General features: G+C 34.8%; 3 protein-coding genes across 3 annotated transcripts in view; 2 read left to right on the plus strand and 1 right to left on the minus strand.

The window, feature by feature from the left end:
- Nucleotides 1-36,376: 36,376 nt before the first annotated feature.
- Nucleotides 36,377-39,307, minus strand: LOC130674879 (uncharacterized). Its single transcript, XM_057480318.1, has one exon. It carries the CDS (start codon nucleotides 39,217-39,219, stop codon nucleotides 37,687-37,689), a length of 1,533 nt encoding a protein of 510 aa, XP_057336301.1. The 5' UTR covers nucleotides 39,220-39,307; the 3' UTR covers nucleotides 36,377-37,686.
- Nucleotides 39,308-40,349: 1,042 nt separating this feature from the next.
- Nucleotides 40,350-51,824, plus strand: LOC130674957 (uncharacterized). The gene is made up of 3 exons (XM_057480404.1): nucleotides 40,350-41,935; nucleotides 44,682-44,949; nucleotides 48,658-51,824. The coding sequence occupies exon 3, from the start codon at nucleotides 48,859-48,861 to the stop codon at nucleotides 50,128-50,130; it is 1,272 nt and encodes a 423-aa protein (XP_057336387.1). The 5' UTR covers nucleotides 40,350-41,935; nucleotides 44,682-44,949; nucleotides 48,658-48,858; the 3' UTR covers nucleotides 50,131-51,824.
- Nucleotides 51,825-71,138: 19,314 nt separating this feature from the next.
- Nucleotides 71,139-72,089, plus strand: part of LOC130674524 (uncharacterized) — a 2,952-nt gene continuing 2,001 nt past the window's right edge. The window contains exons 1-2 of the mRNA XM_057479876.1: nucleotides 71,139-71,782; nucleotides 71,876-72,089. The exon at nucleotides 71,876-72,089 is cut by the window's right edge and continues 356 nt beyond it. Of these exons, the coding sequence (XP_057335859.1) occupies nucleotides 71,254-71,782; nucleotides 71,876-72,089 (743 nt within the window). The 5' untranslated portion in view covers nucleotides 71,139-71,253. The remainder of the gene's footprint in view (nucleotides 71,783-71,875) is intronic.

Consider the following 72,089-nt stretch of genomic DNA (forward strand, 5'->3'; position numbering starts at 1 on the left):
ATTGAAAGTGTGTGTCACAAACGTAAGGCAACTGGCTAGTAGGTTGTGTAAAATAGGAGTCCAACACGGGCCGAGAATCTATAGTAAATTGTTGTCGTAACTTAGTTATCGTAACAAAATGGCGGGCTGTATTTTACGAGCGTCGTGACCGTTGGATAGTTTATGTCTTGCAAGTATCCCAACTATACGAAAGGAGGTCTTGCATAAGTCCCTTACGAATGTCGCACAGATGTCTCCAAAGTGTCGCACAGATGTCGCTAAAATGTCGCACAAGTGTCGTACAGATGTCTCCGACCTGTCGCATAAATGTCGCACAGATGTCAATGAAGTGTCACACAAGTGTCGCTCATATGTCGCATAGATATCGCTGAGGTGTCTCACAAGTGTCGCTCGAATGTCGCTGGAGTGTCGCACAATTGTCGCACGAGTGTCGCACAGATGTCGCACAAAAGTCGCCTGAGTGTCGCACAAGTGTCGCACAAGTGTCGCTTAAATGTCTCACAGATGTCGCTGGAGTATCGCACAAACGTCGCACAGATGTTACTGGAGTGTCACACAAATGTCGCCGGTTCTGCACGCGTCGCACAAGTGTCGCCGAAGTGTTATACAAGTGTCGAACAGAAGTCGCTAAAGTGTCGCACAGATGTCGCACAAATGGCGCATAGATGTCACTGAAATGTCGCACAAGTGTCACATAGATATCGCTCAAATGTCGCACAAGTGTCGCTCAAATGTCGCACAAGTGCCGCTCAAATGTCAACAGTGTCGCACAAGTGTCGCTCAAATGTCGCGCGAGTGTTGCACAAGTGTCGCTTAAATGTCGCACAGATGTCGCCAAAGTGTCACACACATACTTCACAAGTGTCACAGAGATTTGTCCGAAGTGTCGCACAAATATGGTACTAGTGTCGCTGGAGTGTCGCACAAATGTCGTACAAGTGTCGCACAAGTGTCGCCGAAGTGTCGCACAGATGTCGCTCAAGTGTTGCACAATCGTCACTGAAGTGTCGAACAAGTATCGCACAAATGTTGCACAGATGTCGCCAAAGTGTTGCACAATTGTCGCACAAATGTCGCTGGAGTGTTGCACAAATGTCGCTAGAGTGTCGCACAATTGTCTAACAGACGTCGCTGGAGTGTCGCACAAATGTCGCTAGAGTGTCGCACAATTGTCTCTCAGATGTCGCCAAAGTGTCGCACAAATGCCGCACAAGTGTCGCTCAAATGTCGCTAGAGTGTCGCACAAATGCCGCACAAATGTCGCTGAAGTGTCGCACAAATGTCGCTAGAGTGTCGCACAATTGTCGCACAGATGTTTCACCAAGGTCGCATAAATGTCGCCTAAGTGTCGCACAAGTGTCGCTCAAATATCACACAGATATCGCTGGAGTGTCACACAAATGTCGCACAAGTGTCGCACAGATGTCACCAAGTGTCGCACACATACTTCACAAGTGTCACAGAGATTTGTCCGAAGTGTCGCACAAATATGGTACTAGTGTCGCTGGAGTGTCGCACAAATGTCGTACAAGTGTCGCACAAGTGTCGCCGAAGTGTCGCACAGATGTCGCTCAAGTGTTGCACAATCGTCACTGAAGTGTCGAACAAGTATCGCACAAATGTCGCACAGATGTCGCCAAAGTGTTGCACAATTGTCGCACAAATGTCGCTAGAGTGTCGCACAATTGTCTCTCAGATGTCGCCAAAGTGTCGCACAAATGCCGCACAAGTGTCGCTCAAATGTCGCTAGAGTGTCGCACAAATGCCGCACAAATGTCGCTGAAGTGTCGCACAAATGTCGCTAGAGTGTCGCACAATTGTCACACAGATGTTTCACAAATGCCGCACAAATGTCGCTGAAGTGTCGCACAAATGTCGCTAGAGTGTCGCACAATTGTCGCACAGATGTTTCACCAAGGTCGCATAAATGTCGCCTAAGTGTCGCACAAGTGTCGCTCAAATATCACACAGATATCGCTGGAGTGTCACACAAATGTCGCACAAGTGTCGCACAGATGTCACCAAGTGTCGCACACATACTTCACAAGTGTCACAGAGATTTGTCCGAAGTGTCGCACAAATATGGTACTAGTGTCGCTGGAGTGTCGCACAAATGTCGTACAAGTGTCGCACAAGTGTCGCCGAAGTGTCGCACAGATGTCGCTCAAGTGTTGCACAATCGTCACTGAAGTGTCGAACAAGTATCGCACAAATGTCGCACAGATGTCGCCAAAGTGTTGCACAATTGTCGCACAAATGTCGCTAGAGTGTCGCACAATTGTCTCTCAGATGTCGCCAAAGTGTCGCACAAATGCCGCACAAGTGTCGCTCAAATGTCGCTAGAGTGTCGCACAAATGCCGCACAAATGTCGCTGAAGTGTCGCACAAATGTCGCTAGAGTGTCGCACAATTGTCACACAGATGTTTCACCAAGGTCGCATAAATGTCGCCTAAGTGTCGCACAAGTGTCGCTCAAATATCACACAGATATCGCTGGAGTGTCACACAAATGTCGCACAAGTGTCGCACAGATGTCACCAAGTGTCGCACACATACTTTACAAGTGTCGCAGAGATGTCGACAAAGTGTCGCACACATGCCGCACAAGTGACGCATGAGATGTCACTGAAGTGTCGCACAAATACCGCACAGATGTCGCAGAGATGTCGCTAAGTTGTCGCACAGATGTCGCACAAGTGTCGCACAGATGTCGCCGAAGTGTCGCACAAGTGTCGCATGAGATGTCACTGAAGTGTCGCACAAATGACGCTTAGATGTCGCCGAAATGTTGCACAAGTGTCGCATAGATGTCACTGAAGTGTCGCACAAATGGCGCATAGATGTCACCGAAGTGTCACACAAGCGTCGCTCAAACGTCGCTAAAGTGTCGCACAGACGTCGCTGAAGTGTCGCACAGATGTCGCTAAAGTGTCCTACATATACTGCACAAGTGTTGCAGAGATTTGTCCGAAGTGTCGCACAAATACGGTACTAGTGTCGCACAAGTGTCGCATGAGATGTCACTGAAGTGTCGCACGAATGACGCTCAGATGTCACCGAAATGTTGCACAAGTGTCGCATAGATGTCACCCAGTGTCGCAGAGATGTCGACAGTGTGTCGCACAAATGCCGCCGGTTTTGCACGTGCCGCTCAAATGTCGCACAAGTGTTGTACAAATGTCACCAAAGTGTCGCACAAATGGCGCATAGATGTCGCCGAAATGTTGCACAAGTGTCGCATAGATGTCACCGAAGTGTCGCACAAGTGTCGCTCAAATGTCGCTAAAGTGTCACACAAGTGTCGCTCAAATTTCGCTAAAGTGTCGCACAGACGTCGCTGAAGTGTCGCACAGATGTCGCACAGATATCGCCGAAGTGTCGCACAAGTGTCGCCGAAGTGTCGCATAAGTGTTCCATACCTGTCGCACAAGTGTCGCACAAATGTTACCGGAGTGTCGCACAAGTGTCGCACACATACTTTACGTGTCGCAGAGATGTCGACAAAGTGTCGCACAAATGCCGCACAAGTGTCGCATGAGATGTCACTGAAGTGTCGCACAAATGGCGCACAAGTGTCGCTTGAGATGTCACTGAAGCGTCGCACAAATGACGCTTAGTCTGTAATTCTATTGTAAGCAAGTTGGTATAATTTATGTTATATATCCTGTTTAGAAAATCTCATAGAATTTATTAGATTCTCATGAATTCCTATAGAAATTTTATAAGGACTAATGAGTTCCATGAGAAGTGCTACAGTTAAGTATAGGGTCTTATACATACAGTATAAAAATCTATCGGATTTTTCAACACGGAAAAAAAAAAATAGTAGTGGCTACTCTCTGGGATAGTACTGAGTACTTTCTGTAAAAAAAAAATTTTAGACAGTACTGTATGCTATCTAGACTGTATCCACTACTGTCTAGACTATATCCACTACTGTCCGGGATAGTACTCAGTACTTTCCAGAGAGTAGTGGATACAGTCTAGATAGCATACAGTACTGTCTAAAATTTTTTTTTTACAGAAAGTACTCAGTACTATCCCAGAGAGTAGCCACTACTATTTTTTTTTTCCGTGAAGGAGGTACCGAATTATGAATTATATAAATCTACTCAATTTTTCTACATAACTTAACCGAGCATTAAAATATTCACCAGATTTCGGTGTTTGCGACAGATAGTGTTCGAAGCCGCGATAGTCATTATTAAATTCTACAAGTTCAGTAGACGATAGGTTGCAGAACTAATTCTCCATACCGATGGCGGGTTTGACTTAATTTCCAAGCTTTCATTTACACTAGCAAATGGAGCATCAACATTCATTAGTCTGATTGTAGAGTTTTCGAAAAGTATAATTTATGTGTTGAAGGCCGTGAACCTTCAATTATTATATTTTTTTTATCTATTTTGATTGAATTACATGTATTTTCTTAATTGTTGTAGCATCGCCAATGAAATTCCTAGTTGGATTAATGTAATAAATTTCTCGTTGCAGGTAGGTTTTTTGGTTATTTTTTATTGTAATTATTAAAATAAAGTCATAGCTTTTTTGAAACATAAAAAAATTTTCAATGCTGTGTGTGAATTATATTTAGTTTGTAGAGCGTAATTTCCCTATTAGCCATTATAGCTTGAAATTGACAGTAATTTGACATTGAAATGGTCTGAAATTCGCTGCCTGAATTCGCTGACAATTTAACAGCAAAAGTTGAAAAGAAAAATTTGCGGTTAATTTTTGCTCAATTTAGAGGTAACTTTTTACTAGAAAAAAAAAAGACGGTAATGTTAATTCTTACCACTTCAAAAGGTAAGTAAACTTATACATAAAAATCTCTACATTTTAGCGGTAAGCAAATAATTAACAATTTTCAAGTCAAATTAACAATAAATTGATATAAAAATTTGCCTGCAAATTGAGGATAAATTTTTTCTAGTCAACTTTGGAAGTGAATTTGCATTCTAATTCGGGTGGTAAATTTACGTCAAATTTTACAACAAGTTGTATATAAATTTTCGTTAAAAACGGAAAAGTCCGAAGTTGATTGACATTTGACGAAAAATTCAAGGAAACTTTTGGAAAGTAAACTTTTGCTGAAGCAACCTGTGCTATGAAGATTAATTCAATTTCATTAAAAATTACTTAAACAGATAGGATAATTTTAAAGAATATGGAAATGTCTGACCGGTAACTAAAATGTTTGAATAAATTGAATAATAAAATTCTCTGTGTGTAGTTAATAGAAAATAATACATTTCTGAAATTAAATAAACCCTAAGTTCAATAAAACGTTGAATATAAAATTATAGTTCAACTAACAAACATTTCAACTCTCGAGGCCAGTTCTGTAATTTGAAATTTCTCAAATTCGGCATTAAATAATTATCGACTATGTATCTATAGAGGTATACATATTCACTAAATATAGTGTATATATACACTAACAATAACAATTTTATCCCGAATGAAAAAAGTCTTGGATTGAAAAACTGGACCTTAGTACTGAAAGTATATTTTAATTATAATTGTCAAGATTATCAATCCGGATTGAAAATGAACACATTTGAAAAATAAAATTAACTAAAAAATTCAGGTTTCAAACATTCATAGTAATTTACTTTTATGCTAGTTCTTGGAAACAGATAATATACGAAAATTATGCTTAAGACCTATACTTTTTCATTAAATTCTAAAATTGGAGCGAGCTAAATTAAAAAAAAAATGAATAATACATAGATATACCAGCAATAATAATTTAAGCCTAGATAAAAATAAACCCGGTTTGAAAAACTGGCCCTCAGAGTTACTTAAGCAAAAAAAAATTTCCCATAAAAGATTTACTGGCAGTTCAATTATTCGTTCAAAATCAGTATTGATAAAGGAAAAAAAACCTACTAAAACTGATTTTAAGTTATTCCTTCTACATGTATATACGACTTACATACAATATTAATAATCGTGAAACTAGCCATGTTTTGATAAATAACCCATTTAACATATCTAACGTTGACAGCTAAATTAATATAATAAATGTGATAGCTCTTATTCATTACAAAAAAAAAAAAAAATACTTTCAGAGAACAAAGAAATACCAAATCTAGGGAAAAGTTTGAGCCAATCAGAAAACTTGGCTCCGCCCATCTTCTATCTCTCTTTTTTAGCGAAACCAAATTCCCGGCCCTAATCATGATGCTTATCTTCGAGGCTAAATATTCATAATTCGGGGTTTCATTAAGAAACTTTTGTACTTATTCACTTAATAATACCCGAGATTTTTTAGCTTTGTACCCTACATTTTGTTTCCTAATAAACGCTATCAACTTTGAATAACGTTCAATTGATATATTGTTATGGATCTTCAATGTGAGCTTCAACATTGAATAAATGGACCATAGCGTTGATGCTTTCATACTTCGATAAATGATTAAAATAAGCCATCAAAACATTCTCTGAAAAAGAGGTTGAGTTTTCTGATAATCTCCAGTCGAGAAATTTATTATAAACTTGTAAATATTTTTGTTTAGATAATTCCGGTAAAAGATTTAAAGTCAGAGATTGTGCGATTTCAGTGAGATTAGGTGGTGTAAGCGTCTTAACTAGCTTGTCACGATATTTGAATATCGCGGCATCTTCGCATTAGGTCGGAGAAGGGCAACAGATGGCAGCACACGCTGCTCAGCACGTCTCACCCATTATTATTATTATTATTATTATTATTATACTATTATTATTATTTTATGTATTATTTTATTTCATTTACTGTGTGTTTATTATTTGTTTAACTATCTAGGCAAAAATTGCGGCCAAATCAGTAAAAAATACTGAATTTTATTTACTGATGGATGGATTATACAGCCGCCGGGATAATTAATTGCGTATTTATTTATTTTAATTATTTGGTTATTATTATTATTATTTTGGTTGGTTGGCGCATGCGCGGCAACGCAAAAGTTGGCCTCAGTGAATTTATTTATTTTAAATAAATTTACGAGCATTATAAATAAATTAATGGAATATTTTGGTAAAGAATTATATTATTAATTATGCTCTGGAAAAAGAATGGCCATTTAATGTCGGGAGTGGACAAATTACATGCCAAACAAGTCATTGTATCATGTTGATGTCGATGAGTGAATTCACATGCGACAGAGATAGTGCTCCATTGGTTGAAAGGAGAAACCATTATAAGATGGCGCCGGCCGAGGTGCCGGCATGGGACTCACGTGCTGCCATGGCCAGATGTGGATAATCATTTGTGAGAGTAAGGTGTGCTGTCGTTGCTGGTTAAGAGTTTATTGAGACGCCATTTGGACATACATTTATCTATATACAGTGTAAACTCTATATAACGTCACTTAAGGGACCGTGCATTTTTCGACGTTATAGAGAGTGGTCGTTAAATGGAAAGAAAGAAAAAATTGCATTATTTTAACGTTCTAACATGTACGAGTGTATTATACAAATAATATTACACAAATAACAACAATACAATACAAATAACAACGCTTATTGCGTATAGTCTAAAATAAATTTTCAGGGACATTAAACTGTTCAGCTTACTTACTTAGAGGAAGGTCTTCACATTCAAACTCTGATTCGCAATCTATATCTTCACTTGTCGTACAAAGTCCAGCATGGCGAAAAGAGTGCTGAATCGTTGTTGCTGTGATCTTTTCGCAGGCTTTTGATAAAAAATCCACTGCATGCAGCATATTAATAGAAGTTTTGCCCTCAGATAAAGGTATTTGAGGGACCTTAGAGTTTAAAAAATAAAAAATTCATAGAAAAAAGTGGTAGTTATCAAAAAAATTGTGATTTAATATGAAACAGTAAGAAAAATCTGTCTGTCGGTTGACTCTGCGGGCCAGCCCTAAAACTTCCCGCTGTTTTGAGCTCTATGAGCTCAAAAACATTGTTGTGAATACATTTTCGAAATCTTCGAGCTTTCGTATGCCATTGTTTTCGAAAAAACCGTTTTTTAGCATTTCTTTCTCCCACGATATCTCGCGAATGTATTGGGTTGGAATATTTTTTTATTTTATAAATTGTTAGTTTTTCAGGTAGGACAGAAAAAGAAAAAATATCGCCTGAATATGAAACACCCTATTGGGCATGTGACACCGGTTCATACATATACATTAGGGCGTTTCCAAAAAAACTAAAATTTGTTTTTTTCTCGCAATCAGGTTCAAAAGTTTTGTTTAGATGCCAAAATAGGCCTCTGAAAATATAAGCCTTGAATATTAAGGTTGTTCGCATCGCACTTTTCGATTTCCCATGTCACGGCTGCTACATTCCAAAATTTTATTATTTTTTTTCCCAAATAAGTACACACTAAGATCTCTTGCACTTAGACCTTTTTTATGACATCCGACTTACTGACGCCAGTGGTCGTACCGGACAAATATACCTACCTGAGCGTTGTCAACGCATTACAATTAGGTCGTGTTGTACTAATGGACCACGTGTATTATCGATTCCTTTTTCTTTAAATTTCATCATTTTTACTTAACGTACTTTTAAAATTTATGTATCCGTTCCCATTAAAGAATCTAAGCATAGGAGCGGTAATCTTTCTTTGATTTTCTTCTTAAAACTATAGACCACCCAACTCATGTGCACCTGCATGTGATTCTTAGAAATTAGCGAAAGCTAATGGAAACTACCAAAATTTATGGTTCCCTCGGCGGCAGAGTAGCGCCAGGACATCGGCCTACTCAATAATCAAAATCTATTTCCCAGGGATCACACGTGTGCATGAGCCTAGAACTTTCGAGTGGGTCCGAGTCTTTTCGTATGGGAAACAAATTACCACCACTTTTCATAGGTGAAGACCATATAAAAAGACCATGGACTTTAGCTCATCAGTTCTTTTGGGAATTAAACTCTGAACCATACTGAACTCCGGACACTTGACGGTGTTCGTGGCTAGAGGATTGATATCCCGATTGAGCATTCGGTCACGTGAGCCCATTTCATTGGATCGGTCCTTGATCGTCGTAAGCACTCGTATAATCGGCATATTATTTTCTACTAGCTTCAGAAGCATAATCAACGCGATATTAGTGTATAGCATCCGATCACGTGAGCCCAGATCGTACGATTGGTCCTTGATCGTTATAAGTCGTGAACTAATATCAACCGTTTAGCATCGGTACAGCATTGATTATCTTCATCTTATTTTTAATTCATTCAATTTCATTTTTATTTGTACAACAAAACGTGTAGAATCGAAGAATATTTTACCGCAAGAAAAGCGAAGATTTCAAAGAATTATTTTACCGCGAAAACGCGAAGATTTTAAAAGAATTATTTTACCGCCAAAACGAGAAGAATTTGAAAATACTGAATTATATTTTATCGTAAAAATACGCAAAGGTTTTACAAACTAATTTACATTTTTATTTACTACGAAGATTTTGAAACGCATAAATAATTAAAACAAACCGAATAAATCAATAAATTAGAATCACATTATTTAACCGCGAGAACGCGCTGTGTAAAAGTGTCCTGTATTACTGCTGATAGTCTTGACACCTCACCTAAACCTGTTAAGGGTAAGTTTTTAACCATTGTAATCATTATTTGATATTTCTATTATTTTATATATTTTGAAACTGATTATAAAACATATGCATGACACACTTTATTTACATTGACTATTTTAAATATTTGTAACCCTTTTGTATTTTGAGTATATTTGATCCTAAATAAATGATCACTCGTGAACATAAGCATTTAATACATTATTTCTCAGACAATTTTACTTTAGCAATAAGATACTAGCTTCACGAGGCTTTTCGGCAGCCCACCTTCCTTTATCCCTCATTTTCTACCTGTTTAGCCGCTCAGACAGGTAGCCAACAGTAGGGGGTACACAATCTTACGTTTACCGCTCGACGTTTGATTGTGAAATTTAAATAAGTCACACTCATAGATTGGAAATCGTTTTGAGTTTTATCAATATTGTCTTCAACAATATTGTGTAGGCGCGAGTTGAATATAAAGTAGAATAAATCGAGCATTTGGTCACGTAAGCCCAGGTCATAAGATCGGTCCTTGACCATTGTAAGTACCCTTTTATTTCATACTCTTATACGAAATTTGTACCTACGCCCATCACGATCTCCAATCGTGACACCCATAAGAATACCACAGAAAATAAATTTTTTTTCCTTCTGATTTTTGAAACTAATGAACCATAAATTTGCGTTGAAATGTGAATTAAATAGTTTTGAAGAAAATTTAACATAAACTTTTAGATAATGTAAAAACTAAAAAAACAAAAACTGATAAACGGTTGATCCTGTGGACCAATTCAAAACTCCTGTTGTTTTCGAGCTCAGAGAATTCGGAAATGTTACCATCGGTCAATTGTTGACCTCTTCAAGTTGAAAAAACGGTTGGATTGAAAAATGATATATTTTGCAGAAAAAAAGTGATTTTCGTTCGACTACACGGAAAAAAATATTGTGATTGGAAACATCTAAAGCGTTGTTATGCGGGTTTCGTGAAGGGAGATCTGTATAGTTATAGTAGCAATCTAGGTAGTTACCGTTACGATACGTTCTACTCCCATTATCGTGCAGGTCACAAGAATTTTTTTTCCGTCTATATCTTTGGAACAAATCAACTAATTTTCAAGTGCTTTACGGCAATCAAAAGAGCTTGATGAGAATTAGATTTGGTCTAACTTAGAAATAATTCGGTCGAGCGATTTTTGAGTTCCCTTAATTTTTCTATAAAGGAAAAGAACGTATTTCTTCCCGCAAATCAGAACCGAAATTCAAACTTTTGGTGCAAATATAGTAAAACATTATTCTCATTATTTTTTTCATGTAGAGATTTCTTGCCCTCTTGTTTGTAACACTCACATTCGGTTTGGTTTGGCAAGTGCACATGGAAGTTACGGAATTCTACTCTAACGGCTCCGATTTATGGTAAATTACAGTAAATACGTTAAACTATACTAAGCTATTGTAAATTACGTTTTTATGCCGATTTCTGGAAAAATTGATAGATATTATGAACTCTTACGGAAAATATTTCCTACACGGTAAGAAATATTATGCGAATATCACTATGTCAGTATGGGCGTCAACGCCATACTGTGTGGTATCGGAGATGTTTATGGGTTATAAAATTGTATGCATAGATGATTGAACCATTGCGGGAATAGTACACGGAAAAAAAATATTAGTAAATATTACTGATATTCTCGTCAACAGCGCGCCTAGACCGAATCTCAGTAAATATTATGGAGTAGAACGTAAGAAATTAATAACAGATGGATTTTTTTGACAAGTGTCTTGTAGTTTTTTAAGGTTTAAGTAATAATTTTAAATAGTCAAGCAGTATATTTCAACGATTAACTGTTAATTATAGCAGTTTAAACATTACAATCATAATTTTACTGATTGAAACGACATGAGTTTTTGAACATAACATAAATTATTAGAAGTTGAACTACAATTATTGTCAATCATTTTTTTCCGTGTAACATTGGCAATAGTAACCGCAATGCCCTCAGCGTTGTAGTATGGGTTTCAGAGCCATGCTGTTTCGCCGTGCCTGCTATGCAGACGTTTGAGCAATACGATAGCTCCAGTACTATGCAGTATAGTAAATAACGCCATACTTCTAGGACTCGTTACAATACTGTCTTGGAATATTTCACATACTATTTTAGTATCTGTCTTGAGACCATACTAGCATGGTGTTGAACGCCATGTATTTTTTACTGTATAGAAAAGAGTTTATTACAGTATTTCTAATATGGGTTATGGTAAATTGGATCCGCTAGAGTATTGTTTTTCCTTGATTCGTAATAATCTATTTTTTGTTGTATTAAATTATCTCTGTATTTGTTATTCATACAGAGATCTAGAATGCAATCGTAAAAAAATCCGCGAATTCACTGACATTCCTTGTCCTGGAAGAACTATGATAAAGAATGGAGTTTTTAAATTATCGCAAGAACACAACCACCGCAAAGATCTTACTTTGAAAATACGTCGGGAAATTCACAAGGAGTTGAAGGAAGGCATGATTAATACAACTGAAAGAGCTCGAAAAATATTTGATTGTGTTATTATAAAGTGAGTATCTCTAATGTTTTTTGTCTCTTTCTCATTATAATCGTATACCAAAATCGGCTTCAGCTTGGCGCAATCGAAAATAGCTGATTGCTCTCGATAGGATTGAGTTGAGAATTATCAATTTAATTTCAGTCATTACTGCAACTCTAGTTAAATCCTAGAACTGAACAGCTGCGTTTCCGTATTTTTTTTTTTTTTAACAATTCGACTCCGACTAAACGAACAATTTCGATTCCGACTGTTGAACAAATCAATTTACGCGTTTACCGAACAATCCGAGTATGAACAACGAACAATAAATCGCGAGAAATAAGTTCAACCGACAATAACTGCCTTCGTGAACAAGTGAACAAACCGAAGCCGAAGCCGAAGCGCGAAAACTAAACAAAGTGTGTGACTAATGTGTTAATAAATAAGTGAAGTGCGTTTTTTTTGCAATATTAATTAAATAATTAATTACGCGTATTAATTGTATGATAGTACAATATAACGCGTCACCGAAATAAAATTGTATTTCTATTTTATTTTATTTTATTTCAATCGAGCAATTCTGAGAGTTACGGATTATCCGTGTCTCATTCGCAACGGCAGTCTTGTCGCCACGTCGTGTGAGAATACTCTGACGTCACTCGTCAAATATTTTGTAAATACTTACGCTGTATGTGTGTCTCCAGACAATAAAATGGATGATTTTCATTTCGTCAACCGATTGTTTTTTTCACGCAATGGACTGACTTTGTGTTTCGATCGAGTATGACTTTTGCGAGCAATTTTTTGTTTATATCGAGTCAAGCCGACAACGGCAATTTATATTTTGTTGTAACCGATAATTCTTGTCATACCAATCAATTATTTTGTTTGTTTAATGTACGACTAATTATTTTGTGTTAATTCTGATCAATAATTTAATCGTAATTTTAAGTGTCTGACCTTTCCCTGATCCGCCATCCTGGGCCGATTTTTGATAATTGTTTATTGGTGATTATTGATTCACCTGGCACCCAACTCTAATAATTTGAACAAGGTTGCTAAATTATCAGTGTATTTGGACTTCAATCCGGTATACCGCCGGTGGTGGAAAACCCATTACTTATTACCCCTTATATATATGTATGACTTTCAAATTTAATTTAAAATATTAGTATGGCAAACATTGCGACCATAATCATAATATATTACAATAGTATAAAAGTTAATGATTGCTTATGATCTCATTTGTTATAATTAAATATTCAATTCTCTTATCACATTGTTTATATACACTTCTTCAACTTTCTCTTAATTTAGCCACATATTTGTTCAGATTTGGTCAAAATTAGACACAAACCCATTTAAAAATAGCTCACTTTTAATTATGCAACCTATAGGCATTGAAATTGAGATTTGTGTTACCATAAGTTAACACGTAGCATTACATTTTTTGCTAAGAAAAGTCATATTTGTGTGTGTGTGTGTGTGTGTGTGTGTGTGTGTGTGTGTGTGTGTGTGTGTGTGTATGTGTGTGTGTGTGTTTTCAGGGTTTAGAAGGCACACGCACATCCAAGTGAACCCTTTGACACCAGAACACCATGGTGGGACCGCGTTAGCATTACTTCAACATGGGTCTGTTAATCTGCTTAAAGCATTCTCTTCGTTTTTGACTCTACCCTACCTCCCCCATTCTCAGTGAGTTTAGGAGTTCGGGGAGTTTCCTTCATTTGCTGGGCCATCCTCTTCTACCTTCATCTCTTTCAGGAGTCGTTGCATGTGCGCTCGATATGATCACAGAAAGATATCTTTTCACTGACTGTCACTCCTAAGTAGTGCACCGATCTTGTGGAAATCAGAGTCGTATCTCCAACAAGCACGCTAAAGGGATTTGGGAACTTGTGTTTGGTCAGTTTTAGCTGATGATCTTCAAGCCAGGTTTCAATGGCTTCAATCGTGGACCAGGCCAGTATTTCTGTCTTATCGACAAGGTCTGCTACTATTGTTGTCGTGATGCCATCAGCTAATCCGGTTAAATATACCCGGTTCAGTAGGGGAATCTCAAGCAGGTCATCATAATCCGCATTCCAGAGATCAGGCCCGATGACTGCTCTCTGTAGTACTCCAGCAGATTTCGAGTACTTGGTTGCCCTCTCTGGTCTTGACTATTAGTATCCGGCCATCGAGATAGTCGTCAACTATAGCCAAGTTCTCCTTTTTTATGTTGAATTTATGCTTCAGAGCGTCTAGTATATCATACCATTTAGTATTGTTAAAGGCATTCTTCACAACAAGCGTTAACAAGATACAAGCCTTGCGTGTCTTAAGGTTGTCTGATCACGCCCCATTCGCAATGTCGATGACTTCCTCGAATGCGCCAATGCTTGATCAACCTTTTCTAAAACCATTTTGGTTATCAGCGAAGCCTCCACTCCGTTCAATGTCGTTTCGAAGCCTTGCCTGAATCAACTTTTCGAGGAGTTTCCCGGCTATATCCAGCATACAGAGAAGCCTGTATAAAGATGGTGTGACGCGGTGCCCTTTTCTTTTGCCTAGTAGGACCAGTCTTTGGCGTTTCCAGACCGAGGCCAACGTGCCAGTAGCTGAACATGCGTTGTATGCATTTAACAATATGTGTGAGAATTCTCGCGCTATCCGTTTTATCACCGACGTTGACATGCCATCAGGCCCAGGGGCTTTCACAGACTTTAGACTGTTAGCTGCGTCCTGCAGTTCCTTTACTTTGAAAGGTAGTATTTTATTGTCATCAGAGTAGTCTGTTTCAGATTCGGTGTTAATAGTCCCTCAGAGCTTTGGTGGTATGTAGTGTCGAGGTTTTCCTCTACCGTATGCATGATATACTGGTGGTCTCTACTACTGTATTCCTCGGAATCTATCCAACCTTGAATGAGCTTGAATATTATTGAGGCCCCGATCAAGATGTCAAGTATTGACTCGTGGTAATCTCGTCTCCTGAATGTCGAAGTGTTTCCCATGTTCAGCACTATAAGGTCGATCCTTACGGCAAGATCGGTTACCTCATTTCCTCAGATATCCGAGAATTGCACTCCCCATTTGACCGATTTGGCATTAAAATCTCCGGCTACAATGATCTCACCTTTGAAGCTACTGACAGTGCTCTTTTTGCTGGCGAGATTTTGACGGAAGACACTAATACCCTCGTTCAGCGAAAAGTAAACGCTCATGATGGTGACCGTAGAGGTTTCTATCCTGACGCATCCAGCTCCGCGCCCGCTGTTGTCGACTAACATCCTGCTTGGGTTCGATACCCACATTGCTGACGTACCAGTTTTACCGATGTACCAGGTATTGCTTTGTGGGTTTAAATATTGTTCACTGACAATACAGACATTAGTTTTGTTCTCAAAGATACGTTGATGCAATAGGTTCTGCGCCAGTGTGTACCTATTTAAGTAACATCGAAGCATATGGATCATTTCTGTGCCTTTTTCACTTCAGCGAGCGCCACTCAGTATGCCTTACATGAACCAGATCCTGAAATTTGCCACATTTGTAACAGCAAAGATGGTCATATCCAAGGTATTTGAAATACCAAGGTAGTCTCTCGACCGGCTTGATACGGCAGTTTACCCAGCCAATCTATAGACTATAGGCTATTATTGCGCTCTTTTGATCAATTTTGCAGAAGGCTGCACATTGCTTCTAACGTGATGGTCTTGTAAGGTTGATGCGACTTATCTCCACGGTGTTTGTGAAATTCCGCGTTAGCACCTCTTGGATATCGTTTTGATAGACACTTCGTCGATGTTACGATTAACGATCGTTACCCTTGGCGTGATTCTCTTGACCGTTCTGTTGCAGCCAATGACCCTTCTGATCGTATCGGTGAAAGTCCTCTGACTTGTGGTCCATCTCCAGTAGTATTCCACTCGCTTTTGTTTATTTAATGGATTGTATGTCAACGCCGTTTTCCGCAGGCTTAACTTTGTTTTTGATTTCTTTCAAGAGATCCACGTAATTTCGCCCTTCTGTTGGTTTTATAAGAGCAGCCTTTGTTCGTGTTTTCTTTCTCCTTGTCTTCCGATGAGCGTTTTCATGGTTGGCAACACTACCCATGCCTCCTGCAGGATTACTTGCTGCCATTTCCCTGACTCTGCAGTTGACGAGCGTCCAGTTGTCACCTAGAGCGGGGTATGTGTGTGTGAGAGTGTGTGTAAGCAACCACACATGCTTGAGTCAAATTGGAACCCTGGAATATATTTTTGTTTCGATTACCCCATGATATTTCGATCTGAAGATTTGATAAAATAATTTATCTATCTACAATATTTTAAATAGGCAATACCACTGTGCTATGCGTTGATGGAAAGAAAAACTGAGATAGCATACACAGTGCTGTTAAAGATCAAATTTAAAAAGTTCCTCAGACGAATTTCCGAGAAGAGTTTGATCTTCCATACAGATTTCAAGCTTGTTGAGAGAAATGCCATTCAAGCGGTGATTCCTCGAGCTTCAGTGCAATATTGCATGTTCCATTTCTTTCAAGTAAATTGATTACAATAATGCAAAAAATCAAAAGAACAAAATAATTTTGTCAATTTTTCAGTGATTTTTGGAAGGATGTGACTTCGTAAAAGATGGTCGTATCGAGATCTAAGAAAAAACATCTTAAAGTTTGACATTTCTAGTTTTGTGATATTTCTACGATTTTATTCGAGCTACAGTTTTCACACAATCATCTAAAGTATTGTGAGAGTAAAATTTTAAAAATTTTTTTTCATTTGAAAAGTCTACAAACTCCGAACAAGTTTTTTCAGTTAAACAAATGCATACATCACTTGATAATTTATTCAGCTTTGATTTGCTTTTTTCCTGTCACTACAAAAAACAACAACTCACAAATTCCTCAAAATCACTTATACTACTATTTTCAGCCCGAATTTCTTCAAACACATTCTTCTTTTGGCTATTTTATTTTCAGGCGATTACAAAAAATTCCCGGAAACTTGGTGAGTATTGTAAGAACTCAAAAAAAAATATACGATATGCAACTATTAATAAAAGAGTTGATCGAATCATTCGAAGACTAATGGCATTAGCTTACCTTCCTGCCCATGTCATTGCAGAGACTTACACAAAAATTCGTGATTCTATTAAAGATCCTGTTGTAAAAACAGGTATAAATAACTTTTTGCGTTATTTTGAAAGACAATGGCTGACAAAAAGACCTCCCGAAGAATGGTCTCAATTTAAGCACATACGGACAACTAACAACCCTTCTGAATCTTCGAACCATATCTTGAATATTGAGTTCGGTGAACATCCGCATTCTTGGAACATCGTTCGTAAGTACTCGGATAGAGTTTGCATTTCAAATACGAAGCTTCGTAAAAAAATGATCAAACCTGACCATGTCTGTTCATGTATGATCAGGTCTGAAATTAGACCTGTTCATGTATGATCAGGTCTGAAATTAGACCTGTTCATGTATGATCAGGTCTGAAATTAGACCTGATCATTCCTGTCCATGCCTATTCATGTCTGAAGCGTTACATACGCTCAGACCTGATCATACCTGTCCATGCCTGTTCATATCTGAAGCGTTAAATACGTTATAATTATATAGGGCCATTGTTTATCTATAATTTTTTTACCCGGCTGGGCGTAAACAGACCTGATCAGACCTGAACATGCCTGGTCAGGCATGGTCATTTTTCATGTCTAATCAGGCCTGAAGACTCATGTCTGATCAGGTCTGATCATTTTTTCCCGGGTAGTTACTACGGACGTTAATTATTTACACAGTTCAAAAAACTTTTATGATAAATTCCCTGCAGGATCTGATTTACTGAAATTTACGGTATTTATATGGCAAAATTTATTGTATTTTACGGTAAAGCTACTAATAAATTTTCCGATTTGTACCGTAAATTATGTAAAATTCATTACGATTTATAGTCAGTTATCATTGCTTATAGTAGATTTATCGTTTTTTATTACAGTAATTTATAGTAAAACTACGGTGAATTTATACAACAATGTCACGTTTTCTAGTGGTTATTCTATAGTTTTACGGTAAATCAATATATTACCGTCGGTAACGGCAATTAGCGTAGTTGACCTGTCATGGGTCTGTGAACTTACAATATCGACCAGAATTTTTAATGTATATATAAATATTTTGTAACATGAGGAAAATTCGACATCGACCCGTGGTTTGAAAATTATTTGAAATAATAAATAATTATCCGGTGAGCAAATTTTAGTGACCTCTAGCATCAAAAATTCCGACTTTGACCGAGCAAACGATCCAACGCATTGATTGTCACGAGAGATCCTGGAGAGACGCCGAACTGAACGAACGGCCACGTTTATTTTATTTGAACAATTCGACTCCGACCAATTTCGATCTCGACGATTGAACAACGCGATTTACGACTAAAACGACCAATCCGAGTTTGGATCAACGACTAGTTAAATTAATTGATCACGACAATTAATTTCGACCGACAATAACCGACTCAGTGAACAAGTGAACAAGCCGAAGCCTCGGCCCGAAACTGAACAACGTGTTCTAGTGAATTTAGTAGTGAACAAGTGAACCGCGTTCGTGTAATGATTATTAATTAATAATTAATTACGCGTAAAAATTATATGATCGTGCAATTTAACGTGTTACCGAAATGAAATATTATTTTATTTTTATTTTATTTCAATCGAGCAATTCTGAGGATCACGGATTATCTGTGTCTCATTCGCAACAGCAGTCTTGTCACCTCGACGTGTAAGAATACTCTGACGTCATTCGTCAAGTATTTCGTTAATACTTCCGCTGTATGTGTGTCTCCGGACAATAAACGTATTTTATTTTATTTCGATAACCGACTGTGTTTTCTCTGAGCAATGAACTGAATTGTGTTTCGATCAACTACGATTTTTTTATATAGTTTCGTTTATATCGAGTCAAGCCGACAACGGCATTTATATTTTTTTGTAACCGATAATAATTTTGTGATACCGATCAATTATTTTGTGTTCAATATACGACTAATTATTTTGTGTTAATTCTGATTAATTACTTATCGTAATCTTAAGTGCCTGACCTTTCCCCGATCCACCACCCTGAGTCGACATTTTTGATAATAGTTTATTTGGTGATTATAAAATCACCTGGCGCCCTACTTAATTATTTTTGAACAAGGTAGCCAAAAACAGTAAGTGTATTCGGACTTCACTCCGGTAGATCCCCGGTGGTGAAAAACCCGTTACAATATATATATATATATATATATATATATATATATATATATATATATATATATATATATATATATATATATATATATATATATATATATATATATATATATATCAAATTGATTGACATCTCGATAGTATCATATTTTGTTCAAATACTCTATTCGTACATTACATGAATTTTGGTCAGAATTCAAAACAGGTTTTATAATAATTTTTCCTCTATCAAAAAAAAAATCAAATGCACAAAAAAACGAATGCACAAACTATGCAAAAAATGAAGGAAATTGAAAATCTTACCCAACAATTGGATACAAAATTGATTAGTCCAATGGAGTTTATAGAACTCATACAAAATTATATAAATTACAGAGTAAGTAAGTTAGCTTTTCGAAAATAATAAAAATAAGAAAAATTTAGCTTATCTTAAAATAATCGTTCTTAAAATTCGGTCAATTCATCGTATTTTACGATTATCTCGTCGTTATCTTCGCTGAATTTACCGCCATTTATAGCGGAATACCGTCATGTTCGCGGTTTATGGAATTTTCTTCCACTAACAACATCCCCCTTTCGTCTCACTCTCTTCCGCAGGGAAAGAAAGAATAAGTTGAAGCTATTTTTTCACTACTTCAACCGAGTTTCTGTCGTTACTGAAGGCTTCTAATGTGGGATGTGCACTATAACTGCTATCCTAGCATTTTTTTCCGAAGATAATGGTTAATGAAGATCGACATTGCGGTCCACGTAATTTTGTCCTTGATCATGAAGCACACAATGTCTTCAGGCGTTGGTATTCTGTCTATTAGGATCCAGGCCAACTCTCTTTCAGCAAAACTCAACGATTGCAATCGAATACTGTGTACTCTGCGGTGTCTATGTGTGCGTGACAAAAGTTGCACATCGGATTGCCATGTATTTTTATCTTGCAATAGTATGCTTTGAATGATCCATGTCCACTAAGAAATTACATTACGTAGTAATTAGTTTTATCATGCATACTCTCGAACCATATTCATAAGTCAAGGACTAGACTTGAAGTGGATCTTTCAGCTGTTTCCTTTTCAAATCGAGCTTGCTAAGTTCAAGCTTTTCGACTTGAATAGTGACTTAGTGTCAACAACCAGTTGTCCAACATCTCTTATTTTTTAACGTCTTTTAACGTACACGCTAATTTGCCTAAAAACTCAATCGAAGTAGTGTTTGCAACTGCTTAGACTGCTGCTTTAGAAATTATGCAATACACTGCTTAGAAAATCTCATAGAATCGAATAGATTCTCACAAAGTCCTGTAGAGATTTTATTAATGAATGAGTTCTATGAGAAGTGCTATAGAAGTATAGGGCCTCATAAATACAGCTATAAGAATCTATCAGATTTTTTACGCAGAGTATGCGCTTGATACGCGCAAAGCTTCTTTCTTTTTAACCGCGCCTAGTTTGTGGTAAAATTGTTACACTCAAAAACCTGTTTACCCATATTCATGCCTAATGACGGGTTTCTCTATATTCCAAAATATCTACTTCTAAGAAAGTTCGTGAGAACATAACAGGTTACCTTTGGCCATGAAAGCGTTGCAAGTTTTAATAATCACCTCTATTTTATTTTGTAACAGTTTTATTTTACTTTCACTGGTAACGGGAGGTTCATGGTGCACTAAGATATGCGCCTCATAGACCAAAGTTTTCGTAAGTACTTTTAAGTTCAACTTGTTAGGGTTCCATCTTCTAGCAATCTAGAAGACACTGCGCGAATCGATATCTAGAGTGTCAATGATCCTGAATAAGACAAAAGGGTGATCACTACCAGTATACTTTTCACAGAGTGATTCATCATTGATGTTTCCTAATATTTTCGGCACCCCCAATGTAATATCAAGGATTGCTTCACGATATCAAATCCTCTGATGCTATCTTCTAATTAAAAATAAATAATAATAAATAAACTAAAAGAGATTAGTGCTCCCGATTTGTACATATATATGTAAAAAAAATCTGGGAATCGGTTGGCCCTGCAGGCCAGCCCCCAAACTTCCCGCTGTTTTCGAGCTCTAAGAGCTCGAAAAAATTAGTATAAATACATTTTCGAGTTCTTCGAGCTCGAAAATACCTTTGTTTCTCTTTTCTTATGAGCTTTTCAAGCTCAAAAGGGTTACGGTTTATGTTTAAGTTCAAAAATTTAGAATCCAAAATAATTAATGAATGAGCGTTTTTTTATATATTTATACACAATTGTGTTCAATAATTAGCTCGAAAATAAGTATTTACGTGATACGTTGTATCTACATCGTGTAAGTATATCGTGATACTAGCGAACATGACGTTTTTTGAGCAATCACTTTCAATGACTTATATAAAGAAGAACATATTAGTATTGAGTAATTATGTTCAGTAATTATGATGTTTTTCAATGGAAAAAGCAGATATAGATTTTAAATTTATTATTCCGTCAACAATATCTCTGGAACGAATTATCTGATTGGGACGTTCTTGGCAGCAATCGAATGCTTTTATCGAGTTCTAGAGCTGATTAAATTTTTGGAATTGATCGATTTGATAGTTTCCGAAATAATCACGAAAAATGAAAAAAAACGATTTTTTTCTATGCGTTCGTTGACGATATTTCAAGAACGGATTATCCGATTGGGACGGTTGAGGTGGCAATAGAATACTTACATCGAGTTCTAGAGCTGATTAGATTTTGGAATTGATCGATATGATAGATTCCGAAATATCCACGAAAAACGGAAAAAAACAAATTTTTTCCATTCTTTCGTCGACGATATCTCTCCAACGTATTATCCAATTTAGACGGTCGAGGTGGCAATCGGCGCGTTTTATTGAGGTCTAAAGCTGATTAAATTTTGGAATTGATCGATCCAACAGTTTTCACAATATTAAAAAAAAAACGAAAAAAAAATGTTTTTTTTTTTTCGTATTTATTAAATATCTAAGCGTTTATTTGACTAAATGGTCTAAAATTTTTCGGAAAATCTAAGTTCAGAAGATATCTTTCGAATGCCGCAAGAACCATCTAATTCGGTTCATTCATCAAAAAGATATGAGAGGTTTACATCCACACACACACACACACACACACACACACACACACACACACACACACACACACACACACACACACACACACATACAGAAATCGCTCTGAAGAAGTCAGAATAGCATCCTAGCACCTTCAAATATCGACATATGATGAAAACCCGGTTATTGAAAATCGCGGTGAAACCAATAACTTCACGAATTTTCAGAAAATCGTCGATTTTCTCCGCGGGAAGTTAAGAAAATTTTAAAATTTTTTATCATTGCCTTTTCTTTTAAATGTAAGTAAAAATCTTTTATGCAACATCTACTCTGAAACTTCACCCTTCAATGCTTGCTTAGCCGACTCGAACAAATTAATTTCAGGCTGATACTATCATAATCTGTGACGTATGTTTGACTCATGAATTCACTAAATTAGTGTCAAAAATGCAATTTCGACTTCAGCAAGTTAAAGCTAAGCTCATATTCATCTTACTGTTATTAGTACCTCAATTGTTTGTTACGAATTTCAGGATTCTTAATTATTTTTAAATGTGAAAATAACTGATAGCTATTATTCATAAGTAAATAACATTCACGTTGATTGTTTTCATGAATTGAACACACGCCAACATTTTTCCACTACATTAACTTAAAATTGACCTGTTCTCACGAGACTCTAACATTGAAACTAAAACTTTCGAGAAGATGTCACGAAAGGTTTAGTGAGTGACACAGGACGATACGTGAACAATGGCACAGGTGATGTCACCTTTCACATTCGGCACAGGCAGATTCATCCCTGCGTGTATTCATATTGTTTCATCTCGTGTCACTCAATATTTCATATAATAATCATTCTATTATTTCAAAATAAGCTTCTGAAAACGAGTCTGAATCTGATGTCAGTGACAAAGACGGTTTCAATACTCCCGAAAATGAAGTCACGGACGATGAAGATGATATTGATGATAGTGATAATGATGATGGTGATGATGACAATGTTGATAATAATGATGATGATGATGTTAGTAATGATGATGACGATGATAATAATATTGTTGTTAATGATAATGCCAATGATGATGATAACTATCAACACGAACAAGATAATGGTAATGATTTTAAAATTGATTATGATGCTGATTGTAATGATGTGAATAATGATATGGATCGTGAAGAAAGTTTTAGCTTGCAATGGGACGAAAAATCTGATACTAAAATGGAATACTATTGAATATGAAAAAATATGATTTGTAAATACTAAAACGTTTTTCAAAATATTGTTAAATTTTAATTTTAATGAGTAGATTAATAATAATTTTTGGTTTCTAATTAAAAAAAAATTTAAGCTAGAATAAAATAAAAAATGTATATCTCTTTTTATTTGATTGTAAGATTTAAAAATCTATACATCGGTTAACCCTGCAGGTGAGTCCCAAGACTTCCCGCTGTTTTCGAGCTCTTGGAGCTCGAAAATACTCTTGGATGCTGATGGTTTCTTACGAGCTTTTCGAACTCAAACACATTATAGTAAATTATATCATGATTTATCCGGGGAAAATGACATAAAATGTTACTTTTTCAACGCTTTGTCGTCGGTATCTTTTAAACTGATTGGCGGAGTTTGGTGTTCAATGTAGCAGTCAGCTAATTTTACTGAGATTCCGAGCCGATTAGATTTTGAAAATGTTTGATTCAGTCGTTTCAAAGATATTCGCAAAAAACCCTTTTTTATCATTTCTTTCTCCGACGATATTTCTCGAACCAATTAAGCGATGAAGATGGTTAAGGTGGCAATCGGCGCGTCTTATCAAGTTTTTAATCTGACTAAATTTTTAAATCGACCGTTTGAATTGTTTTCGAGAATTCAAAAAAAAACCGAAAAAAATTTCTTTTTCGAAATTCTCAATTATCTTCGGGTCGACTTAATTAAATGATTGGAAATTTTAAAAAAAATTATGGACCAACAACCTCTTTCGGTTGCCGCAAGACCGATTTGAATCGGTTGATTAGTTTAACAGTCATGAAAGGCTTACACGCACACACACACACACACACACACACACACACACACACACACACACACACACACACACACACACACACACACACACACACACACACACAAATATGACTTTTCTTAGCAAAAAATTTTGGAATGCGTTACTCGCTGAATGTTAGCAGAGAGATAATAATCCATTTTTGATAGTAATACAGGGGTATCTTGTATTACACTATGACATTAATGTTTTCTTGAACTATTTTTGTCAAAGTACAAAAAATAAATTTTGAGGTGAGACCAAAATATACATACGCGCTTTCGCGCTAAGGCATGTGAAAATCGGTCTTCGGTCACTTACTATCAACCCAGCAAAGATGAATCTAGTTTATAGTAAATTTAATTTTTTAAGACTTATAGCTTCACATCGTAATTCAATTGTAGTTTCACTCTCGACTTTTTCATTTTTTTTATTTGATAGTTAGTAAAATCTATTTTTAGTTAGCGCTTATGTATTAAACGGTATAACTATACTATAAAAGTACGTTGAAAACGTACTGCAAACACGACAAAAAAACCATAAAACCACTATGAATCCACCGTGGATCCACCGTGGATTTATAGTGGATTTATAGTGGTTTCACCTTGGATCCACGGTGGATAAATGTCACGAAACCACGGTGGATCCACGGCGGATCCACGGTGGATTTATTGTGGTTTCAAGACCGCGAGGGACGCCCAAAGTTTATAAAAATCGAATTTTTCGTTATATCTGAAAATTCATAATTCAAAAATTATGTTCATATAAAAGATCATACGATCTTACAAAATTCTTATAAGAATTTATATCATTTTATAAGGATTTTATGATAGTTGATATGATTTTTTATAAAATTATATATGAGTTTATAACATCACCAGATAAAATGTTATAAATTATATGCAGTCATATATGATTATATAAAAACTCATAAAATCTTTTACAATTCTTATAATAATTTGTATAACCTTATCAAATTTTTATCAAATTCCATGTAACTTCATATAAAGTTATATATAACATTATGAAATTACAAGAGCACGTTTTATATGGTTATACATAATTATGTATGATCATATGAAATCTTATATGACTTCATAAAATTCTTCTAAGAATTCAGAAAATTAATAAAAATTTATGTGATTTTATATGAAGTTATAAATAAATTTATGAGATTACAAAAGAGTTTAATACGGTTAAATAAAATCATATATGATTATATCAAAGTTTATATAGATATATGATTCTTATATATAAATTTCTATGGTCTTATAAGCAGGTTATCTTAAAGAAAAACTTATAAGCTTATATAAAACACTAATGTGATAAAATTTGATCATATTTGGTGCATTATTGATGTAGAATGTATCAATTTGATCATTTGATTTTAGTAATGCTATTGATTGTTAAATACTTGTAAGAGTAAAGCAGACTAGAGAAGCAGACAGCAATCAAGCGGTCATCAAAGTTGAGCAGCATTGAGGCAGAACATTAGTTGGATGGGTGACCCCTTGGCAACTAGCAGTTAACCAATAGATGTTTTTGTTTTGTTCATGCATGATTATATATAATTATATATCATCAGATCCTGCCAATTTTGAGATCAAATCATATATGTTATTGTATATATGATAAGGTAAAATCATTTTTTATCGGGTATGTATAACTTTATATGGTTACATAAGATTTTATAAAGTCATATAAGTTTTTATAGGACCAATTTCATTATAAAACTTTCTGTGATTTATATATGATCATCAAGAACTTTTTTTCCCGGGTTTAGCTTAATTAGAGCATATATTTTTATATATAGGCATATTAAAGTTTCACTTCTTACGATGATTATGATTAAGAATGTGGAATGTTGTTAAAAATGATATTTGTTTTATTTTCTCATAACTTTTAAAAGCAGGTATAGAATTTATATTGAACTCTTATCGTTTGCAATAAGGTGTAATCTGCTTTTTCATTGTGAACAGTCCATAGGCTCATCTACATGCAGTACTAGCTCACATACTCAGCACGTATCCTTTTTAACTTCCCGCTAAAAAAATCGACGATTTTCGAAAAATTGGGAAGTTATTGTTTTCACCCCGATTTTCGAAAGTCGAGTTTCCATCAGATGTCGATGTTTTGAGGTCCTAGGAAGCTATTCTGACTATTTTCAGAATGATGTCCGAGTGTATGTATGTATGTGTGTGTGTGTGTGTGTCACGAAACCACGGTGGATCCACAGTGGTTCCACGGTGGGTCCACGATGTGGTGGTTTCACCGTGGATCCACGGTGGTTCCACGGTGGTTGCAGGACCGCGAGGGGTTAATGAAGTAAACAAAAATTAATTAATTTATGACTTAAATATATCGAAAAGGGCATCTTTTCTACTTTTTATTTATGTTATCACAATTTCAAAAACTTAAGACTTGAATTTTATCATTTCTTTGAACTATTGTGGTCCAAACTTTATATCATAAATTCTTAATGGTTCTTACTATCATTTAAGTTGTTAGTGGTTCAATAGTAAATACATTACGAGAAATCTACTTTTATTTCAGCTGCCAAATGGACTGTTTAACTTCCCGCTAAGAAAATTGTAAATTTTCAAAAATTCGGGAAGTTATTGTTTTCTCCCCGATTTTTGAAAATCGAGTTTTCATCGGAAGTCGACGTTTTCAGGTCCTAGGAAGTTATTCTATTTTCAGAATGATGTACGAGTGGCTGTGTGTGTGTGTGTGTGTGTGTGTGTGTGTGTGTGTGTGTGTGTGTGTGTGTGTGTGTGTGTGTGTGTAAACTCTTTGTAACTTTTTAACTAATGAATTGATTTGAATGGTTGAGGTGGCAATCGAAGGAGCTTGTTGGCCCTCAACTTTTCTGAAAATTTCAGATCATTTGATCAATCAGACTCGAAAATATTGGCGAATTACGAAAAAAAAATAAATTTTTTTTTAGTTTTTTAGTGATTTCTCAGAAACGACTTGAACGATCGACTTCAAAATCTAATCAGCTCTAGAACTTTATAAGCCGCGTCGAATGCCACCTCAACCATCTCAATCGGTTAATTTGTTCGAGAGATATCGATGGCGAAAGAAATCATAAAAAACGGTTTTTTTCGATTATCTTTGAAGTGACTCATCCGATCAATATTAAAATTTAATCAGCTCTAGAATTTAAGAAAACGCGCCGATTGCCACCTTAAACGTCGAAATCGGTTGATTAGTTCAAAAGATATCGGCGCTGAAAAGTTAAAAAAATAACATTTTATATTATTTTTTCCAGATAAATCAAAATATAATGTGCTAAAATGTGTCTGAAATCATACCAACTCTTTCTCTTTATAGTCTCTTCCGATCATCAGATAATGCCATATAGCTTGTTCCTTAGCTTTAAACACATTGTCAGCAAAAAATTGAAAAACACAGTCTTTAATGTTTTTCTCGGATATTCCATATATTATTGCTCTGACCTAAGTCAAAACTCATTCAAATCTTGATTCTGATGACTGACATTGATTTCTGCCTGAACTCATTTATTTCAGAGAACATAATCGATAATAAAAATTTAAAAGCCGCTTCTTTATTAATGATTTTCGATTCGTAACTTTTCAAATTCTAGCATAAAACGTAACTCGTTACAGCTTGAAAAGCTCATAAAAAAATGATTCCATGTAATAGCATTTTCGAGCTCGAAAATATATTCGCAGTGATGTTTTCAAGCTTCTTGAGCTCGAAAACAGCGGAAAGTTTTGGGGCTGGCCCGCAGGGTCAACCGACGCCCAGATTTTTTTAATTTGTATATCATGAATTAAAGTAGGGATTCAAAATCAAACGGAAAAAAATTAAATTTTTATTGATGAAACAAAATATTATGTTTGATAGCATTATGACTATGATACTAATTATTGCATAAAAATGAAATTTCTATTGATATTAGTCCGGATCATACCGAGTGATGCTGATTTTATTTCAACCTCCTTCACTCTAATCCGGAATTTTAATGTTGCGATAGACTTCTCTCAGCAGTGAATATTATTCCGAGAAGATTCAAGAAATGACCAACCATCCGTTTTGAATTTTTTCCTTACTCACTCCGCAAATTTTCTTTAGGGTGTATCATACGGAGAGAGCTTAAATTCAATAACCTTAGTTATCTTAATTACTTACTCACTATAGTTATTTACTGGTTTACTCTATCAGTAAAAATTTATATCACTGAGGCTCCGAGTCTAAAATTACAAGACGATACCACGGTAAGATTATTTATTATGTACGTTATGTATGTAAGTTTATTTATTGTGCATTTTTCCTCGGAAGTTGATTTTTCTTCAAATGCTAAATAAAAACTCCGCAAGACACGTTTTCATTTGTTTCTCTATTCGCACTCAAGTGGATGGACAGTACTATTTTTTTTTGCAATTGTACAGTAAACGGAAACTTTATTGAAGATTCTTCAATAAACAAATGGTAGTTATCAAGAAATTGCACTTCACTAGTTCATACCCAGATAGCAAAATGACGTCTTTATGAGTTCTGAATGAATTCCTATTTATGATTTGGAAGTCTTATCAACACCTTAAAAAATTCTTTAAGAAGTTCTCAAAATGTCGAATGAGCCACCTAGCGAACTCAGTAAGACGTCTTTAAAAGGAGTTCTTTTTTCTGACTTTGCAAATAAGACAACAGTATGAATTTACCATAACGCCTTTAGGAAGTTCCTAATTTTAACTTCACAAAGTAGTTTAAAAAAGAATACGTTTAGTCGTCACAAAACTGACGTCTTAGTTATGGAGTCTTCAAGAACTCTCAATTAAGAGTTCGTAAAAATGACACCTTTAAGAAGTCATTGTAAGACTTCTTTAGGACGCCTTCAAAAAGACGTCGTAAAGCAGTCATTCCGACTTGAATGCTGTCTGGTTAGAGTAAAGGATCGGGTCTGTGTCTTTATTTCGCGTTTAGGGCTTTTATTTCAAAGAAAAGCTTGGACAAAATTATATAATAGTCGCTTTTAAAATATATAGTCAAAGAATAGTAGAGTATTTATATTTGATGCTTCCGCACTATGATCGATTTTTTTCAACGGAATTTAAGTTGACATCCATCTTAAATATTCATGAAAAATTTCAAGTATCTATAGATCTTGTAGTTCCGAAATTTTCGTGATCATGAAGTTAATGGAGCTTGTAATAAAATTGAAAATTATTTATGTTTAGCTCATTAAAATGAATTTAATTTTCTAGTTTGATTTACGACTTATCTTTTTACCGTTTACCGTAAATCGATTTGACACAACAATATATATCACTATAGTGACATCATTTCTTAAAAATATGTTTTTTTTACAATAAATATTGTTGACATAAACATCAAACTTTATTTTCGTTTTCGCGAGATTATAATACTGTGGGGGATTCTATCGCTATAGAATTTTGGCTACGAGGGATTTTATCTACACTTGTCCAAAAATTAAAGGAACAAGGAAATTTTATGATTTTTTTAGTTATTTTTGGAAGGCTGTATTTTCATGAAAAATGGTCGTATTGAAAATATAAAAAAGCAAATTGAAGCTTGAAATCTATAGTTCAAAGATTTTCCAGCAAAATAGTTTTTTTAATTCACGGTTATTGTGGAATCATAAGAAATAGCTCGAGATGAAATTTTTTTACATTTCTTGGCTTTGTTTTTTAAGTCTACGGCGCCGGGATAATTTTTTTTAGAAAAATCAATTCATGGCTCGTTTAGGAAATTTATTCAGCTGCAATTTGCTTGTTCTATTTCTTTGTACGACAATTTGCTGCTGAGATATCAGTCTTCAAATGAAAAAGGATCTTTTTGTCTTTGATTATCGATATCTCAGCAACTCATGGTTGCACAGTAATTTTGAGGGCAGCGTGCCAAACTTGAATAAATCTCCCACAAGCCTCGTTTTCGATTTAAAAAGAAAAATTTTTTTTTATCCTTAATATCCATTTGGAAAACCTACACGGAGAAAAAAATATAGTAAATTTTACTAAAAAATATGAGAATAATCACTAAATTTGGATAGTAATCTTGAAACGCTTAGGATTTATGTGAAAAATTCATAAACAGATTAGCATATTTTACAAGTCGTTTCGTCAATTTTACTATCCTATTTAGTAAATTTTACTATCCCGTTTAGAAAATTTTACTATATTAGAATGGAAAAAAATTACATTAAATTTTTAATAGTTTTTCAACTTCTTATTATTATTGATTTTTAATATTATTATTTCTGTAATCTGTATTGGTGTTGGTGTGGATTTTTTTTTTTTTAAAATCGCTTGATTCAACCGAGATTCGAACCCTGATCTCCCGCGCGCGAGTCGTTTTCAATGTCTGACGGTCCGATGTGTCCTTTGAACAAAAGTTTCAGAACTTGTAATACATCTTTGTACATGCTATCCCCACCAACTTTTAATTTTATCTATACATAGGAGAATTCACTATACAGAGACTAAAAAAATATAATCGTGTTAGCAAAAAATAATTACAATACAGAATGTATTTTTTAATATCTGTTTGTAAATTTGACTATAGTATTGTAATTTTTACTATACTTTTTTCTCCATGTACAAAAAATTGACTTTACATGATTTTTGAGTTAACCAACCGCTGAATTAAGAATATTAATGGGAAGGTTAATGTTGCCAGGTGATTTTACATCTTTATGTACCCCCAAAATCCCTGGAAACTTTCAAATTGATCCATTGGACCGTTTGTCCAGGCTGGTTGCTCGACGTTTTACGAAACAATTAAAGCAACAAGTTTTTTTCCTTAATTTGTGTAATCATTACCAAAATAAAAAAATTAATTGTTTTCGGATGTTCTTTCATTTTTGCGTTAGTTATTTAGTAAATGTAAGATAAAGAAAAAGACAAAAATCCTAGAGAACGGAATGAAACAAGAATTTTTTTACGTTTTACTCGGGTTTTTTTTTTTTTTTTTACGTTTGTCGGAACTTTTGTTTTTCTCTTTATCTTACATTTATTGAATAACTAACGCAAAAATGAAAGAAATTCTGAAAAAAATTAATTTTTTTATTTTGGTAATGATTACAGAAATTAAGGAAAAGAACTTGTTCCTTTAATTGTTTTGTAAAACGTCGCTCAACCAGCCCGAACAAACGGTTCAATGGATCAATTTGAAAATTTCTAGGGCTATTGGGGGTACATAAAGCTGTAAAATCACCTGGCAACATTATTCTACCCATCAATATTCTTGAAGCAGCGGTTGATTAATTCAAAAACAATAAAAAGTTCATTTTTTGTAGGTTTTTCAAGTTGATATTAAGGATGAAAAAAAATTTTTCTTTTTAAATCGAAAATGAGGCTTGTGGGGGTTTTATTTAAGTGTTGAAAGCTGTCCTTAAAATTACTGTGCAACTATTAGTTGCTAAGATATCGATAATCTAAGACAAACAGATCCTTTTTCATATGAAGGCTGATATCTCAGCAGCATATTGTCGTACAAATAAATAGAACAAGCAAATTGAAGCTGAGTGAATTTCCTAAACGAGATATGAATTGATTTTTCTGCAAAAAATTTTCCCAGTGCTGTAGACCCACAAAACAAAACTAAAATATTCTAAAAAAAATTTTGTCTTGAGCTATTTCTTATGATTCCGCAAAAACCGTGGCTCAAAAAATTATTTTGCTCAAAGATCTTTAAACTAGACATTTCAAGCTTCAATTGGCGTTTTTACATTTTTTCGATACGATCCATTTTTTACGAAAATACAGCCTTCCAAAAATCACTAAAAAATTTATGAAATTTTCTTGTTCCTTTAATTTTTTGGATAAGTTTATGTGGGATTCCGGCTATTTGGGATTTTGGCGATGTGGGATTTCGGCTGTGTGAGATTTTGGCTATGTGGGATTTTGGTGATGTGGGATTTTGGTGATGTGGGATTTTGGCGATTTGAGATTTCGGCTGTGTGGGATTTTGGCTATGTGGGATTTTGACATCCACCTAATCCTGAATTACTTCCACTTTTATATAAAATTGCTAAATCTCGTGATAAATATTTAGCTAACCATCAGGATTCATGTGGTTGGGGTTTAGTGGCTATGGGTACAGTCATGTGTAATATTTTTAATGATGATGAGGAGCCAGTAGACAAAGGCGAGCTATTACAGCTTCTTTGTGACTCCAGTGGTATGATGTGTGAGCTATTTTTCCAGCTTTCCAAGTCCAGACGTTCCCTGTTATATCTTTGCGTTGATAAAAAAAAGGAAGTCTGTCCTTGAAAACTCACCTACCGATGAATTCTTGTTTGGTAAAGACCTATTCAAAAGAATTAAGAGCACTGTTACCGTTGAAAAGACTGACATGTCTTTGAAAAATCAGACACCACGAAGAAAGTTAACTCTACCTAAAACTTCTTTAAACTGGAAAGGCCCGCCTGCTCAACGGACCAACTCCAACCAGACGGACTACATAAGAACTTTCATAAAAATATCGGTTGCGAACAGGAACAACCAGATGACAACTCGATCCCGAGCAGGGAATCAGTTTCCCTCTTAAAATCGAACAGAAGACTAGTTTTTTTATGAACAAGACATTAAAATAAAATTAACTAGAAAACAATGCGGAATCCGAATAAACTTTATGAAAAAAACTTCTAGGGACTAAAATTGTCTACAAAAAAGGTCCAATGATATTTTGTAATAGGTCTGATAGTTTCGCAGGAAAAGTAAGAAAATCTCAAAATTTAATACCAATTTGACTTCAACCTCAAATAACTTTTGAACAAATAGATTCCTCAAAAAATGATAAGAATCTTTTTTATAGAGCATTCAATTCCCTACAAAAATATGCCTGCCAATTATTCTTATGACGCATCGTTAGCTACTTATAAAAATCAGAAGACGTAAAAAAATTTTTTCCATGTTATTCTTATGGGAAATAGAAAAGTGCAATGCGGACAATGTTAATACTAATATTAAGAGCTCTAATTTTCACAGGCGTCGTTTTTTATCTAAACGAAACTTTTGAACCTGTTTGAAAGAAAAAAAAAATTGTTTGTTATTTGGATCACCCTCATGAATATATATAACTATATACATATAGGTATATATAGTAATATAAGGTCATAAATAAAAGTGAACATGAAAATTTTTTACATCTCGATATCATACACATCGAATATCAATCAACCAATCTTTACTGTGATAACAATAATCAATCAACTAACATCATTATATTTTGCTTTTTCGAAAGTGACTATATTCTTTCAATCTTAAGTAGCACAACTAAACTTCGTTGTAATTGTCGGTCGCATAGCCTAGTCGTCAAAGCGTCGGTCTCTCGTACGGAAGGTCCCGGGTTCGAATCCTACTGAAGCGGGTGCGGTCATTAATAAGTCTAGCGATTTTTTTCTGAATTAAAATTTCCAATTCGATTAGAAATTCAATTATTCGCAGGTCTGATAATCTCTGCGTTGCCAAAATAATTCAAAAAAAAATTTTTTAATTCAGTTAAAATTTCTATACATAGTCATATTAAACTATACATGCCCATATATTGTTAATTTCTATACATAGTCATATCCAGTCATATATGATCGTATCAAGCTATATATGGGCGTATAAAATTATATATTGTCATATATCGCCAATTTCTATATATGGTCATATATGTTTCATTTATATATGGCCATATATAATTCGTTTTCCTCGGGAAGTATCTTTCTCATACCCAATAAAAGTGGTAAAATGAGATTTATTCTGAATTTAGAAAATTAGAATAAATTCATAGAGACTGTCCATTTTAATAGAGAATTTTTTTTTCTGCCCTCCGGCCGGAAAGTGGCAACTTTCGGGCCGCTGCCCTAAACGAAGTTGCAACTTTCCGGCTTCGTCGAGCAGAAAAATAGTATACGCACCTTGGCCAGTAAAAAAGAAAGCCTCAGACCACATGTTTGTCAGCCTCGGCTTCGCCTCGGCCAACAATTACATGTGCTCTGAGACTTTTCTTATTTTACTGGCCTAGGTGTGTAATATACTATTCCGTAATTCGCCAATATTTTCGAATCTACTTGATCAAATGATCTGAAATTTTCAGAAAAGTTTATGGCCAACAAGCTCTTTCGATTGCTGCCTTAACCATCCAAATCGGTTCATTAGTTAAAAAGTTATAAGCCGGTCACACACATACACACACACACACACACACACTCGGACATCATTCTGAAAATAGTCAGAATAGCATTCTCGAACCTCAAAACGTCGACATCTGATGAAATTTCGATTTTCGCAAATAGGGGTGAAAATAATAACTTCCCAATTTTTTGAAAATCGTCGATTTTCTTAGTGGGAAGTTAAAAATTCAAGCTGACCAGCCTTGTGGAATTTTAATAGTTCCAAACTGGCGTGGTCAGCCATAGTACCCATTGTGGCTTTCGCTGCTAGACTCAGAATTTATAATTTTTCAACCAGATGTTAATTTACTCCTCTCTTCTGGTGACACGACAAAATCTCCCAGGAAAAAATCTCCCCGACAAAATCTCCCCCCTAAAATCTCCCCGCGACAAAATCTCCCCGACAAAACCTCCCCGACAAAATCTCCCCGCGACAACATCTTGCCACTACACAAAAAAAAATAAAAATAAAAAGTTTGAAAAATCAAAAAGTGCACGACTTATAATGCTTACTTAATTATGAAATATTAAAAAAAAAAAAAATAATAATGTCGAATAAACATACACAAAAACCATGTTAAAAGGGCGCAACACGGTCACAAGCCGACAAAATCTCCCCGCGACAACATCTTGCCACTACACAAAAAAAAATAAAAATAAAAAGTTTGAAAAATCAAAAAGTGCACGACTTATAATGCTTACTTAATTATGAAATATTAAAAAAAAAAAATAATAATGTCGAATAAACATACACAAAAACCATGTTAAAAGGGCGCAACACGGTCACAAGCCGACAAAATCTCCCCGCGACAACATCTTGCCACTACACAAAAAAAAAAAATAAAAATAAAAAGTTTGAAAAATCAAAAAGTGCACGACTTATAATGCTTACTTAATTATGAAATATTAAAAAAAAAAAAAAATAATAATGTCGAATAAACATACACAAAGACCATGTTAAAAGGGTGCAACACGGTCACAAGCAAAAGTAATAAAATAATCATAAAATATTTAAATTATAATAAATTTTTAAAATTAGTTAAGAGAGATTTTCTTAGTGAGATTTTGTCGTTGGGAGATTATGTCGGGGAGATTTTGTCTTCGGGAGATTATGTCGGGGAGATTTTGTCTTGGGGAGATTTTGTCGTGGGGAGATTTTGTCGGGGAGATTTTGTCCGGGGAGATTTCGTGGTGCAACCCTCTCTTCTAGTAGACAAGTTCAACATCCTTTGGCTCACAAACTGTCTCTGATGGCTACTAGATTACCCGCCAAGCATTTAAACAAAAATGTATAAATGATGAAGTCATTGATATTCTTATCAAGTCCATTTCTACTTCGACTTTGAAGCAATACTCCAAACTAATCAGTGACTGGGCTTCTTTTTGTTTGTCAAGGGAAACTGATATTTTTAAACCCAAAGAATAAATTGTTGCTGACTATTCAACCGAAAAATTTAATGAAGGAGCACGGTATAGTACTTTAAATACTATTCGTACTGCGCTATCACTTGTTTGTGATAAGGACATTGGAAAAAATCCTTTGGTATCGCGTTTACTTAAGGATGCTTATAATATTAAGCCTGCTGAACCCAAATATGATAGAATTTATAGTTTGGACCTGTTAATTGAAAGTTTAGAGTTGTTACGTCCGGTAAATGATCTCAACTTACAACGACTAACAACAAAATTAGTTGTTTTGATAGCATTAGTCTGCGCTCATCGCATTCAAACAATTTTTTTCATTAAAAGGAGTAACATTATTAAAAAGAGGTGAAGGATATGAAATAGAAATTCCAGATAAAGTTAAGTCTTCCAGACGAGGCACGTTTCAACCCCTTTTAATTTCACAAAAATTTAAGAACAATTCAAATCTATGCGTGGTATCTACCCTAGAACGATATTTAAATGTCACATCAAAGTTAGCTGATAATACTGAGTATTTATTTATTACTACTAGGAAACCTCATAAAAAAACATCTAAGGATATTATCAGTAGATGGCTTAGATCCTTTTTATCAGAGTGTCAGGTTGACGAGTTCTATACTACTCATAGTTTTAAACACGCTTCAACTTCAAGTGCCTTTAAGAAAGGAGTTGACGTAAATATAATGAAAAGTTTGGCAGGATGGTCTAATAAATCAAAAGTATCTGAAAAATTTTATAACAGACCCATTGTTAATGATAAAAATTCATTTGCTGAGTCAATATTATCTTGATGTTATTATAATTAATTTAAACTATGTTATTGTTTACTTAAAATACATCCATATGTTGATATGGTTGTAATTAATTTACTAATATTCATGTTTAATAACAAATTGTTAATTCTTGTTTAAAATAAAAAAAAAGAGCGAATTCAACTCGATTAATATTATTTATCCATTCTGAGGTATATTAAATTTATTAAATATGCTCATTACGGCTTTGAACATCTACCCAGTGATCTCGAGAACGAAACTTGAAATTTAATTGTAAGATCGAGCGAGCCCTCGAAACTCGATCGTAATTATAATGATGGTTTCGTTCGAAGAGATCACTCCCACCCAGTGTATCACTCTCCCAGTGATCTCTTCTACTTAATTTAAAGTATTGCTGAACTCTATGAAGAATACATAAACCAGTTGCCATGGATACCGACTTAACTTTGTTTTACAGCTTAACTATGTGGTATAAATAAGCGTACAAGGACGGTACGACACAGTGATCTCTTCGAACAAAACTATCAATATAATTACGATCGAGTTTCGCCCGCATTCGGCGGGCTCACTCGATCTTACAATTAATGATGATATAACAGCATGCTAAAATTTATTAAGTATACTAAATTGTATATGATCTCATATTTGCATACTAAATATGTTGTTAAACGAAATTTTTTATGCATTTATTGGAAATAATGACCTTCTTGTTAATAACGCAGAAAAGTCGTAAGTATTAATAATAACAATCAGTAAATTTACAATTTTTGGTAATTGGTTTAACAGCAAACAAAAATATTGGTTTAACGATTTTCAACGTAGATCATTTTTTTTTTTATATTTAGATGGATGGTTATTCATGATGGTTAATTAACACTGGTATACTAGACATTAACATTGAATCAAAACCTAAATTATTAACCGTGGCAGCTGAAAATAATTTGACGTGCCGATTGTCTACTGGTTATGAATCTTATGAGTATAGTGATATTTTTTTTTATAAAGGAGATAGGGCTGGTAGGAATGGCTTCGTGTTAGACCTGTATCCTCTACAGCCACCTCTGTATTGAATGATTTTGATCGATTCCGTCCCCGGCACTCTGAATGTAAACATTTAATGCCAGCTAATTTTCTATTGTATTGTTTACATATTTCAGAAGAATATGGAGGAAAGACTCCAAGTCGAGTGGCCGCCGCCAATGGTGTGGTTCGCAATATTGGCTTGCAATACTTATTGAATTTTTCATTCGTTGACCGATATAGATTGTTTTGCGTATTGTATGATACATATTCTTGAACTTTGTTTTTACTATAGACTCGTTTTAACATGTTCGGCGTCATTGGTGAATTTCGCAACTCATCTGGATTAAAAATTTTTATTGCCAACCGCATCATGTTGCAATAGCTACATCTTTCACTGTGCTTAATTGAATTCACACAAAGAGTCGTCGTGTCGAAGTTTTTCTCCATACTTATTTTATCGTATAAGTTATATAAACGACGATTATTATGAATATCTATTATTATATCGTTGAACCAATATACGTTGCCGTACAATGTATTGTGGACTGTTCCGTAATTAGGAAGCCAGCAAAATATTTTTATAATATTATATTTATCTAAAATTTTTCTTAATTGATCTTCATTATGATAAAAGTTTTGAATATTCACATGATTAGCTGTTACGAAATCAATGAGTTCAACATCATTTGTGCTATTTATAGCAAAAATAGCTACGGTTAATCCTGCTAAGCATTTAGCACGTCCGATCTTGAAATATGACGTGGACAGTAGAGCAACATATCCTCGACACAGCTGGAGACTTATTGACGATTTGAAAAGCTTACTAGAATTGATTTGTTCTATATATTTATTAATATAATCAGATGAAATTTTAAACGCTCTTGGTTTAGGTTTGATAAGCCATGACGTATTTATAAGATTATATATTACTTCAAATATTGATGACTTGAGAATAATGTGTGGTACGACTATAATACGTTTAACTCGTTCACTTTGATAATCATAAAATATCGGCACATTTATTCTTTCAGTAATAGGTATATTTTTCAAAAAATAGTATTGTTGTTTTAAATCACGATATTCTCCTAAAATAGAATTCAGATATGAATCTTCTGCACGTGCCTGTAATCGATTTAATATAATTCGGTTTTTTATTTCTATTTCATAATTTGTAACATTATACGTATTATCAGCTTCATTGAAGACATATGCCACAGCAGAGGAATTTTCTTTAGTTTTATTGTTTATAGTAACAGTGACGTTATCTTCTTCATCGTCTTTTTCCTCAACAAAAGAATTATTTTGGTCAACTTCATAATCCAACTCAAGTTCTTCTTGAATCATTAATTGTTGCTCATTATTTGATTCTTGTTTGAAATCGACTTCAACACTATTGCATGTTTCTTTCAGCGATACGTAATGATCGACATTCAAATCGGCTGCATCATGATATTTGTCAGAATGCATATCAGTTTTCAAATATTCAATGAGACGATGATGACTAAAAAGATTCTAATCGGAATCAACTGTTCATTCTAAAGTGACAAATTATGAAAATGAAAATGCTTATATCAGAATACATATAAGTTATTAGTCCATCTTATAGATAAGGAATAATTATTCATTTTTCGTGACTTATTTGACTGATGTAGCTTTATTCAAAAATAACCGGTAATGTTTTTTATCGATTTGGTACAAGGAGGCATCCATTAATTACGTAAGGCGTTTAGGCGGGGGGAAGGTCGAGCCAAAGCTCACCCAATCTCACGTAGGGGAGAGGGTGGTCTCGGGAAGGATCATGTAATTTTTTTTTTCCGGAAGAAACAGTGCAAAATTGCGAGAAACCTGGATTAAATTATGTAAAAAATGTTTCCCCAGTAAAAAATGACTAAATCATACATAATAATATTTATCGTGGTTTAATTATACACTAACAGAAGAATTTATTAACTATTAATAAATTCGTTTATTGGAAAACAAGTCATTCATTTATTAAATATGGTTTACGGTTAATAAATATTTCGAGGGTTTCCTGACGCAACCTCGTATCTCAAAAACTACTACTTTTCGGGAGAGACTAAAAACTTTTTATTATGAACTTCTGGCTTTTTTTGATTAATTCTTTTTACAAATCTAAAAAGTTATCAAACTTCATATAAATTTTCGAGACAACTGTAATATTAAATGTATTTAATTATCTTTTTTTTTTGCTCATTTTGTGAGATACGTGTTTACTGCACCGAAAAATTGCTGAAAAATGTAACATACGTGTTGCCGCATTCTTAATTGAAATAAAAGCATAGACATAAATGGGCTTCTTGGATCATTTTATTCAGGAATTTATTATCAACTTTTTAATTATTCTTAACCAAGTAACAATCTTATTATTAAACTTATTAGTGCTATTATATATTGTCATGACAACACAGTATTTTTCTTAAATTTGTTGTGAAGCATATGATTTTTTAAATCATAGCTATTATTAGTATCATGTAGTTTCAATAATACTTCTAATGATTTCAAATAAAATCTTTTAAACAAAATTGTGAAATCAAACACATATACAATATTATATTCCAACACCGCTTGTAGATAATATTACCTGTTATAGAAAAACATATGTTCATTTTTCATTAATGTATTTCAAATTATCACAAAAAGCATTACAATCTTTGGGTATTAAAGGTTTCAAAGACAAAAGGTCCTTGTACTTTTGACTACCCTATCAAAAAAATCCTTGAGGGATCGCATGGGAATCCATAGGAATTAATATAGGAGTGTATAGATTTATATAAGGATCCATGTAGGGAATCATAGGTATCCGGATTTCCGATATGAGAAATTATGAGTACCTGGATACTAATGTAGGAAATTGCCATAGGAACTTGTACAAATGGATTTCTTTGTGAAAAGTTTATATATGAATTCGTGTTTCTATCTAAGTAATTTCTATAGAATCCGGGCTATCTGGATTTTTATCAATAACGCGACGTTTTACGTAAATTTTTCTAATATTAGTCTATTAAATATATTACTAATCCATACAAGATTTCGATATGGACTTTGACATGGTGCAGATTTGGATGAGAAAGATACGTAAGAATCCACATGGGAATCCATACTAGATTTCCTATATGGATTTGGCATGTTGTAGATTTCGTCGAACCCGTATAGGAATCTACGCTGGATTCCCATATAGATTTTTTTGATAGGGATAACAACATTGTCTGACGTCATACTCTGGACTGTATAAAATTATATGTGGATTGAACACAATTATGACAGTGATAGGTTAGAATTCATACTTGATTATGTTTTTTATTTACCGTGGTATTGTTTCTTACAAACACAATGAAAAAGTATATTGCTTAACTATTGTTGATTCACTTTAAGTGATCATTTAATTGACTGAATATTAAAATTTTTAATTACAACAACAAACTGAATCATAGTGCTACGAGCAAACTTAGTTATGCGCTATCTGATATTTTTGAGATACGAGGTTGCGTATGACATGGTTTCACTAGTTGCGATACGCGATTGCATTTTGTTAAATAAAAATAAAACTATTCAATATTTTTATTTATAACTTTACAGAATTATGCAAGGGCATTTACTGATTACTTTTTCGGCAAAAACTCAAAATCGTCAAAAATCGAATACGAGGTTGCGTCAGAAAACCCTCGATATATTAAATGATTGAATTAAAAAAAATCATTTATAAACAGTTAATCAGGCTTGTTAAATATAAATAAATCCTTCTATACGTGTGCGAACATCACAAGTAGCACAGTAGGCTTTCGATTGTTTAGCCACTACTGGCTAGCCAAACAGACGACTCGAGGAGCAGTGCAGCGTACGAGCCAAGTTGCAGTGACGCATGACCAGATCTTGACTTGCGTTTACGTTTACCTGTAAATGTTTCGTTGCTCGGTGGCTCAGTCGACGTTGTTATTCATTAAAAATGCGTTTGTATCATGATTACTATAATACTTTCGTGAAAAGACACGTCTACAAGACGATGGAGTGCTGCTAGAAGAAAGTGACATATTTATGGAACGTAGCGAAGCAGAAGTATCCGATAAAGAAAGACTTGGTGCTGCACGTTCAACTTAAGATCAAACAGCTCCTCAGAAAAGCGGCAGAGAAAAAGACCCTATCTAATTTGGCATTCCTTAATGAGGTAGGCTGAATAATTTTCTATCTATTTTGTACACAAGGCATTTAAAATTGCGATCGAGATATCAGCGTATTTTTCACGCATTCAATAAAAAGAGATATTTATTCTTTTAACGTTATATTCGTCTCTCACAAAATCACTACAACAAACTCTTCTCTTAGTTTGTCAGTATCATGTCTTCATCGTGATGTTTCGATTCCAGGTAAAGTAAAACCCAATCAGATGGGACGGCCAGAAGCTGTTTCATACAGTAGAAAAACTTACGTAGCAATCAGAAGTGGCAAGCATTCTTTGTCAACTGCAACTAGTCACGCTTAAGACTTGGACACTCTTTCAACTCTTGAGCCTTTTTAGAATTTTCTGGAGAATGCAGATGGCTGAATTTAAACTTATCCTAAACAGACGTTAGCCTGGAGAGGAAAATTGCAAAAAGTTAGGGGAAATTTTAGCTGAAATATGGTCTGCGTGTGTGTAGATGGATACGAAGTAGTTGCTAAATACATAAACCCACGATTCGATGTGTGCTTTTTTATATTCTTCTAAAATTCGGTAACGAGCGCGAGTGCTGACAAATACATTTTTGATTAGAGTTAAGAATGCAGCATTGTTTCTAATAGGTATTTTAGGCTGTGAAATGCGATGACCGGGACTTCTGCTGCCCACGTCAGAGTGCTTTATACATGATTATTCATGACTGTTATCTGTCACCTCCATACCCTATCACTCAGGTTGATGGGCATCCGACGATCCCGGAACCTGAAGAGCATAACGAAAAGGTATATGCTCCCTTCTTGATTCACCACTGCCTACCGACTCAACCTTTGCACGCCTTCATCAGCATGTCCTATTATCTCTATTGCTTAAGTGTCCATGGTGATCTATAAAAGAAATGCTGCAGTACATACGGTATCTACTTTTCATCTATCACAAGAGTTGCAGAGCACCGGCGTGCAGTCCATAATGCACCAGCTGCACCAGTGTGCAAAGTGCGACCCTCACAGTTGTCACACGTCGAGCTTCAAAACGTTTGTGTGCAAGCGATAGCGGGTTAGAATATCTAAATCAGAGCGAGATTTTAGGAGCAGATGATTTTACTGAAAATCACATGGACATACCTGTTCCAGTAGTCACTTTTGATACCATACATAAATCTCCTTGGACTGCATTAAATTGAATATTCTGTTACAAATTTTAGTAGTTTTTATTCGAGTATTTTATAATTCAATTTTTCCACTGTGATTCTATGCTACGTTATTAGAAATCCTAAATACTAGTCTTAACTTGTATAAATAAAAAAAAATATAAGCAAGTTGTTTTTTTTTTTAATGAATCTAATGTACTGAAGCATAGATTAACTTATTCACATAAAAAATATGCATTTTTTAAAATTTCACGTGAGATTTGGGGTGGGGGGAGGAACGAGCAAAGTCTCACGACATCTCACCAAGGGTCGAAGGGGGGGGGGGGGGTCAAAAAACTGCCAAAATCAACTCACGTAATCAATGGATGCCCCCAACGTCAATTAGAAAATTCAATTTATGATTAATGCATCAAGTAAAACCACTTGTTCGCATAACCATGCACACGAAATATTGCTATTTAGTCGAAAGTGACATCGTAAATAATTAAGTACTAATTCATAGCCTATCGATCGTTAATGACAAATATGATTGATATGTCCAGCATCACGGAGTTTATTTTGGTGTATCAGCCTACGTTATAAATTTATTCATTAACAACTAACTATGGAATCTATAACCGGGATACTGCTACTCTAGTCGTCCTTGAAAAGTGCGCCACTGGAAGTATTACGGTCTTCCAGAACCGGATCTTAATGTTCAGGGTCGTTGCAAAATTTGATTTGTAAGAGGAGGATGAGGAAGGATAATTTATAATTAGTTAACACTTTATTTAAACAGCAATTTCAACCTTTTATTTATTTGACCTCATAAACCTTTTTAACCTTATAACCTTATGAACCTTATGGATCTTATAAACCTTATAACCTAACGTCAAGTACCTTTGACAATTTAAAATCTAATTCTAGGCCAACTACCTTTAGCCACCACACACACACACACACACTGAGCCCCCTGGACAATATTCCTAGATAATAATCCACACACATGACTTCCTAAACCCTGAACCTCTACGCGGTCACCAAAACCTTCTACGTGGCCAAATTCAACACTATATATTCTCGCGCGGTCCCCTGGACCCTCTACGCGACCAAAACCTTATTTTTAATTATCAATCATCATTAACACTCATATTCACTAGTAAACCACACATTCTTTAAACAATTTTCCTTTAGTTTAATTTATTCAATATTAAAATCCTTTACTTCAATATACCGTTTTAAAATCACTAATCAATTTTAAAACATCTAATTTCTTATAACGTTAATCTTCCTTCATCAACAATAAAATTAATTAATTAAAGTTTAGTTTAAAGACATTTTTATTAATCAATTAATTTTTAATTAACTCCCTTACTATTACTTTTATTAATTTTAATTTTAATAGTTATCTGTAACCACAATAGAATTTACGTCAGTAAATTTCAATACCAAATCTACCACCGTACTCAATTTTTTCAACTATGCGAAACTTAATTATCAATCTTCACATTTTACTTCACGACACATTCAACGTTATAAATTATTAATTGATTTAATTTAATTTATGAATTAATTTATCCTAGTATTAATGACTAGTAAATTTTGACTAGATCGCAATTGATTTTTCAGTGAATGCTTTACACAACCTGCCTGGAAAATTCCATAAGAATTTTCCGAGATGCTTTACACAACTTGCCTGGAAAATTCTACGACGCAGTAAATCCGGCCATGTTGCCTGGATTTTCATAGCTTCTTTGCTTCAAGAACACTAGATTTCCAAGCCTCATTTCCGTCAGAGTCTCTTTATTTCCTGGGATGGCAGGAATGGGGGGGCCGAGTGAGGTAGGACTCGTGGTGGCTGTTGGTGAGACACCCACATGCAATGCATGCCTAATGGGTAAGTTAATATGAGCTTATGCTCATATTTCGCTATTATAATATGTGGTGGATTCAGTATATACAATAGGGATTACGCAGCGCGAGTATGCCCAAAAGGGCGAGGTATCGGCCTCCCGTCGAATGGAGGTGGGCTTAACGGCCCCGTTACATTAATTAACGTGACTCCCATGCCGGCACCTCGGCCGGCGCCATCTTATAATGTTTTCTCCTTTCAACCAATGGAGCAATATACCTGTCTCATGTTAATTCACTCATCGATACCAACATGATGCATGACTTGTTTGGCATGTAATTTGTCCACTCTCGACATTAAATAACCATTCCCATATTTCAGAGCCAATTAATAATATAATTTTTAAATAAATCTCCCATTGTTTTATTTATAAGGCCCGTAAATTTATTTAAAATAAATAAATTTACTGAGGCCAACTGTTGCGTTGCCGCGCATGCGTCAACCAACCAAAATAATAATAATAATAATCATATAATAAAATAAATAAATGCGCAATTATTTATTCCGGCGACTATAAAATCCATTTGACCGTTTATAAAACTCAGTAAATTTTACTAAATTGACCGCAATTTTTACCTAGTAAATTAAACAAATAATTAACGCACAGTAAATAAAATAAAATAATACATAGAATAATAATAATAATAATAATAATGGGTGAGACGTGCTGAGCAGCGTGTGCTGCCATCTGTTGCCCTTCTCCGACCTAATGCGAAGATGCCGCGATATTCAAATATCGTGACAGGTTAACAGCGCACCCCAACCAAGAGATACAATAGCTTCCCGGTTACGACAGAGAAAAGCTAGCGACAACGTCACTACACGTAAACGTGTAAATTACTGTGAATTAAGTACTACCGAACCCGAAGTCACAGAGAATAATCAAGTGGAAGAAATTATGGGGGATGATGATGTATTTTCCAACGACCCTCCAGGTCCTCCTGTTGCAAGCCAAGAGCTAGAAAAAGAAAAAGGACCTCCAGAAAAAGAAACAGCTGTTATAGACGATTCTGACAAGGAAGAAGCAGTCCGCTTGATGAATGCTGAGTATCTACTAGTAGAAGCTGAAAAGAGTTCAGCTGATGACAGTGAAGATACCCCAGAAGCCATCGATAGGCAAAGATTTCGCGAAGAACTACGGAGAGCAACTGAAAAATTTGAAGAATTCCTAGCTAACAAACCTGAAACAGTTAAAAGGGTTGAAAAACCCCCTCCAGTGCGACCGAAAGATTATATTAATCTACTCCCTGCACCTAGTCCTAAGGTGGTAGAAGAAGTCCAGAAATTTCTCCACACCACCAAACTTCCACACGAATATGAGGAAGAAGACGAGTCGACTGAGTCAGAGGAAGAGGATGAAGAACAAGAAGAAGAATTTCTTCGAGAAAACTCCGATACAGATGTTGACGACGACGACACTAGTGAGGCCAGCATACCTGATTCAAAGGTACACGTAGAGATTGCCCCGGCGAGCCCGGAAAATGAGAATCAAATTACAAACCTAAAAGATAAATATTTAACGATAGGAGTAGATCCAGAAACTCCTATCCGGAAAAGGACTCTATAAAGACCCGTTCAAGACGTTTACGAAGACTTTGAACATGATGATCCATCGAGGACTTTTTATTGGAAAAAGGGAGTTGAAGGCGACAGACATCATTCCACCATTATACCAAGACCTTCAACATGTCAAACTTTGAATATGGAAGATATTCCCGCAGCATCGTCAAGTATGGCAAAAACCAGTGAATCCCCAGCACGAGCCATGAGCGATGATTCTGCAGAGGAAATTAACGATAACGAATGCACGTTAACGCCACGAGATCTTCCTCAAAATACCACGGTTGAAACTCCTGAAGAACATCCTTCACTAACAACTACAGCTGCAATTAACGATATCGAACAACCTACAATAATTCAGGTTGAAAACCCACAGGCGGAAAACTCTGCATACATCGAAGAAAATAACTGCGAGGAACTACAAACTGCCTCGGTTCCAACCGGGCAACGGGTGGACGAGCCAAAAAAAAATAATCCTGATTCACAAAACCAAATTCCGCCCCCTTGGTATTCAACCGACCCTCCATCTTTTGAACTTGCAGATTACATACAAGGCCAAAGTAGGTCATCAGCTGAGGTTTCATCCTCATCGAACTCTGATTCTGATCGACCTCCAAAGTTTCCACTAAAACAAATAAAATTGTTAGACAGCCGAGATGGAATCACGTACACTCGTGATCACATGATACATTTCCTTTCTCTCGACTGCGAAATGATGAAACCAGTTTCACGACTCTTAAGAGACCTCACCTTTATCAACAAAGAAGATTTAAAGGCTACAAACTCAAAAATGGGTGACGTATCAGTCACAAAACTAGGACGTTGCCTTATATCCACAGTATTTGTCAAGAAAAACCATTTCGAAAAAATCGATTCGAAAAATTTAGTAGAGGAACTGCGAAACCTCCGAACTTCCTTGTTCAAACATGGAATTCACACGTTCCGAATCGCGAAACAGGAGGACGACCTGGACGATTTGAACATCAAGTCCTACCTTTCACAAGAACTGGGTGACTGTCCAGTTGAAGTAACCCTTTGTGAAGGCCGTGTCGAGGTACCTCCTGAAGAACTAAGAATTAAAATTATCGAGGAAAACCATTGTAGTGCAATCGCAGGACACAAAGGAGTAGTGAAAACTTACTGCCGTATTCGGGAAAGATTTAACTGGCCGAGAATGAAAGAGAAAATTTATCGATTCATACAGAGCTGTGAAATCTGCCAAAAGAATAAACTAACACAAATTAAGACAAAACAACCTATGATAATAACAGATACGTCACTCGAGCCGTTCGAGAAAATTTCTATTGACACAGTCGGTTCGCTCCTATGACTAGAAACGGTAATGTACATATTTTGACCATTCAGGACAATTTCTCGAAAGCCGTAACGGTTGTCCATATACCTGACATACGATCAACCACGGTAGCAGAGGCACTGATCGACCGTTACATCTGCTATTACGGTTGCCCAAGAGTAATCCTTTCGGATAAAGGAACCTCTTTTACCAGTAAAATAATTCAACAATTGTCAAAAGTACTAAAAATATAGAGGTTAACCACTTCAGGTTACTACCCACAGTCTAATGGATCCCTAGAAAGGAGCCATTAACCTCTCATAGACTTTTTACGAGTTATTACGGACAGATATCCGAATTGGGACAGGTATTTGAGCATGGCCATGATGAATTATAATACCAGCGTGCATACTTCCACCAAATTCACCCCATTTGAGGTAATGTTTGGGCGGAAGGCACGATTACCCACCCAATCTCCAGATTACACGAAAATCGAAACTTACCCAGAATATCTAGCTGATCTTATGGAAAGATTAGCTGACGTCAGACAAATTGCGTCTGATTGTCTGATTAAATCTAAAGAAGAATCGAAAATTCGATTTGATAGACGTATCAATTCGAAGAATTTCAAAGTTGATGATTTCATTTACGTCCTAAAAGAACCTCGTAAAAATAAATTAGACGCTTATTACATAGGCCCTTACCAAATCGTAGAAATTAACGAATTTGGTAGCCTGATTTACGAAAACGAAAAAGGAAAGCGTAAACTAATCAACCCCAATAAAGCAAAACAAGCCGTGGACCCAAAAAATTAAACTTCATCAAGTTTTCTGTTTCAGATCTACGAACTACTTACAACCATGAAAGGAATCTTGTGGCTCCTGATCATCACCATGGGGTACGGTCAACCCGAAGATAACCTCACTATCCAACCATTGGTACATAATCCAGGTCTGCTGTATGACCCTTACTAGGAGATTCATTTGATAGAAGAAAACTGGCGCATCATTACTTCTATAAACGTCCAGGGTTTAGTGAATATGTATCCTTTTGAGTGGGACCATTTACACTCAACCATGCAAGGTTGTGCTAAGATTGTCGACGCAGGGTCATGCATGCACTACTTGAGAATCGACACGATAACCGAGGTACAAACCAGGATAGACCAAGCTAAAACTCGCCTGAAACAACTACTCAAGGATACAGAATTCAAAACCCCTCCACATGACCGTAAACAACGAGCTCCATGGTTCGGATTTGTGGGTACAATTTCCAGAGAACTATTCGGAACCATGAACTACGATGACAAAGAACATATAACCAAAGAAATCAACAAATCGTATCAAGACAACAGAGAAATGGTTCACCTGGTACAGAATGCAACTCACATTGTCAAGAGTGAAATCAATACCATCCTCCAGAGTGAGGCCCAAATACAATCCAATCTAAACAAACTTTCAAACGCTACACACGCGTTCATAAACGCAACGCTGAGCTCCTTGGAAAAAGTCGTGTATGTGACGAAAGTCCTAATGCTGGGAGATGAGCGCTTGGAGGTTTCCAGTAGCCACCTCAGAGCGCTGAGAGAAGCCGAAACTATCATCGAAGAAGCTAAAGCCGGAAGGCTCTCGCCACAAGCCATTTCACCGAGACAACTCTATAAAGCAACCAGGGATATCATGGAAAAGCATCCCAATTTAAACCCGCCACAGCCAATTGACAGAATGGACATATCAACCCTGTCATCAGTATCAACCGTCAAGGTAGCAAGAGCGAAAGGATACCTACTTATCATAGTAACCCTCCCCTTATTCCATAAGACGCCATTATTGTCATATGGGTTGAGACCACTGCCAAAACCAGATAATCTGAACGGTAAGGTACAAACATTGGCGATATTACCATCAGAAAAATTTTTAATTACGGATCCGGATCTGCAACAATATTATTTAGCAGATGCTGACTACATCAATAATTGCAAAAATATCGGAGATCATTTGTCCTGTCGTCCGGACATCCCACTTCAATCCACGGAGAACCCGGAAGAAGTTGACTGCGGAATGATATTATTGATGAAATCAACCGAGGAAGTTATGCGAACTTGCAATGTTCGAATTATTCCCAAGTGCAAGACCACGTGGACTAAACTTTATCAACCAAACGCTTGGGCATATTCGACATGTGCAGAGGAAAAATTAAGCCTTAAATGTACGAATCGTATTGAGAAAGATTATTACATCAATGGGACGGGAACGATCCAACTAAAAAAGGATGCGAAATCAGAAACGGAAAATATCTACTCAAGAGCGTAGACGAAGAAACAACTCAACTTAAGATAACTCTGCCAACATTGAATTTGACTCTGGTATCTGTGTCATCTAATTTATCAGCCCAACCAAACGTACCTGGATTTTTCTCTAAAGGTAATACCAACCCCCTATATAGCATCGACAAATTCAAACCCTGGGGAGCAGGGCTAGAGGAAACAGAAAATCGAAGGAGTGAAATTTCTCTTCACCACCAAGAAGACGAAATACACCGGAAAATGACGGCAGGAAATATGTCCGCCGTAGGGGTGTTAGGGATCATCCTCCTTATCCCAATATTCATCAATTGCTGCTACTGCTGTAGATGGAAATATTCGTTCACCTGCAAGAAAAATAGGAAGTCAGCGAAGAATTCCCCAAATCTTAATAAAGAAACCAAACTTACTTGCGGGAAGCAACCAGAAGAGGCGTCATCTGGCCAAAACAAAATCGAAGTAATAGAACTCCAAGATACGTTACAGCATCCGGCTCCAAGTAAGTCACGTTCAACCACCACGTCTTTCATCACCAAATCGGCAGCACCTACAAGAAGAGAGAGACTCTTCAGAATCAGCGACTATGCGCCTCCATTTTAAATAGTAGCCAACCTAGTTAGTTTAAAATTCAGATGTAAAACTAGTTGTATTAAAACCGCTAAGTAAGAATCCTTTTCAAAAAAAAAGAGAAGAATAAGTTGCAGGAATAAATTCCCTCTTTATATTTTATCTTATTAAAATCATATCTTTACTCCCTAAAATTTTTTTTTGAAAAGAAATCCTACTTGACCGGCATACACCTCCGGTTGGAAACAGTAAGCTAAAATAAAACAAATAAAAAGAGACTTAAATATGGAAACTAACAATAAGATATAACAGAGAGCGTTGACTGGAATTTCCTAAGTAGGAACGAATTATTAAAATTAAGATCTTTCTCTACAAAATTGAATCGGACATTCTTACCTTATAATTACTCGTCAGAACAACTTCAGTTGATGTTCCCACTGGACTTCTTAAAAATTCCTCCAAATTCTAACCGGATACACCCGCTTTCAAACAATCCCTTCTATTCCCCATTTCTCCTATTAACTGCCAACTCCTTTATTTCACCAACCTAAATCAAAAGAAATCTCTTTTAGAATCCAGCCGGATAAAATGAATGATTAACAAAAAGTAATAACTTACCTCGAATAAAATAAACAACCTCACTTACCAGACGACCAACAAAAAAAATCGCCAATAAATAGAAGTATAAAAAAAAAAAAAGAAATTTGTTTTTTTTGGGATATATAAAAAAAAAACACAAAGAATTTCCAATCGTCAATCTTTATTAAGTAAGATGACGTCACAATAAATAAGTGGTTGTGAAATATTTTCATTTATCCAGCAACCGCTGGATCGAAAGGATCTACCTCTCCATCAAGATCCACTGAACCTTCATCCTCGGAATCCCCAAGTTCCTCCAATGCCTCGAGTTCGATATCCTCCTCAATTCTAATGGCCCCATCGAACAACCAATCGATTAGTTCCATATCCAGTAACCAATCTTCGTCCTCGTCATCGTCATCTTCCTTTTCCTTAGTCCTCCAAACGTGCTTACTCCAAGCCAAAAATAACTCCCGCTTCAACCGGCTAGGACAGCAGGGCAGAGAATACGTAGTATTCAAATAATACTAAATAAATAAAGTTCACTAAGAACACTAACCACATATAAATTAGTTTTTCTCACCAATTCTAATTAACTTTGTGCAACTTACATGTAGTAAATTATTTCTCACACCACAGGAATAATAACAATTACAAATTTGGACCTCTGGGTTCCAAATTGAGAAAATTCGCCTAATATAGGCAAACTCTAAATCCGACCTAACGAAATAGTAGATCGGATCGTCAAGATGATATTTTTGTCCGAACGATAGAGACATGTTAATTGTGCAAAGTTAAACACTGGAATGACAGTCTTGAGGTAAGAATGTTGCGATCAGCTGAAATATGAGAAGCTGAGCGACATGAACGTTCAATACAACGGTATTGAAAGAACGTTAAAATAAATTATTTGGACCCGAAGAATAAGTACAAAAAAAAACTAAAATTTTTAAAAAAAAAAAAAAAAATGAGTCAGAAAAGGTTTGAAATGAGTAAGCCCAGGATTTATTATAAAAATTTTTTTATAATTTTTTTTTTTCCAATTCAGGTGTTTAATTATGTTTTTTTTTTTAACTTAACATTTAAATAACCAAATTGAAGGAAATTCCTTTAAACGAAAATCTAAAAACAGAAGATTTTTTCGGTACTCTTTGATGTCTCGAATATCTCTTAAACTTTCCAATAAAGCTCCACAATTGAGTCCATATAATGCAAATGCAAGTTAATCACAGCATACTGAAAAGAAATTTTTTTTTTACTTGCAATGAAAAGAACTCATTAGAAAAATATTTATAATAATAATAATTACATCCAACAACGTCGTAACTACACCCTGTGAATCAGTAGGGGGAACGAAAGGGGCAATAGAATGCAACCAATCGATCTCATATTGATGGGTAACAAGCAAAAAAACGGGATCGAAGTAATCATACCACAAGGGTTGAGTTTCGGGAACATCTAATTCCTCAACCGTTGGAAAAGGGCATCCTTCTAGCGAATCCCGTGAATTACGAATTAATCCGTTGCACATTTTTTTTTTTTCCCTTTCCGGCCTGAAAGAATATTTAAAATCAGAAAACAAAGAATAAATTCTGTTGCTTCCTGAGGGGACGGGAGCAGTACTATTATAATTTTTTTTTGGCCTGAAAGAAGAAAAAAAATACGCGGAACGAAAAAAAAAAAAAAAAAAAAAAAATTATTAAAACCTACTTACCACAGTTTAAACAGTTCACAGTTATTAAATAGAAGCAGTAATAACAACAAACGAAACATATTATGAACGATGTAAACAAATTAATTCTTAAAATAATGAAATTAAAAGTAAAAGATCCTTGACCTTGCTGATGTCAGCAAAATCAACCGATATTCCGCGATTAAGCATTTTGTACCCTAATTCGCAAGTACGCTCAAGTTTCGTTTGAAAAAAAAAAAACAATATTATAATATTATTTTATTATTCTATCATGCATCATTATATAAAAATGAATACAATATGTCTATATATATACATATATATATATATATATATATATATATATATATATATATATATATATATATATATATATATATATATATTGTAACCAGCTACCTAGTCACCTGGAATCCGTCAGGCAGTGCGGCTCGGCACACACGTGGCTTACCTGTCTCGTCGAATGTTGGGCGCCAGGTGATGATCACCACAGGTCAACAGCTCGTACAATTAATACGCCGCTCAGGGTAGCGGGTCAGGATGAGGGAAAAGTCGCCTACGTACTAGCCAGTAATTGCGAGATGTTGTTCTTTTATTTCTTTGTTTGTTGTTTTATTTTTGAAAGAAAGAAGAAAAAAAAATATTACAAATTGACGTTATTTAATCCACGACGTTAACGAAACGTCTACTCCATACCTCACGCCAATCCCCGGCAGACTTGATATAAACAGAAAACTAATCACTTTGACTCGATACAACCCAAAAATAAAATAAAATAATCACTCTGACTCGATATAAACCAAAAACAAATAAAATGATCGCTCTGACTCGATATAAACCATAAAAAAATAAAATACAATAATCGCCTTTTAGCTGTCAACTCGTCTCATTCATCCATTCCTCGCACGCCGCGTATACGACCGATAACCTACTCTGTATAGTTGGCAGCGCCCGGACGTCAATTCCCCTCCCGAGTGATTACCGACAATTGCTCGGCTCGGCATACGACACCGCTCTTTACGTCAACACGCTGTCAACTCTCACCGTTCCACCATCACACGTCTCCCGCCGTTTCCATAACGCGACGAGGCTCCAGTGCGGGTTACGAAACACCGTTGTAAATAAAAAAAAAGACCGAGTTCACTCTCGGTGCAACTACTACCCACAGTAACGCCCCAAAACAAAATTAACAGTAATAAACAAAACAAAGAAAAAATTTACTAAGGGGATATTCCCCGGGGTAATTAATAATACAAAAAAAAATATTCGATAACGAGAAACATAACAATTTTCGAAAATGATATTGAATAAAAATGAAAAAAAGAAAAGGAAAAAAAAAAAAAAAAAAAAAAAAAACTACCCGAATACGGTATTCCCAAATACCACACGGTGTACCAGCTGAAACCGCTCGAACCGGTCTCACCCGACGACACACTCGGCACTCGCGAGGGAGTCTGCCGGCAAATAAAAAAAAAGAGAAAAGAAAAAAAAAACTAGTAATTATTGCATAAGAATGGCAATTGGAATTTTACTCCAACCCCCAAGGTACTGTTCCCGGTTCAAGGTGTTCCTGAGGGAAAGAAAGACAACCCGCTCACCTTTGCCGTCACGCTCTCGCCTTCCTTCGCTGTCTGTCCGCCACGTGGTCAGCAACACCTCTCCTTACACAGGTCACCAGTAGCTCCCGCAATGATTAGTCACCGTACACGGCACAAATCGACCCGCAGAGTCGTCAATCACCAATCAATCTCGAACTCGATCAATAACTTATAGCAATTTTCTTTGTTTTTTTTTTATTTAACAAAAAAAAATCGTCTCCAACACTGATTAGCAACAACAACAATCAGCCACGTGTTAGCACTCTCACGGTACGATCCAGAATGGCGGCGGCTGTTCCGTGTCTGTTCACTCCAACTCCTGGTTCAGGGCTTCTCCACTGGGCAGCGCCTCGATCACGTCTAGGGACTAGTTAGAACAGTCGCTGTCTCTCGGCTGTTGTACTTGGGATCTCATTGGTCGTCAAAGTCCCCGCCCCTTACTACGGTTGGCCTGCCTCAGGCTCAGCACTTTTCGTCATTATTTGGCTCAGCTACTCGTTACGGCAGTCTTCGCCGGCTCGGCACTTGTCATCTCTTATCTCCTAGGCTCCGTCGCTAGCGGTGGCTCCACCTCGTGTCAGCACCCGAGTTGCCTTTATTTCCCCGCCACTTAGCATCTAAATACTAAAACTAACGACTTATACTACTTACGATTACTTCTTACAAATCTATCCTCGTTACGCATTATCGATTGCCTCGGATCTTTCTCGTCCCGGAGTGCCAACCTACTTTCACTAAAAGAGAACAAAAAAAAACTTAACCATTACGAGTGGCCGCAGCGACCTGCCAGAAAAATAACGTTCAATCATAATAAACAGAAACAACGGAAAATTTAATAGGCTAGTCCAATATTGGAGTGTGAATAATACTCCATTTAATTATTGTATGTCATTGGTGACCACGTGTCGGCGTCAAATCCGTCTGCGTGTTACAATATATATATATATATACACATTTATATATATATATTAGGGTGGTCCTTATTTTGGACATTTTCGACTTTTTATGCTCCCAGAGGCTTATGTGGTTCGAAATAAATAAAAAAAAATATCCTTAAAGTTTCAGGTCTCTATCTCAATTTTAACCCGTGCCGCACAGCGATGTAAGTTTCCCATTTAAATAACACGGGGTTTTTGGCATTGAACGATTAAGTTTTGATTCCGGCTAAAGTAATTGTTCGAAAAATTTTAAACTTTGTAGACTTTATCCTTATATTAGCAGCTACTCCTCAGAATTTTTACAGATTTTCGGCTACTATAATTTTGGGGGTACAGCATGATGAAAAAAAAGAAAAAAATTATTTTTTTTATTTTTAGCTAAAATTTTTTTCAAATAACATATCAAATTACTCTGCATCCTTTTCAGAAGTTTTTCCTTTTTTTCATTCTCGCACCCAAGTGGGTGAACGGTATATCTTTGTTGCACTAATACAGTAATCAGGAACTTTGCATTAGTGTGCAGTAAAGTGTTCCTTAAAAGGATTTTTTAAATTTATTACGATTACCTCACAAACGGTTTTAATTAAGTTTGAGCTCTAAATTCCAACGGAACCACGTGTCGTAAATTTTGTTTTTGTTATTTTTTAAGTTTATTATACAGTGTAAACTCTATATAACGACACTCCATTTAACGTCAAACTCCGTATAACGTCAAAATTTCTCGACTTTGGTTGGTTTACATTGTTGTCTATACAATAATACACTCCATATAGCATCACGCTCACTCTAATTAACGACCACAATAAGGCATTACTAATTACTAGGAAGTACTGACTAAGTTGCCGAAATCAATGGAAATGTAGTTGTGTATGTTTTCTTTTACTGACATACCGAAAATTCTAAGAAATGCAGTCGTATGTTTGTTGTGTGAATGAACTTACACATGTTTACCTCAACTACTCGGCTTTCGTTAGTTACACGCCCATGGATCAGAGTGTTATTAAAAGCCTCAAAAGTCACTACAGCAAAAAACTTTTAATGGAACTGGTTGAATCTGAGGGCAAAACTTCTATTAATATGCTGCATGCAGTGGATTTTTTATCAAAAGCCTGGGAAAAGATCACAGCAACAACGATTCAGCACTCTTTTCGCCATGCTGGACTTTGTACGACAAGTGAAGATATAGATTGCGAATCAGAGTTTGAATGTGAAGACCTTCCTCTGAGTAAGTGGGCTGAACAGTTTAATGTCCCTAAAAATTTATTTTAGACTATACGCAATAAGCGTTGTTATTTGTATTGTATTGTTGTTATTTGTATAATATTATTTGTATAATACACTCGTACATGTTAAAACGTTAAAATAATGCAATTTTTTCTTTCTTTCCATTTAGCGAACACTCTCTATAACGTCGAAAAATGCACGGTCCCTTAAGTGACGTTATATAGAGTTTACACTGTATTTATTTATAAAAGAGATCTATTTTATTAATAATTTATTATAGTTAGAAAATTGTAAACAAATAATTATTTCGATATTATAATGCACAAAACTATCAACCTTTTGTTTATTATTTATTGCTTAAAACAAATAATAAACTTAAAGGTGACCAACTTATTTAAGCAAATATTGAAAGAAATTTAATTTATTGATAATATTTATCAACTGTTAAACTGAGACATAATATGATTAGTGGCATTGATATACCGACCTCAGATATCAATTGAATGCATTATGTATTTTTGAAAAAGACACATTGTCAAATAACATAAACAAACATATTTCTTGAAAAAATCACAAAAAAAATTTTGCGGTAACTCTTCCCGTTAAAATTAAGAGCATAAACTTTAAGGGAATTTTTTCTGTTGTAATTGAAAAAAAAATGCTCCTGATTACTGTATTAGTGCAACAAAGATATACCGTTCACCCACTTGGGTGCGAGAATGAAAAAAAGGAAGAACTTCTGAAAAGGATGCAGAGTGATTTGATATGTTATTTGAAAAAAATTTTAGCTAAAAATAAAAAAAATAATTTTTTTCTTTTTTTTCATCATGCTGTACCCCCAAAATTATAGTAGCCGAAAATCTGTAAAAATTCTGAGGAGTAGCTGCTAATATAAGGATAAAGTCTACAGAGTTTAAAATTTTTCGAACAATTACTTTAGCCGGAATCAAAACTTAATCGTTCAATGCCAAAAACCCCGTGTTATTTAAATGGGAAACTTACATCGCTGTGCGGCACGGGTTAAAATTGAGATAGAGACCTGAAACTTTAAGGATATTTTTTTTTATTTATTTCGAACCACATAAGCCTCTGGGAGCATAAAAAGTCGAAAATGTCCAAAATAAGGACCACCCTAATATATATATATTCAATTCAATTCACTTTATTGCACTAAAAGGATATAATTCTATGTACAGAGGTTGATTGAGTAGAATACATAATATATAAATAATCTTCTTAAGTCTTACATGTTAATTACTAAATGCCGAGGGCCATCAAATATTATTATGCTCATATTTGAAGTTTTGTATGCGAACAGTAGGAGGAGAAGTAAAAGTAACGAGGATAATAAGGGTGTCAATCCCAATTTAGCTTTGACTGGAGCAGGCGATGCGTTGATGGCTTTGTAATGACTATGTCGTGTCGTTGGTGTGTGTCCCTCAGATAGTTGAGCTCAGAAAAAAGAGTTTCGGAGTTGCATACAACTTTGTAGATAATCGTGTAGTTTTCTGAGATCAGGTTTATCAGAGATTCCCAGCATCTGGCCCAGGAGATCATAGTCTGAGCAATTGGCGTTTGATTCACTCAGGTAGGCATCCCTCAGATTTGCATAGGCTGGGCATTGAACCATGAAGTGTAGAATCGTTTCGTTGCTTCCGGAACCACAGAACGCGCAGGCTTTGCGTGGTGTTAAAATAATTGCATCTCTATCAATGGTTATTATACAGGAGTAGACAGAGGCTAGTCTCAACTGGACAATTGGCTTTAGTAAGTGTTGAGGAATCCTCAAGAGGAGCTCAGGCATGGCTTCAAATAAGGGAGTAGGCGGAACAATCTGACAGGTCTTGGATCGAAAATATCGTTCACGATCAGCGAGCGCAATGTGACGGCGGAATTTTTTTAGTACTATTTCTCTGCGCGATTCCCAGAAGTCTGAAGTAAAGTTTTATAGCAATTGTTCTTCCTGGATGGGCTTGAGACTGTTATATAGCTGCTGGATCCAGTTGATAGATCTTGAGCAGGGATTTCTCTTGTGCCGCTGGGCTAGTTGAAGTAGGCAAATTTTTGGCAGGCGAAGATCATTCATCTATAGAACCTTGATGATCCAGTTTAAAGACGCTTCCAGAATAGTGATCGTAGTGTGTTCGATGTTCAATTCTGTTCTGATGGCGTATCCTGACGTGTATTTTAGAAGTGTCAGTAGTCTTTTAAAGAAGTCGAGCTGAGCAGATTCTAACCTTTCCAAGTATTCAGGTCTGGAGCACCAGAGATGAGCTTGATAGAGCAACGTGCTCCGGCTGAGACTGTTAAATAGTTTGGACTTGCTGTTCCAGGAGTCGGCTTTCAGCTTAGCTAGAATGGCCAGGGCAGTACCCGAGGAAATTTTGCATCGGTTGATGGCATGATTGACCGTGTCCAAGCTCACAACGCTCCGAGTGAAGGTTCCTCCAAGGTACGGAAATGTTTTGACTAGTTCGATAGACTCGCCTTTGTATTTAAAAATCGGGCATTTCTTTCGGCATCTCCCGTTGGCGCTTACTCGCAGAATTTTGGTCTTGGAAGTATTGACTTGTAAGTCATTTTTATCACAGTACGCTTCCAGCAGCCTCAGACCTTTTTGTAAGTGACCAGCAGTACGTAGAAGCATCGCAATGTCGTCGGCATACATGAGGAAGAGAATAGATTTAGCTTTATGTAGATTAATGCCTTCCAAGTCTTGACTTTTGAAGAATTCAGTAAGGTCAGAGAGGTAGAGCACAAATAACAGCGGACTTAGTACCTCCCCTTGCAACACACCTTGTGATACGTCTATTGCGTTAGATAGGTGACCGTTGACTCTAATTCTGGTACTGGCGTTATCGTATAGCGATCTTAACAAATTAATAATTTTCGAGCTGAGACCCAGTTTAGCTAGTTTGCACCATAACTTATGATGCGGCACAGAGTCGAAGGCCCTTTTAAAGTCGATAAAGAGTATGTAAGCTATGGCGCCATCAAATCCTAATTGTAGTTGTAAGAGTGAGAGTAAGTTAAAGATATTACCTTCGCATCCTTTTCCTGGCTGGAAGCCGGCTTGTTTCTCGGGAATAAGGTTGGCTTCTTCTGCCCATTTTTGAACTCTACTGCATAATATTTGCGTGAAAATTTTGGTGATACAGTTGATAAGAGCTATACTGCGATAGTTTTCGGGACTTCCAGAGTCGCCTTTTTTGAACAGCATCATTGTCGTAATGCATGACCAGTCTAATGGCATACATTCTGTTCCCATGATTTTATTACAGAGAGCATGAGTGAAGAGAAGCCAGTTTTCAGGAAGGTTTTTAAGAAATTCGTTGCTAATTCCGTCTGCGCCGGCTGCTTTGTTAGCTTTGCACTTTTTCAGGCTCACCTTGATTTCTTCAAGAGTGATGTCAGAGTCGAGCAGTGAGTCTGTTCGGCTGGGAAGAGTAAAACTTGTATTAATGCGCATTGGGTATGTCTCTTGAAAGGAGGCTTCCCAGCCAGCTATAGATATTTTCGACGGAGTAAATGCTTGTTGACGAGCAAATCTAACTGTCTCCCAGAATTCTCTGGAGTCTCGGGCTTTGGCAAATTTGTCCTGGATGTGTGCTTCGTATTCCAGTTTTTTCTTCTTCAGGAGTTTGTAGTACTCTTTCTTTTGGTCACAGTAGAAATTCCACAGCTTGTTGTCATTGCCAGCATGTTTGCAATGTCCTAAAAGCACTTTCATTTCAGTTTTACGGAACACACAGCATTTATCGAACCAGGGCTTAGTGGATTTCGGACATGGATGATTTCTTTTAGTAAGAGTCATGTTGGCGGCTTTAGCTGAGATATGGATGGCCTCTGTTAGGCGAGAGTTCAGCTCATTGATCGAGGCGTTGCTTATGTCGATTCCTATCAGCGGAGACCAAGTGATGTTCGTAACGTATGCGTCAGCAGCATCCATCCTCCATTTTAAGCAGCTCCCTTGTGGGGTATTGAGTTCGTCGATTGACTCCTGGAGGTTTGGAGTCGGAGAAAGAGAGACAGTGATCGGGAAGTGGTCGGAGTTTGTAATTGTGCTATCCACGTTCATGTCAGCTATCAGATGTAGTCCCGAAATGTCAGACCAGACGAGGTCAATGGTGCTGGATCCTAAGTGGCTGCAGAAGGTGAAACCACCTAGAGCATCGCTCGGAGATCTGCCGTTAAGTAAGATAAATCCATTGTCCGTCATAAAGTTCATGATCGTGCTACCTTGAGCGTTGTTAGTGAGATCCATGGATGATCTGCAATTGGTGAACGATGTATGTGCCACGGCGTCTTTGGGAGCTTGCCCAGTAAGACCGACCCTCGCATTGAAATCTCCTCCTATTAGAAAGAGATCGTGAGAGTGCTCACGTTGACTATTTGTGATGATTCGTTGTAAATCCTGCAGTAAATCGTCTAGAATGATATTTGGTCTGAAGTAAATTAGTGCAATTATGAGAATGAGATTATGTTGAGTTACCTTGGAGACAATCCAGTGCTCTGATTTTGCTATAAGGGACAGAGGTGCGCTAGAAATGACCATTAGTCCTCCGCTGGGTCTCCCTTGCTTTAGTGATCTGTTGGCATGCACTGTAATGAGTACGTCATTGGTGTGCGATGAAGGAAGTGTGATGTCTTCTATTGCCCAGGTTTCAGAAATAGCTGTAAGGAATGAGTTGGATGATTTAAGTAAGTCTGGGATATTTCGGTGTCCGTGTGCGTTCCAGAAGGTGATCTTAGCTGTGGTGCTGGTGGTGAACGTGGATTGGGATTGACAAATTCGTTGCTATATGCTCATTGGTTGGTGGTAAGGTGTAACTGGACCAGCGTTGTCAGTTGACGAAGTATGGTTGGCATCATCAGGTAGCAGTCCCTGTGGGGGCGCTGCATTGTTGCTCTGGGGTCTGGTTCAAGAGAATTAGAGTCGGAGTTCCAGACCATGGGGACTCCATTCACAAATAACTTTTGAAACCCATGTCTGACTTTGGCTTCTCCGGCTTTGAGTCTTTTTCCCTCATCTCTTAATTTCTTCGCTACGTGGCTCTCTGCGGGAGTCAAGTCCTGGTCAATATATACTGGGATTTTTAGATTCTTCTTATTTTTTAGGATCTTGATCTTCGTTTCTTGGTCTTTCAGGGTAACTTTGATTGTGTTTTTAGCATTGTTTGGGATAGATGCCTCGATTGTGCCATCATTAATTGAGAAGTGTTTTGCTAGAAAACTGTTCACTGCGTCAGTCACGTTTAGGTTGCTGCAAGTTAGGCCGCGGATGATGATGTTGTTTCTACGAGCATGCTTTTCTACTGCATTGATACTGGCCTCAATCATGCGTTTTTCCAGGACTTACGCTGAGACTCTGCTTCCATCTGCAGTGGAGTTTAATTCCAGGTCGTCAACTCTGAGTTTAACGCCACTTAGTTCTTTTTTGATGGCATCAGTTTCCGCTGTCAGTTGATTTTCTAATCTGGTAATGCTTTCTTTAGACGACAGTCTGGCCTCAGTTATACTTTTTGAGATTTCTTCTGTAATCTTCTCTAGGTGCTTGCGGTCATCTTCTCTCCAACTTTGCATTTGAGTGAAGAGAGCCTGAATAGTTGTTGGCACGAGTGCGAATTCGCTTCCCATATTGACGCTGATGTTAGTCAGAATATCAGATTCTGGACTGAGTGTACGATTTAGCGGAGGCGGTAATGAAGAGGATCTGTATACCTTGCTTGGAGGTGACGATGCACCATTCGGCTCAGACAGTGAGGCGGTAAAATCAGCAGCAGATGTATCTACTTCTCTAGTCCTCTTCAGATTGTTTTTCTGTAGATACTCCGAAATATTCCCCAAGGAGTTGGATCTCTGGACCTTGAGCAGTTCAGCTTTGGTGCGACGGACTCTGGGCACTTTTTTGGGTGACTGACTCACAGGTTGCTGTAATTTTTTTACAGTATTTGAAAAAGTATACACAAATTCGGAGGCGTTGGGATTTAAATTACTCGCCTGATTAGCTGCATCAGTGTCTGAGGTACAGGCGCTACCCTCTGTCGGGTTAAAAGTGAAGCTCTTGGGAAGGACAGTATTTAACTGGATAGGCACGTTCTCTTCTTTATCAGCAAGCCGGTTGGACATAATAATAATAGTATGATGCCATGGATCTAACCTTAAAAGCCACGAGACCGCGGTTGACAAACCAACAGGTAAGCTCGTAACGGATTAAATATCAAGAATTTTATCACATTTGATTAGCGAGGGCTACTAGCTCCTTTTCTGTATTAACACTTGATTATCCGAACAACTTTAAATACACAAATTTGCAAAATCTCAGCAGCAGCACAAAAACACAACCGTTACCGAGCAGTGTGCTCATACCAACCTCATATATATATATATATATATATATATATATATATATATATATATATATATATATATATATATATATATATATATATATATATATATATTAGGGTGCTTTTATTTTTGCGACTATTTTTTTTTTTCGCTCCTATCCCGAAATTTTGTTGGAAATACCCTAAAAAAAATTCCCTGCGAGTTTGAGTCCTTAATATTAATATTAAGTACTCGACCGCAGCGCGTGAAAATTTCCCATTTAAAATACACGTAAACTTGGGTTTTTATTTTTTAAACTTCTATAACTCCGCGGCATTTTATGATATCATCTCGCCCAAAGTCGGGATTTTCTCAGAATTCAATGATCTACAAAAGTGCCCAGGGTCGCGAAGTCGTAACTCATACGGGTGGGGTAGTACGGACCTCTAAACCGAATTTTTTCATAGAATTCTTGTTTTTTCGCTCAACAACAAGACCTACAGAAAAAATGTAAATGACAATTTTATAGCAAATTTTATTACCTACAAAAAAGGTCTTGAGCACCAAATCACTAATATTGATATTTTCTGAGATATTAATTATTGAAGTTTACGTAGCATTGAATTCTTATAAAATGTCGAATCAAATCTTAGAAAATATTGATTTGTTATTTGACTAATATCTCAGAAAATATCAATCTGAGTGATTTGGTGCTCAGGATTTTTTTTGTAGGTAATAAAATTTCCTATAAAATTGTTATCCACATTTTTTCTGTAGGTCTTGTTGTTGAGAGAAAAAACAATAATTCTATGAAAAAATTCGGTTTAGCGGTCCGTACTACCCCATCCGTATTAGTTACGACTTCGCGACCGTGGGCACTTTTGTAGAGCATTTAATTTTGAGAAAATCCCGACTTTGGGCGAGATGATATCATAAAATGCTGCGGAGTTATAGAAGTTTAAAAAATAAAAACCCAAGTTTACGTGTATTTTAAATGGGAAATCTTCACACGCTGTGGTCGAGTACTAAATATTAATATTAAGGACTCAAACTCGCAGGAAATTTTTTTGAGGGTATTTCCAACAAAATTTCGGGATGGGAGCGAAAAAAAAAAAAGTCGCAAAAATAAAAGCACCCTAATATATATATAATACTGTAAATGCACAACCAATGTACTAAAATTAAAAAAAAAATAATTATAAAAAAATTAATAAAAAAAATTTATAAGAAAAAAATATGAAATACCCACATTATAAATAAAACTAAATGTACAATTTTAGTTTTGTACTGTTACGTTCTGGCTTTAATTACATTTGAATAAAAATTTTTAGAAATTTTTTTTTTGAAGTCTCGAATTAATTATTCGGCGTAGTGGGCGAATAAACTGTTCGACACTTCTTAGAATCATAATTAAACAATAAATTAATAAATCGTTACTTTGTTGGCGATATTATTTTTATTCACCGCCAACAATGTAACGGAAATCTCTTGCGATAAGAGAGTCACCGTGGCTCGCGGATAATCTAAACAGATGACGATGCATGAGACCCGGGCCACGACGATTCTCTCATAAGAAACCTGAGATGCAACGTTAACATTTTGATAATGTATAATACCAAGGAGTGACAGAATCAAGCCAGTCGTTAAAAGTCAGTCGTTGACAAGGCAGTCGATCACAAGATCTAGTAGAGCCAAGAACTCTACACAAACCTGCTGGCTTGATCCTGTCACTCGGACTTGAAGCAAAATATATATCCGTATTTTATTTAAATACGCACTCCTTATTTAAACTTTGGGCGCCGCTACGGGCAGCCCAAAAATCACATACCTCGTATTGGGCGCCGCTACTGGCAGCCCAATACTCTCACCTGTTCCGGGCGCCGATCCCGGCAGCCTGAACGTTTCCTTTCCGAATCCGAAATTCATGCTTCGAGGCCGATGACGCAGGAGGTCAGGATGTGCGGTACAGCTCGGTCGCGGGATTCGAGGTGTTATCGCGGACCTCACCGAAGGTCGTCCGAGAATTAAGTCGGAGGAAGTTTTTGTTGAGCTTTCGAGCTCATGTGTTGTTGAGCTTTCGAGCTCGTGTGTTGTTGAGCTTTCAAGCTCTTGTGTTGTTGAGCCTTCGAACTCTGGTGGTTTGATCGACCAATTAAAATTGCTTTTCTCTACGAAGGAACCGAGTCTTCAAAGCTCGTCTCGTTCGCACCCAGAGGACGTATCAAGGGATTATTTGGGCCGACTTATGGGGCCCATAATCCCCACCATGGTAAGTCAATAAACTTTTTTGCATAAAATAAAAGAAGGTCAACAGCTGACGCACCTGGGGTCTATCGACACCCTAACGACGTCAACCTGGTTAAATTAAAAATATTCTGTCGGATTAATAGATAAGCCAGAATGTAACAGTACTAAGTTACTTTAAAATTTTTTTAAATACATAAAATTAAGGAATTTTCAGTTCTGAATATTAAACTAAAAAAAAAATAGAAAAGGTAAGTACGATAATTGAAATATATATAATGAAAATTATCAAATTAGTTTTTGTTGATTATTAAGTAAAATAATAAACAATAAAATATGATGAAAAAAAAATATTTGTTAACAAACGAATATAAATATACTTTTTTTTTTTTTAAATAATAAATATATGATCAAAAAGTAAGTATACAAACCAAATAGCAAATAATAACAGTACAAGTGTTACGACCCGGCATCCTTCATCCCTTACGCATGTATATATATGTGGGTACACATATATATATATGGATAAAAATAAACATACACAATTAGGATAATATATATATGTTAAAATCGGATAAATTTAAATCGAATGAACATTTAAATAATTGGAAAATAATTTATATATTTTAAATGGAATGAAATATATATTTTAAACTAAATTATGTCTAAATATATATTCCAAATTAAATTAAATATATACAAATTATTGACCAATATACGACTCATACATTTAAACGTTAAATAATAAATATATATGTATACATATTAATATAAAGTTCGAAATAATTAAAGTTATAGCAAATAAATAAATATTCATAAGAATAATTAAGTACACCATCTTGTACGAAAGAGAGCATACGAGTAGGTAGAAACATTACATATGAGTGGGCGCGAAAACCGTGCTGTATCCTGAGTACCGGGCGGAGCAAAACAATAGAGCGAAGCCCAGATTTACTTAATGAAAACGCCCGCAGCAAGAGTAAACCACCAACTTATTCCTACTGCTACCCTGATACCAAAAATCAAGAAAAGATCGTTCAGAGGGCTGTAATACCCCCAAATTTAATAGTAAATTTATCGGAACTCCAAATTTAATAATAATTTCAGTTTTACAAATTTTTACCTATGCATTTTGGAAAATATCTATAATTTTATTGTTTATTAATGCAATAAATTAAACTGCCGATGGCAGTACTTTTTATTTTATTTAAATAAATAAAAATTGCTGATATGGTATATCAGATTTATTTAAATAAATAAAGATTCAGAGAAAACCTGGATCATCGATAAAATTTTTGATGAATAAACAATAACTATGGGAGAGTGTTTCTGCGTCTTTTCTCATAGCCCCTACCATGGTAGACCATCTTAAACTACAAAGTAAAATAAAAGTTACTGCATCCGCTAATGAAAGAGAGTCAAAAAAATTCATCAGTCCACGATGTAAATCGATTACCGTCGGGTGTAATCCCGTTCTCGTCGGGTTTGACCCCGTTTTGTTTTTTTTATTATTTGAAGGTTTTTTTTTATAAAGTATCATTTTTGGGTGTGATCCCGCTTTGCGTCCAAACAAGGATTACATACATTTAATTTCAAGGATCCTTCAAGTTTTATCATTCATTCAATTTCAAGGATATTCAAATTTTGTTATTCATTCAATTTTCAAGGACATTTCGATTTTCACCATTACAAATTTCGATTCAAGAATCTCAATAAATTTAAATTCATCCCCTGCGTTAAAATTAAAAGGTGCAGTGATTTTTATTTGTTTGTGAAGTGAAATTTATGGGCAATTAATATACCAAACTAAAAATTATCCGTAAAAATCTAATAAATTTCTGTGAATTAAAACATAATTGTAAAATTTGCGTTTGAACGTATGTTCTCTTTCATTCAAGTTTCCGACGGATAACAAATGGGAATTTTTAATCAAATGATGAGTATTCCAAATAATGTTTTTTTATTACCGTGAGACATTAAACAATATATATATATATATATATATATATATATATATATATATATATATATATATATATATATATAAATATAATTAAAATAGAAATATTATTTAAATATTCTATTTGAATCACTTTATTTAATGAAAGTGATTTTCAAATAGTTTTCATTCAAGTTTAAACATAAAATATACTTAAATAATTTATTTTTATCACTTTATTTAATGAAAGTGATTTTCAAATAAATTTTATTATGAACTTTGTTAAATTTACATAACTAGTTTTAATTTGTGAACTTTAACTACAATGGTGAATTTGACTTTAATTTGTGAACTATGAACCTATAATAATTCGAATATTGATTCAAATAAATTTTCAATTGTGAATTTATTAGTACTTTACGAAATATTGTGAATTCAAATAACAATTTCTAATGCGTGAATTATAAAACAATAAAAATTCAAATAATAATCTAAATAATAATTTAATCTGTGAAACGCTAATGTTTTCAATAATAATCTAAATAAATAATTTTAATTTGGGAATTTAAATATAATTTTGTACTATGAAACAATACTATACTATACAAGATTAATTGTAATATGAATTTAAAGAAACTGTCAAAATATTAACACAAATACGAATTTAAATAATAATAATGAATTTAAAATAAAATAGTTATTCAAATAATATGAATTTGTTAACTTAGAAGATTTATAAGCAATTCGTGAACAAGTATATTAAATAACTGAAGTATAAATTTAAATGGTGATTTCATATGGATTTAAATAATTTTAAATTTGTTAATTTTCATTTGGTGTTTAATAATTAAATGTGTGATTAAATAAACTTTAAAACCACGAAGTAAAATCTATTATTGTAAAATTTCACATCCATGTTTCCCCGTGAATCCCCCGAAACAAGTTATTCCAAGAAATCTATAGATTTCTAAAAATCAAAATACAAATACAATAAATTACATAAAATTTTCACGGGGACATAACAACAAGCAAAAATTTTTATGAAAAAAAATGTAGAAATTTTGAAATCAAATGTGGGATTTTTATAAAAAAAATTATTGATAAATAAGTGGAATATTAAAAATGAATAATATACATACATTAATATTGTAAACTGAAATTAACAATTATTTATATCTATTGAAAAAATTTTTTGAAAAATTTGAATTTAATTAATAACAATAAAAAAAAATACATAAAGAACAAATAATAATAATATTACATGAATATATGTACCTATGAAATATATATAAGAATACACTTTAATAATAAAAATAATAATGAATAAAATAATTTGAAAAAATTTACAAAAAAAAAATAATAACAAATATATAATAAACATAATAATAATGATTCATAAAAAAATAATAAATAAATAAAATATTGTCAAATGAAAACATACATATATTTAGTTTTATAAAAATTTGTCATATCTTAAAATATATTACAAATAACTAACAGTGGGGGTGTGACGTCACGACGTCTTATTCTTGCTGTCAATCAATTTATTAAAAATCGTACATGCTATGCCATCTGGCTACGCATAAATTAATCAATTAGCAAACGACTTCCTGCCATTATTACGGCTGATGATTCTTAAATTTGAATTTAAATCCTAATTATTTTTATGAAATATTGTAGTTTAATAAATATAAATGAATATGAAATATCAACTGATGGAAAATAAATGATTATAAAATTTGAATATAAATTCAAATTTATATATTTTATAATTAATAATAAAAATTGAAATTTATTCGATAAATAAATAAGTAAAGAAATATGAAATAATGATATGAAAATGAAATTATGTGAATGAATGAATAATGAAAATAATTAAATAAATATGAAATGAAAATTTTGAAATTATTATTATAAAAAAAAAAAATATGAAATATCTTTAAGAGATAAAGATACTTGTTGTTAAAAGTAAAAGAAATAAAATTAATCGTTAACGATATGTTTATTAATGAAGAAATGAAATAGTAAATCAATAAGAAATGAAAATTATGAAATGTTATGATAAAATACAATTAAATAATAATTATTAATAAACAAGTTATTAATAATTAAAAATGAAATGAATTATAAAATGTTTAAATCATAAAAGAATATATTAAAATAAAGAGAAAAATAAGAATCAATAAATATTGATTTATGAATTCGACTCCAATGCTTTATGCGTGTTGCTAACTGCATTGGAAGTCAAGAAAAATATATATATAAATAATAATTATAAAAAAATATTGATTCAATTATGACCAATGAAATAATTGGTATAATTAAATAATTATTGGAAGGGATGTTACTACCTGGTAACAGCTCTTCTGGAAATCGAAAAAGATTTCAGTATCCTAAGTGAGCTCATTCGTCATTGATGAAAATTTAATTATTTAAAGGCAAAGTCCTTAATTTTATTGAATCATCAATAATGGTGATTTAATTGTTTATAAACTGAATTATTAAAATATAATTCAGAAGTTTTTTAAAGTTATTGTTGAATTATTCAAAAGTGGTAATTCATTTAATCAATAAATAATTTTGATAATCATTCCATCGATTATCAAATCTAATTTGAATTATTCAAATATAATTCATTTAATGAATAAAATGAAATATTGATAAAATTATATCAATTATCAAGGGTTGAGAAGGAAGAATAATAAATAACAAATCAAATGAATAATTGTTGATAATAATAATAATCATCTAATAAACCAAGGTAACAATTTACTTAAATAAATAATTAATGATAAATTTAAATAATAAATTGATTGTTAAAATAAATTAAATAACAAGTGAAATTGAGAGCTAAATCATTTTATAAAGCGTTAAAAATTGTAAACCGTATTTGATTGTCTAATTCAAATTTAATTTTGTTTTGTAATAATTTTTGAGAAATTGTTTTGATTTAAATAAATTTGGAAGTTGTTTTAATTTTGCTTTTATTACTTTACTAAATTGTGTGTGTGCGTGTGCGCGCGCGCATATATATATTATTAATGAATGAACAATGTTCATACAAAGACTGGCGGACTTGTGCATTGATTAATTCCTTAAAAAGATACTTTAAATGGTTATTAAAGTGATAGTGTAGTCCGATCTTGTGGGCCTAGGCTAGGGTGTTTCAATTAAAACTATTTATTTTATTTCTTCGCGGACACATGAAAATTTTGTTTTTCATGTTGAAAAAAAAATTCCCTTAAAATTTGAGCCCTTAATTTTGATTTTAAGTACTTCCTTTTTGGATTTTTACGTTTTTTGCATATTTTTGAAAAAATCGAGTGAACAGCTGGTTTTCTCGAAAAACGTCCGAAAGAAAAGTTGTAGGAAATTCAATTTTTGACAAAAAAGGTTCTCACGCTCATGTCTTAAAAGTGCTTTGTTTCAATGATATGAGCGATTTATTAAATAAAAGTAAAAAAAAATATAGGTTTTAATAAAATTTATGTATCTAAAACTTGATATGATGACTCAATATCAATTTTTTATTTAAATCTAACACAAATATCATAAAAAAAATCAACAATCGATGTCTTTCATCTTACTCTAAAAATTTTTTACTTTTTTACCTATCACGTCCTCTGGTTAGTTACTTTGATTGTTTTATTTACCGTTCTGGTTGACCTTGAAGAAGCTTTTTAATTACCGTAAATACCAGTAGAGTTGAATTGGCGCTAATTATCAGTTTGCATTGTTCTTCATTTACCAAACGTTGTTATTACGTTTGTCTATATCTTATAAGATATTAAATAGAACCTTTAACAAATACATGCGAAACTTTTTCGTAAATCATCATTAATTTTCGTTAACTTATCCTTATATTGTTTCAGTGTTTCTGTTTATAATTCAATTGATTAATATATTTCATTGCGTAAAATGTAAAGTTCTAACCTACAAAAAGTCTTGTGATTTCAGTTGTTTGTTGTTTTGTAAAAAATTCTAACAGTGCAATTTGGTTGTTGAACATCATTTTATAAAAATGAGTAAAAAAATATTTAATTATTTGATTGGTGTTCCAATCAGTGAATTAAGAGACAACAAATTACCTACATATCGGGATGTCATTAATCTTTTTATTTACAAGCACACAATATTAAATTTGACAATCAGACAGAGCTCGACCAATACTATTTGTGAATTAAATAACGTTTGGTATAAATTTTCAATTCCTACTAGTCGCTGCCAATACAACATAAAAAAATTGGAAAGTTTCTATCAACTCTACCAAAATTTGAAGAAAAATTCACAAGGAAAAAAAACACCAATACATATCGAAAAAATAAAGGGTTTTAAAACTAAATTAGATAAATTGTTCGATATTTCACAATCATCTGAAGTAGAAAATTTGCCAAGTGACATAAAATCATTTTTATTAAAAAGTCGTGAAAGAGGTGGTTACAGATGCTCGACTCTAGTCACTAACGAAATATCAAATGTCAACCAGGAGCCTCCAGAACAACACGAAGAAAACACAGAAGACGATAATGAAAATGATTGCAATACAAAGAGTGAGTAACTGAATCTTGTTTTAATTCTCTGAGTTATTCATCGATAATTTTACTGATAAATAAAAATCTATAATTTTTTTATGATGTTTTCAGATTTGAGTCGAAAGTTGAGCCAATTTTCATTATCTTCTCAAAGCAAACAGTCTTCAGATATAAGTGATAATAAAAGAGTCCATTCGGACTTTGAAGATGAATTACCCAAAGCAAAAATCAGAAAAATCAGCTTCATCACTCCGGAATTAGTTGCAGCGTTGGATAGAACACAAATTACCGATAGACAAGCAATGTTTATCATTTGTGCTACTTT

The sequence above is a fragment of the Microplitis mediator genome, chromosome 9 (genome assembly GCF_029852145.1).
Source record: "Microplitis mediator isolate UGA2020A chromosome 9, iyMicMedi2.1, whole genome shotgun sequence".
Classification (NCBI taxonomy): Eukaryota; Metazoa; Arthropoda; class Insecta; order Hymenoptera; family Braconidae; genus Microplitis; species Microplitis mediator.

What these genes read in the sequence shown, in the direction of transcription:
- LOC130674879 (XM_057480318.1), bottom strand. Translation starts at nt 39,219, where the DNA reads ATGCATTCTGACAAATATCATGATGCAGCCGATTTGAATGTCGATCAT.
- LOC130674957 (XM_057480404.1), top strand. Translation starts at nt 48,859, where the DNA reads ATGTATCCTTTTGAGTGGGACCATTTACACTCAACCATGCAAGGTTGT.